Below are 64,109 nucleotides of genomic sequence, written 5' to 3' on the forward strand. Positions count from 1 at the left end.
ACTGATCATTTTATGTTTAATTCAGATTCAGAACTAAATCTAATGTGTACAATGTAATCCAAGAAAAATAAATGCAAGAGCAAAAATCAGCTTGGTTTGTAGGTTATTTAGCTCTAATGCGCATTAAGAAATATATGCAAAAAGCCTATTTAAGTTTCTCCCATGGTCAGGTTTAGAGATAGAGTTTTCAAAACATCTATAAATTATCTTATAGTCATGATAAATAGATTTGGTAATTCATTTAGTAAATGCTCCTGTTGGGTTTTTCTCCAAATCGACCCATAATCGTTAAGATTATGGCCTTTTCAGGCTAAAAATAGGAAAATAATTTTTATCTTTCAAAAATCCACAAAGTTATATGCTGATCAAAATGGTGAATTTGTTTATCATGGCTTTAAGATAATTTACAAACGTTTTAGAAGTTCTAGCCCTAAAGCTGACCGAGGAAAGAGCTAAAATCTTCTTTTTGAACATATTTCTATTTGCGCATAAAGCTAAATAACCTACAAACCAAGCCAATTTTAGCTCATGTATTTCCTTTTTTTGGATGTACACATTAGACCTAATATTTGATAAATTGGTATCTTTTGTGGTCTGAAGAATGAAATTTCTTTTGAATATTCATTCAAAAACCTTTAATTTAGGTATCAAGCTCTTTCTTCAGACCTTTAATGTGAAACCAGATAAAGAGATAAAGCATTTTTATCAGCGCGCGATAAGTCAGCTGTTTTTCAGCCACAAAAAAAAATCAACTTTAGATATCAAGGCTTTGTAGATTATAATTATTGATGACTAGCTGAAGATCCCGTAAAAAAAATTGAAAAAAAACTTTTGAATAACAGTATTTCATTTTTTTTTAAATTTCAAGCCTTTAACACCCCCCGGCCACCCATAAGTGTCCAAAAAAAATTTCAGCCCAAACGGTCCAGTCGTTTGGCCGGCTATTCGCAACATGTATATATATGAATGTCTTGTTTTATTATATAGAAGATTTGCTGTTTGGTTCTCAAGTTCTAATTTTGTTTATTTCAGGAGTCTAACTACCCTAGCTGTAAGGCTGGATGCCTGTACGAGTTTAAATCTGAATTCTATTGTTTTGAACCAGGGGCGTTAAGAATTCTTCCTTCCTGTTAAACAAAATGAGTAAAGAAGAAATATTGATAAGTTAAACATATTGGCGAAATAAATTGGTGCAATTGGTTTTCATTAGTTATTATTTATAATGTAGTTTCCTGAATATTCTTTATGTTTGGTTTGGATTCTACCCCCCTCACCCCTGTGGTTTTACTCCACCTAAATATAAATTTTGCTTGTCTGTCGGTATCCTAGAAACTTGTCTGTCGGTATCCTAGAAACTTGTCTGTCGGTATCCTAGAAACTTGTCTGTCGGTATCCTAGAAACATGTCTGTCTGTATCTTAGAAACTTGTCTGTCTGTATCCTAGAAACTTGTCTGTCTGTAGCCTAGAACCTTGTCTGTCTGTATCTTAGAAACTTGTCTGTCTGTATCCAAGAAAATTGTCTGTCTGTAGCCTAGAACCTTGTCTGTCTGTATCCTAGAAACTTGTCTATCTGTATCCTAGAAACTTGTACATATGTATCCTAGAAACTTGTCTATATGTAGCCTAGAACCTTGTCTGTCTGTATCCTAGAAACTTGTCTGTCTGTATCCTAGAAACTTGTCTATTTGGATCCTAGAAACTTGTCTATCAGTATCCTAGAAATTTGTCTATTTGTAGCTTAGAACCTTGTTTGCCTGTATCTTAGAACCTTGTCTGTCTGTATTCTAGAAACTTGTCTGTCTGTATCCTAGAAGCTTGTCTGTCTGTAGCCTAGAAACTTGTTTGTCTGTATCCTAGAAACTTGTCTATCTGTATCCTAGAAACTTGTCTGTCTGTATCCTAGAAACTTGTAGGTCTGTATCATAGAACCTTGTCTGTCTGTATCCTAGAAACTTGTCTGTCTGTATCCTAGAACCTTGACTGCCTGTATCCTGAACCTTGTCTGTCTGTATCCTAGAAACTTGTCTGTTTGTATATTAGAAAATTGTCTGTCTGTATCCAAGCAACTTGTCGGTCTTAATCCTAGATACTTGTCTGTCTGTATCCTAGAACCTTGTCTGTCTGTATCCTAGAACATTGTCTGTCTGTATTCTAGAACCTTGTCTGTCTGTAGCCTAGAAACTTGTCTGTTTGTATCCTAGAAACTTGTTCTAGAAACTTGTTTGTCTGTATCCTAGAAACATTTCTGTCTGTATCCTAGAACCTTGTCTGTCTGTATCCTAGAAACTTGTCTGTCGGTATCCTAGAAACTTGTTTGTCTATATCCTAGAACCTTGTCTGTCTGTAGCCTAGAACCTTGTCTGTCTGTAGCCTAGAAACTTGTTTGTCTGTATCCTAGAAACTTGTCTATCTGTATCCTAGAAACTTGTCTGTCTGTATTCTAGAAACTTGTAGGTCTGTATCATAGAACCTTGTCTGTCTGTATCCTAGAAACTTGTCTGTCTGTATCCTAGAACCTTGACTGCCTGTATCCTAGAACCTTGTCTGTCTGTATCCTAGAAACTTGTCTATCTGTATCCTAGAAACTTGTCTGTCTGTATCCTAGAAACTTGTCTGTCTGTGTCCTAGAAACTTGTCTTTCTATATCCTAGAAACTTGTCTGTCTGTATCCTAGAAACTTGTCTGTCTGTATCCTAGAAATTTGTCTATCTGTAGCCTAGAACCTTGTTTGCCTGTATCCTAGAAACTTGTCTGTCTGTATCCTAGAAACTTGTCTGTCTGTTTCCAAAAACTTCCAAAAGGCTAAATCGATTGGACCCACATTTGTATGGCAACCCACCTGACAAGAGCCTGCACGCTCAAAAATGAAACATTTTCACTGGAAAATATGGAAAAAATCAATCGATGTTAAAAGAAAAATTCGCAAAATGTTGAGTTCTGCAATTACGAAGAAAATAAAACACTGTTTTGTTGTTGATTCCAACTTTTAATTTTTTTAAACCTTTCAACATCTATAACAATTAAAATTAGAAGTCTATTTTTATATGTATTAAACTCCACATATGCCAACGCTAAGAGCAACTTATTTTACAATATATTGTTGTGTATTTTTAAATTATTTATTTGTCTTGGTTTATAAAATAAATAAAACAGATGTTATTTTCATATTTAAAAAAATATATTTTGGACTGGGATTGACCTTATTCAGTTCTAACTTCTAAGATATAATTACCATCAAAATCAATCTATATATAAAGGAATTGAGTTTTTGCCACAAATGCCAATTTTATATTACCTAAATCTCAACAACCAGATGATGCATACCTTTCATATTTCAAACTTACATTGTTTGATCCACCTGAATTCATAGTTTGAAGTATCTACGGTCTACGACATTTGGTTTTGAAGAAATTGGGATTTAAAAATCCGAGTTTGTGGCAAAGACTCAATTCCTTTGGCTTGTCTGTCTGTTTGTTTGTATCCAATAAACGTCAAAACGGCTGAACCGATCTGGTCCAATTTTTTTGCGGGATCTCGCGTGACCCAAGGGAAGGTATATGAAAGATAAAAATTTTAAAAATTGTGTTTAAATTTTTTTCATTTTCGTAAAAAATTTAAAATCTTGAAATCCGCAAAATTTTTATAAAATCTGCGAAATTTTTTAATGTTACAATTGAGAACATGTTCACAATTAAAATAGAAGATAGGCGCGAAACGCCCTAAAAGCTTTGTACTAAAAAATTGGTAAAAAAATGAAAAAAAGTTTTAAAAATATTGTTAGATGAAAACATAAACAAACCTAAATCAGAAAATGCAAAAAAACATTATTCACTATGCAAAGAATGCTTGAGGCCAATTATTATTTCTTATTCCAATCATTCCTTATTCTGGTGTGTATTGTAGTGTGAGAGACCTAAGTATATTGACAATACTGTTTCAAGGAGTTATTATTACCCATACTTCAGCATTACTAGAGTAGAAGGAACAATCAATAGACAGCGGATATCCATTATATATTCATAGACAGTGGATATCAGTTATATATTCATAGACAGTGGATATCCATTATATATTCATTGACAAGGGATTTCAATTTTATATTCATAGACAGTGGATATCCATCATATATTCATAGACAGGGGATATCCATTATATATTCATAGAAAGTGGAGGGTGGATATCCATTATATATTCATAGACAGTGGATATCCATTATATAAAAAAGTAAAAAAAGTTTATAAATGACGACTAATTGGTTTCGGGACAATACATGTTATTATTATATAAAATAGGTTAGGTATGCTATATTATTGGATTGAAGTTAGCTAAACGAACCCGATTCACATTAACACCAGTATCTGATAAATATATTACGGGAGAAATGTTAAAGGTATACGGCTGACATTTTCCTTTGGTGTTTTTGTACCAGTCATCTGAAGCTTTTAATAGAAATTCAAACTACAATTTTTAAAGCTAAAAAATTGATATCACCATCACCCTTGATTAAAGCTTTTATGTGTAATAACAGAGGATTATTTAATCTAGGTACAGTCCCTTTAAAGAGTAAATTCAGGTTATTTTCGTTCATTTCACTATAGATTCAGTAGAAGTAAATATTCCCATTTACTAATGGCTCCAATTGAAGGATTCATAACTCTCTGATTCGATAATGAGATAGATAGAAAGATAGATGTTACCGCCATACTATTTCTATTGGTTCAGATTAGACAACAAACACATGGCTGAACTCTGATTGGATCAGGCGCTAATGGACTCGGCATACAGGAGTGATTTCATTTTGCTTTAACTTTGACTTTTTATTACTCTTAGTAAAATACTTATTAAAGCACCGTTACAGATAAATTTGCAGTAGACATTCATCTAATGATAGTGCTACGAAATATAAACTTACTAGCAGCGTAGCACTAGGGACAGTAGACATTCATCTAATGATAGTGCTACGAAATATAAACTTACTAGCAGCGTAGCACTAGGGACAGTAGACATTCATCTAATGATAGTGCTACGAAATATAAACTTACTAGCAGCGTAGCACTAGGGACAGGCTAAATTAATAAATTTCTAAATTAACCTAAGGGAAAACACATTCATTTAAATGTTTCATTTTAAAAAAAAAATCAGAAACTATCAACTTTACGATACCTTATCTTCGGTCAATGTATTGCAGGATGTCAGAAAAGCTTATTTGAGGGTACAGCTTTTGGTTCAGGATATAAATTAATATTAATACTAGTAGTATGATTTCCATCATACTTATATTTCTTTAAGTTCTTTAAAGGGAGTGTTCGCTGAAAATGAAAAATAAGCGCTTTTAATCGCTACTAATCTTACTTTTACTAAAGGGGCAGAGGTGCGTGTGAAAGTAAACCAAATGACGTATATGTATATTATTATAGTCAATTCTTTTTCAATTAACAGTTTTTTTCATGAAATAAATCAATCATAAAAATAGTTTTAATTTGTATCTAGGTTTATTATTAGTTTAGCAAAAATAATATTTGCAAACAGAGTGAAGCTATCCACGTATTTTAAAACTTTAGAATTTAGATGGAATTCAGCTTTCAAGTGCATTTATTTTCAACCATCTCCGAAAAAAATCCAATTTTCGAAAATTTATTTTATAAATAGATAAAAATATTTTCCAACTAAAAAAAGCAACCCCGGAAAACATTTTTATGAGTCAAAACACAAAGGTAGAAGCTATCATTGAAGTCGGTAAATGGAAGCGTTTTATTGTGAATTCCCGATGGCAATTTTGAAAAGGCTGTTATGGTATGTATGGTATAGAAGACTGGATAAAATTACCTAATTTTGATAATATGATATGAATTTAGTTTTTAAAATTGATTTTATTTAATAGCAGAATTATTTTTTTTCATTGTTAAATAATTTCTGAGCAAACCCCCAGAATTAAGAAGCGGGCCGCCTAAAACAAGTTCCACAAGATTCACCGGAATGAGATAGAACGGATACGGGGCATTGTACTTTCAGTCTAACACGTGTGATCTTGATACACATTTTCTGAACCCTCTAGTAAAAGTTATAAGAAATATATATACTGGAAGTTACTTTATGCGTTTCATTAGAGATCGACCTCAAGTCCTCTATATTATAACATATAAGCATTAAAAAAATCCTTTTATTTTATACTATAATACTACACTTTCTGTTCTTTGAGACATATAAATAAATCTAAAAATCAAATGAAAAACGTGAAGCTTATATTATTACTTAATTAGATATTCTGAGTAACTTTCATAATTAATCTTAAATATTATAATTAGGTAGTCAACACTATATCTATCAAAAAGCCAAAATCGTAATGCAAAATAGTTATTAAAAAATGTGGCGAATGGTAAAAATAAATAGATCTAGACTACTATGAAAAGTTGTATTAATTTTCATGATTGGATTGACTTTGAAGTGTCACAACATCTTGGCCTTAGATTTCATCTCACCAACCTAATTATACTTTTTCTTGTAGCGCTGAAATGTATATTTCACAACCATATGAAGCTCTTTTTTACGAGAGCTTGGAACCTTTGAATCACAGTGAGGAGCTTAAATCAAATCATATGTGTTTCCTACATTATTGTTAACATTTACATAATTATCATTAAATCGAAGCAGGTCCTCACATGACCAGGTCAATCGAAAATTAAAAAAAATTATCAAAAAAGAAAAATCTTCGAAATATGTTGGTATTATGATTAACTAGCTGAAGCCTTTTGGCCAGTTATAGCTTACATACATACAAATCTATGCATATACATGTATGGGCGAAGAGCTTTATTATTTAGATTATTTGTTTAAACCTTTATGACAGAAACAATATCAAGAACTGACGAGGGTCAACCCTGGAAATATATTTTCAATAAAATGTGGAACTAACATATACCTTAACTACTCCATGAGGTTTGGTCCACCATCATCACTGAATTTTAAAGTTGTATCATATACATAGATAGATAGATATTAAAGGAATTGGTATAAAAGGGGTTGAGAATAGGGATGTTAACGTTTTCATTTTTTTGAAAAACAATCGTTTTTTTCGTTTTCCTATAGTTTTTTGTTTCGATTTCCATTCGTTTTAAAAACTATCGTTTTTTAAAAAAGTTTTTTAAAACGATTGTTTTTAAAAAGATAGGAAAACGAAACAAAAAACAATAGGAAAACGAAAAAAACGATCGTTTAACGATCGTTTTCAAAAACGATTAACAACCCTAGTTGCGAAGCGCACTAAGAGCCTAATATAAGCTTATTATGTGAGAACTGTTTTCCTATTCAAACTTTGTTCTAATCTTCCCAACCTTCCACTTATGCTTCTTTCAAACTTTAAACTTTAGAGTTTGTTTTGCAATTTAGGATAATATGCATTATTATTTATGCAAAAAAAGTTTGCAAAGAAAAGAATGAAGGCCTGCTAAGTATGTCTTTTGTTTTCTCTTGTTTTTGTTTACAGCAAATATTTTTTTTGTTAAAAATGGGGCATGCGAGATTTTTTTTGGAAAAACAAGATCTGTCTTCAATCAAATTTTTTATTGAATACTCCAAATTATAGCCTATAATTAACTTGCAATGAGTAATATTGTCTTTATAATTTAATATTTCTGTAATGCACTTTTTTATCCCAAATTCTCTTGAATCGAATATTTGTTTTAATAATTCATAGATTAATAATATTAATTTGAATATGGTGATAGGCGATTATACCAATATAATGAAGATGTAGCAGCAATAATTTGAGTCTCAATGAAAGTTAAGAATGCTCGAGAATTATGAAAAAAATCCGGGAACAGGAAAACTGGAATCAGGAACCAGTCAGTCTTCTTCCTCAAACACGAGAACACGTACTCGAGGATATTAATATATGTTTATTTACCTATTTAGAATAAACCACATATGTATACTTGTTCTTCCTCTAAAACGACAACTTTTTATCTAAGTTTTGATTGTTAACAAGCTTTTGTCGAATTACAAGTTTACAGTTAATTTAATAAAAGTTTTTTTAATTGACAGATTCTCTTTATTTCTATGTTTATGTGTACCCATGCTGTTCGAAAGCCTTTTATAAATCAAAAGTCGTCTTCATTATATTGATATAATTGTCTGCCACCCTAGCATAACTCAGAATGTGCGCCTCTTGATTTTTAAATTTTTTTAAATTTTTAATTTTTAATTTAAATTTAACATTGGTAAGAGCGGTTATCCCGACAATATGCTATATATGGTTAAAATTAGTTTAAGGAATTAAGTATTTTTCACAAATTCAAATTTTCTAATCTTTACATCTTTGCAGCATGATGGTCTAACTCTAAACCTTTGATATTTCAAACTAAGCTTAATTGATCTTACAGAATTTTTAAAGATCTGAGGTTTTTCACATTGGGGTTTAAAGATATGGGGATTGAAAATTCAGAGTTTGTGACAAAGGCTCAATTCTTTTATTAAAATAAAGACAATTGTACGTCTTTGTTCAATTTGATATCTGAATTTTTGTTTTCAAGTTTTGTTTGTAAGATTGATGTTAAGATTTATCTTCTAAGGAGTAAAAACGTTGTGTAAATGGGATATGTTTGGATGTTTAGGACATTAACTGTTTCTTCTAAATATTTGGATGGATTAAGGAAATATGTTTCGCTGAACAACTTTTCTCCTGAGAAAGGTTAAACCAGAAAAATTAATCCTTAGAATTAATCTGACAAGAGAGGGTTACTTCGTTTTAACAGATTCTTTATTTTTTAAATTAACTAGAGCTGGAAACTTTTTAATGAACTGAAAAAATTCTAATTTAAGCGGAGAAAGGTTAATTTAAGTTTCTCCGAGAAAAAACCTACGTGATAGAGAAAAAGATTCGCCGGAAAATCTATTATTAATTGATTCATAATTCATTCATAATTCAAGTTTTTCTTTGCAAACTATTTGAAGTGTGTGAATTCTTTTATCAATTAAATGAATCATGAATATTCTGTTTCTCTAAATCTGCAGCGCATGCATGTTTAAATCACATTATTATAACTAGATGATTGAATTACATTAATCACATTAATATCTCTAGATGTTTGAATCACATTAATAACCAGATGTTTGAATCACATTAATATCACTAGATGTTTGAATCACATTAATATCGCTAGATGTTTGAATCACATTATACTATCGCTAGATGTTGAATCACATTAATAACCAGATGTTTGCATAACATTAATATCGCTAGATGTTTGAATCACATTAATATCGCTAGATGTTTTTAATCACATTAATATCGCTAGATGTTTGAATCACATTAATAATAAGATTACAATTTTACGTGAATTATACTTTAGTTTGACGTGGATAGATCAGTGTTTGTTGTAGGATGGATTACTAAAAGCATTAATGTGTTTTTGTGTGTTGCAAGAAAGACCGTGGAGGTAATAACTTCTTTCCCTTTCCTCTGAGAACGTTTGCTGGAAAAGAAATATTTTATTTATATTTCCTGTGAACTCTCAGATTATTAGGGTTTTCAATCGGAATTCCGTTGCGCGGAATTGTTCCCTCATTACGCGGAATTACAATACATAAGGGTGTGTGTGTTCCTATTTATATGAAATCGTTTGTTATACGTTCCGTTCCGTTCGTTTCTGTGAAAGAACGATCATTCCCCAGGAACGACGCAATTGCGCGAAAGTAAAATCCACATGGGTTGGAAACCCTACATATTCTCCAATTATAGCTCTGGATCGATAGGTACAGCATCTAAATACACTGTTGTAAATGTCATATTCAAAATTCTTATGTTCATTATATTAAATACCAACATTACCAGTAAGAAAACACCTTCATTGATATATCGTTTGACTTTTAATGTTTTTCTGTCTTTATGATTTTACTTAAATTATTCAAAATACTAAGTGATCCTGTGAAATTATATTCAAGTCGAGCTTTTTTTCTTAAAAATAGATCAAGCAGAAATATTCTTACATCTATAATTAAGAGAATTTTTATAATCAAACAGAATTCTAAATGATATCAAAATACGTCGGACACATCTTAGAATAAGCAGAAATGTGATTAGAGTATTAGTTGACACAGTTATGAATCCCTAGCGGGGGAGACACAGTTCCAAATTTCACCGCAAGAGTTCTCTGCATGTTTGATTTAACATTCAAATTAATACAAAAGTATAATATTTTGTTATACACTATAAAATCATATCAATAGAAAAACCATCTAATTATATTAATGTATCAGTTTTACTTTATTTTTCGTTGTCGTTATTTATTAATTTAAAAAAAAAAACTAGTTCTGAAATCCACCCCAAAAGTAGGAGTTTTGAACGTCGAATTTGTGCTTAAACTCAGGATTTACAGATATTAAAAAAGTTTTATATGTCTCAAATGAATTCTAAAGAAGCTTTAAAGAAGCTACTCAGTTCAACTACCTTACATAGCCGGTCTGTCCATCTCGTTTCAAGAAATCTGTTATTTTTACAAGTGTAAATAATTTTATCGCCTTTTGACCAAAATTACCTACCTAATTTTCACCCCACAAAGGGAGATTAAGCCACTTAACGTCCCTTGGGACAGTTATGTAAAAAAACACCCGTTCTGCGAAGTTTTTGAGAAATTAAAACATTTACTTAACCGTGAGCTCCTCGACCAATTTTGCCTTATACAAAATGTAGGTGAAGTTAAATTCCAGCTTTTCCTTCCCTAATAAAGTAGTTGTAAATAACTATAACCTTACAATAATCGGGAAAAAATAGAAAAGCAAATTTTGATTTTTTATCATTGCTAAACATAAATGTATATGCTAAATTAAATAATTTAAGGAATTAAATTCTATTAAAGCTTTCTTATGTAACGGTGAGGGTATTAGCATGCTAGATTCATTATGATACCCTTTAAACCTTTCTTTGATCTAGCATGACGTAAATACCCTTTATGCTTTAAAATGAAAAACAAATTAGACAGGAAAGGAATTTTATATCAAAGGAAAGAAATCGTTTCATAACAAAAAGAAAAATTAACTTATTTTCAAATTTTAAATGAAAATTAAATAAACTTTTCTGCAATAATAAATGCATTTCAACTTAATGGAACTGAATTAATTCTCGTTTAATTTAAACCTTTATCTGATCAAGTATGAATGAAATATCCACATTTTTCCCTCTGTAAAAATGACTTTTCGATCTAATGTCGCAGATCTTCCCTTCCTCATTGTCTAAAGGATACCATTGTGAATTGTTTATACAATTCATTACATGAAGGGCAGCTAAAAATTACGTCCATATTTCCTCTAAAAATTACGTCTAAAATTCTCTAAAGAATTACGTCTATATTTTCTCTAAAAATTACGTCTATATTTCATCTAAAAATTACGTTTATATTTCCTCTAAAAATTACGATCCATTCTTCTTCTTTTCCTTTCTATTCTTCAATACCTTTCCTCTATCTACTACTTTTCATTTTCCTCGTTTTCCTTTTGTTCTAAATTGTTTTTGTTTTAATTGGTTTTATTTAAATTGAACATGGATGTATCGCTGCAGAAGGGCCTCTCATTCAAAACAACCAACAATGATTAGAGAGGCCCTGGCTAAATTAAAATGTAAAAATTGTGAAACTTAAATTGTTTTAATTAAATATTTAGTCAAATATATATCTATCTATCTATCTATCTATTTCCTCTAAAAATTACATCTTTGTTTCCTCTAAAAAGTACGTCTATATTTCCTCTAAAAATTACGTCTATATTTCCTCTAAAAATTACGTCTATATTTCCTCTAAAAATTACGTCTATATTTCCTCTAAAAATTACGTCTATATTTCCTCTAAAAATTACGTCTATATTTCCTCTAAACAGACCGAATCATCTCTCCTTCTAAGTTGTATCCTTGTATCAATAATTTTCCAATATCATACAATATATGATTTTATAGATCAAATAATATTGATTTCTGTACAGTGAGAACCAGACACCTCTGGAATAGAAAAACGACTTTCAGACTTATGTTTTTACTTCAAACAGTTAAATGAACATGAGACATGGCAATTTTAAACCTATTTAAAGGAATTGACTCTCTACCACAAACTCTGATTTTCTAATCCCAATATCTTTTGAGCCCAATGTCGTAAACCTTTGAAATTTCAAACTTATATTTTTTGATCTAACAAAAGTCATAGTTTGAAATTTCAAAGGTTTACTACGTCGGAATCCAAAGATATAGGGATTAGAAAATCAGAGGTTGTTGCAAAGAGTCTTTCCCTTTCGGATTTTATCAGTCTTTTAAGCAGAATGGATACACAAAGGTTACAGACATTTAACAGTAAACTAGTTAGTATAGTTGAGAACCCAATTACTTAAATGTTTCTTTTCTTAAACTGTGCCCTTAGCACTGTATGTTCGTAAGAGATGGGTGCGTTCGTTTTTTTCCATTCGTTTTTTCATAATTTTTTAACGAACCATTTCGTACGTTTTCAAAATTTTTGTTCTTTTTTTTCCATTTAGTTGTTCGTTTCCTAACTGAAGGATAGTTCAATTCAATCGTTTGGTCTGTGAGATCATTTGTTCAGCAAAATTGTTTGTTCAATAAAATTGCTTGTTTTGTAAAAGCAATATTTTTTTTTTCTTCAAAAATTCGTTAAAAAATCATTTGTTTACTATACAAAGTTTTCTTAAAATTTGTTTGAACGAACGATTTAGATACCGTTTATTTTTGGTATGACTGATCAGTAACATGCAAACGATCTTTAACGATTTTAAATCGATTGTTTTCGTATTTCTCGTTTTTCTTGAAAAAAAAAGAGTTTTTTCTCTGAACTATACAATTCATTTGTTCGTACCATCGCTATTCACTTTTTTTGGACAACACCATCGTTCACGAACAATTTTCTTCGCTTTAACAATTCTGTTAAAGTATGAAAAAGATGCCCATCTCTACAGCCCTCCTGACGAATCACCTGTGGCCAGCTTCTAACAAAATTTTCCAAAATATATCTGAAAATATATTGTTATTGTCAGGGTAAAAACAAGAGTAAGAAAATAAACAGAAAATGGTTTGTCAACAAAACTTTAGGAAATGCATTAGAGTATAGGTATACACACTTACAGGCATTTTAGTCCTCGGACATTCAAAACTTTACCAAACACAAATTTGCGCTCTTCTTTTCTTAAAGTCCTATAGTTACACCTGGATAAATTACGTTGTACATTGTCTGTAAATCTAAATGCGCTTATCAGTAATTATGCAGATCTTGTATTGCGATTAACCTAACCTAGCTACGTCTGTAAATAAATAACTACGTCAAACCTGTCTTAACTGTCTTAGCTTAACTACCTTGGTACAAAACCACGCAAAACTGGTAATTAGGTCTATTAAACTTACTGTGTAACCTAGAACCCAAAATACATTGAGTTGGTAACGAGAAGTGTCCTGAATCACCTCCTTGCAAGATAGATATAGATTGGGAACTGGTATAGATAGATCGTGTCCGGATTGACATTGATAGTAAAGCATTTGTACAGATTGAGATAGATCGTGTCCGGATTGACTTGACATGGATAGTAAAGAGATAGATCATGTTGGAATTGACATTGATTGTAAACAGATAGATCGTGTCCGAATTGACACTGATAGTATAGCATTGGTACAAATAGATCATGTCCGGATTGACACTGATAGTAAAGCATTGGTACAGGTAGATCGTGTCCAGATTGACACTGATAGTAAAGCATTGGTACAGATAGATCATGTCCGGATTGATATCAATAGTAAAGTGTTATTGAACTAGTTAGTTCTTATGCCTCAGACCAACGAGAGGGATTTAGTTGTACCTGGATTGATACGGGTCAAACCGGATTTATGGAGTAGGACATTTACTAGACTTTTCTATCGATATGTAAATGTTAAATTTTATCATTTTTCAAATATTTCAAAAATGCAATGTCTGAAATTTTTACTTTTATAATTGTTATTTTTAAAGTTTATTTCGTCCACAATGAAGGTACAATAAATACAAACAAAGCTAAAGATATTACGAGATGTACAGTAACAAATGAAAAAATGAAGAAACATATAATTAAAAATGTTCTAAATTTTAGGCAAAATTTGACATACTGATGGGGATATTCCACTTGACGGTCCTTTAAAAAGGACCCTTCTTACAGAAATGTGTTTTGGTTTCAATTATTTGAAAAATGTTCTTAATTTTAGGCAAAATTTGAAAAAAATCCCTAGTTTATTTTTTTTTCTAAATTGTATTAACAATACTTCTACAGTGATAATCTAAATAACCCGGAATAATGTAAATTGATTGATGACTTCAAAGTCGTCTTTTATCTTAGAAACAGTTTGCAACATTTAACATTGATAACCTAATTTCAGCAATATTTTTAATGAGTCAATACTCACAGAATATCCCTAGTACTGCCATTTCCAAAATGTGGTCAATCATTTTATATTATTATTATTATTATTATTATTATTATTATTATTATAATTACTATTATTATCATTGTTATTATTATTAAACTGTTATTATCATTATCATTATCATTATCATATATTTTTTTAAGTGAAAATGCAGCAACCCCAGGTGAGCGGTTGGCCTAATTCCAATATTGATCACCCTTAATACAGAACTTCACACAATTTGGTGTTTATATGAACACGACCTAAGTTTTCAAAACCAATTCAAAGTTCTAGAATTTATCTCTAGAAGATCTAAAATCTTTGTTTAAAAACTATTTTATTATTCATAGACTTAAAGTATAAATATAATAATAATATTATGCAAAATGCAAGAACCAAATTTCTATTCTTTCAAAAATATGTTTAAATGTTTGTCGGCTCTCGTTTACATAGAAAGTTTTAGACCCCCCCCCCCCTGAGAAATTTAAAAAGGTTTAGCAAATGATATTTAGTAAAAATCAACGAAAAAGTTTTTAAAAACTAACTAAAAGTGATGATATCTATATATTGGAGGTTTCAACTTTTAAAAGTTTTGTTACTAACTTTCATCCCTTCATGCGTTCATAATTTATTTCCTCTCACATTTCTAAACTTTTAAAACTTTTACTTTTCATTTTTATCAAAATTGATGGCTAATCAAATAGCTAATCAAATTGCTAATCAAATAGCTAATCAAATAGCTAATCAAATTGCTAATCAAATAGCTAATCAAATAGCTGATCAAATAGCTAATCAAATAGATAATCAAATAGCTAATCAAATAGCTAATCAAATAGCTAATCAAAGTTTGAATTCTGTTTTCAAACATGATGGTATACAGTGGGACCCATTAAACTGTGAAATATGAAGACGACTTTTAGTTATAAATAGTCAAATGATTATGAAAGTAAAAAGACTCATTTCTTCTATTAAGTTGATTTTCATGGTGATTATTGTCAAAAGTAAAAATAAGTATTTTTCAACATATTTTTCAGACGTACTTTTTTTTAGCCATTTAAGTGAACAGGTTGGCCTGGATCCCACTTCCCTATCTTACCTCTAAGGGCAAAATCAGATGGATTTTAATCTCCAATCAATTTTTCTCGGAGAGCTTATTTTTTTGGAAAATTCTAATCGACATTGTATTAATTGAACTAAAATAAAAAGTATTTTATTGCTTTCAGGCTTTCGCTGTATTTTTGTCTTTTTTCTCAACACCGAGAATATCCTTGTTTATGAATTTAATTTTATTTATGGTTTGTCCAAGAATATCATAACTCAGTGTGCCGCCCCCTCACACATCAATAGATTACTTTTTTCAAAATGAAAAGTTTAAATAAATTTTCACCAAGAACCAACTTTTCAAAGCTTTTGTTTGATTTTAAAAGATTAAGGGAGAAACAACTTACAAATAAAAAAATGTCATTGTATTTTGTAGTTTAAGGTCGGACCACATAACAATATCTTTTTTAATGTATCCACGTTTTAATTGAACAATTTAAATCACATTTCTTATCAATACATATCAGTTATAACCAGAAAACTGTGGAATAGGAAGAGACATTATGGCGATACTTTTGAATCTTTGATTTTGCTACTTTAAGCTAATAGTGTTACTGCAGTGATAACCAGCGAACTTTGGAATTTGAAGTCGACTTTTTAAAGCTCAGGTTAGGACTTTAAATACCCCAATTGTGCAGAGTAAACAGACCAATTTTACTTAATAAGTGACTTAATAACTTTTTAGTAACTTATTTGTTTTGTAACAACATCAAATATACTTTAGTATTGCAATGATGATAAATTTCCCTCTCGATGCGCTCAAATGTACGGAAAATGTCGTCTTCTTAGCATAGGCAGATAAATCCACATGTGACGTCAGGTACGGAGACGACATTTTGTGTACATTGGAGACCATCGAAAAAGGCATTTGCCAATCTATGTTGCCCGCAATGCACCGTAAAATTCCAAACAGAGAGAGGGGGATTGAATTTTGTAGATCCAGAAAAATAATATCTGTGAGATCTGGTGGGGTCTTAAATGTAAGACATGTGGCCCCAGCGCTCGTCCCCCTAGCATTTCCTAGCAGCAGCGCTCGGCCCAGAAAGTGTCATAACTTAACCTAACCCGTGACCGCAGCGCTCGGCCCAGAAAGTGTCTTAACCTAACCTAACCCTAAATAAATACTAATTTCTGGATCTACAAAATTCAATCCCCCTCTCACTGTTTTGAAATTGGCAGATCCCCGAAAGTAAACAAACTTATGAAAGAACCTAGCTTTCGAGATTAGCGGACAATTTTATTAATCACGGAACCTCGTCATTCTTGTTTTCAATGAAAACACAATAATCTTACTAGAAGGAGATGGTTCATCTGATGTGTGGGTGTATAGTTTTCACTTTTTAAAAAACGATCGTTTCGTTTTCAAAACGACGAAGAAAAAGCTGAAAACGAAAGGATTGTTTTTAAAAACGAAACGGTCGTTTTTAAAAACTATTGTTTTTGAAGATGATTGTTTTTTAACGATCGTTTTAAAAAAAGGTCCCATTCATAAAGACAACATTTTAAAACTTATTTTAAATTAATTGTCATAAAACTCAAATTTATTAGCGAACTTTCTTTAGAAACAATAGTTTTTTAAACCCAAACAAACAAAGATTACTACTTTATATATATTTATAAATCAATATGTCTAGATACATTAAAATTATTAATTAAACCCTATTGAAAGTTTTCTTATCGTTTATCCTCCTGAAGGTTTTATTTAACTTTACCTCATTAAACCATATTAAACATCATTAGTCAAATCTTCTGTTTTCTTTGTAATTAGTGTTTAAAGGGACTGTACACGTTATTCAAAGTAACTCTTCATTCACAAGGGTTCTTAATAAAGCGTTTTCTGAGAAATTGATTCGTGTTTAATTCTGACAATTCCCTTCTGTTGTTTTCACATCCACCCAAGTCACTCCTGTATGCCGAGTCCATTAGCACGTGATCCAATCAGGCTTCAGTCATGTGTTTGTTTTCTATGCTGAACCAATAGAATTAGTAAGGCATTAACATCTATCTTTCTATCTATTATCCAATTAGAGTTATGAATCATTCAATCGGCGCTATCAGTAAATGGAAATATTTACTTATTCTGAAACTATGGTAAAGTTTGTATCGAAAATAATTAATTTTTATTTAGGAAAAAAGGGTTAACAACATCGTTATGTATCGGATTGGCATTTCACTCTTTGGATTGAGGATCACTTAGAATTACGTTCACATTCCCTTTAATTGGTATTAAAGGCGCCTGCATACATTTGTTTATGCATTGAAAGCGTGTCCATAATTAATATTCAGTACTAAGCAGTAATTGGAAAATTACTTCGGTTTGTTACTTTTATGCTTGTATACTTTTTGCATACGCATACATAATCATTATTATTATTAACATGTATGCTTTATCAATAGTTTATAGACTTTGAAGGGGCCTATGTGACCTTTTTGCATTTCAAGATGGTAGTTCTTAATTCAGAACCTTTATCTGATCAAAAATCCACGTGAAATATTTTAACAAAAAATCCTTTAAATTACTATTCATTAAAAGTCACAAAATTTCACGGTGATAGTGTCAAAAATGAGAGTGCTAGGACAAAAAAAAAACTATAGGGCCGGCCAAGCCTGTTTAGGGTTAAAATTAAATGGTGGATATCGGAATTAATGCTTGATCCACTCTTTTTCTTAATCTCCCTATTAAAAAATGCTTGTTCTCCTCTTATTATTAATTAACAGATCTGGATTACGTAAATCCCATTATACAATGTTCAGCTCAGAAAAGATGATTTTGAACGTCGACTTTACACTTAAACTCAGTAAGTATACATCGTGGAATCGTTTAATATGTCTCAAATGAATCCGAAAGAAGTTTTCCACAACACTGCATACTCAGTTCAACAATCTTACATAGCCGGTCACTCCCTTTAAGTATGCATACGACCCTTACATACGACTAAGAATGGTCCCAAAAGAAAATTTAGATATCTTTGGCGACGACATGTTGGTTCAAAACTGCGTTAAAAATATAATAATATTTTGATTTTAATAATAATTTAATGACCTGTAACTAATTGACGGTTATTCAGGCAACTAAATACATATATATCTCTGACAATTTCAAATGCTCAAAAAAAGGCAGACCACAATTTGGAAATTGCAGGATTAGGTCTATATGTGATTATCGTTACATTTATTTTATTTGTAAAATTAAATTTTAAAATCGTCTGATTAATTTTTAATTGATTTCGTTTTTTCCTATTAGGACTGGAGCTTAGCAATTTCAAAAAAATTTCGATAAAAAAAATTATCAATGATAATTAAATTTGTCTCAGTTTATAAAAGCCATATTTTTCAATACTCACAGCGTTTAATCAATTCTAGTAGGTCCAAACAATCAACTTGCCATGTCCTACCCAATGCAATGTATTATATTTATGGGAAACCAAATATTTGATCAGCGAAAATTACCTCTGTACCCAAAATTTGTCAATAAATCAATGCTAAAAACGATAATTTCGTTTTCATTATTATATTGAATTTCTAATTTTCTTTGAATTTCTTCGCAAATTTCTTCAAATTCTTTAAATGTCGTCTTTTCAATAATAATTATAGAAAATCTACGAACATCTTTGTGAATAACGAGAAACTAGAATAATGAGATAATCGAAACTAATAATTGAACAAGATTACTTATTTTCGATGATAAGATTAATTTTTATTTTCTCAAAATGTTCCTAAACATGACGTCTGTAGTTTATTGTAGAATATTTTTACATTTTATGTCGTCGTTAATTAATAATTTAAAAAAAACTAATTCTGAAAGCCTATCCACCCCCAAATCAGGAGTTTTGAAAGTCGAATTTGCGCTCAAACTCAGGATTTACAGAATTTTAAAAAGTTTTATATGACTTAAATGAATCCTAAAGAAGTTTTCCACAACACTGCGTCCTCAGTTCAACTACCTTACATAGCCGGTCACTCCCTTTAATTAATGAAATTTTACATCTGATGTCCAGTCCAAGGTTTGGATTATTTGATTATTTGATCTAACAGAAGTCATGTTTGAAATATCAATGGTTTACGATACGGCGACTAGCGATTAGTCGTTGAACTTCGAAGAGTAAATTAATCTACTTCTTTTGTGCGCAGGTTTATGTGAAAGGGAAGTAGTTTCACTCAATCTACTTTTTTCAACTAATTAATTAAATTAAACCCATAATTGGATCAGAAAATATTTAAGTCATTATAGATACAACAGACTTTAAGTATTTTTCAATCCGAGTGTTGTTTTAATCCTTTGCCTCTGTTTGAGATTAACCCACCAACCCACTTTTACATTTGATTTGAATATATTTTTGTCTAAAATAGACTGGGGGGGTCCCCCACCTATGATTTTGTCCTTAGAGTTGAGATAGGGGAGTGTGATACATGTCCATATTCCAACTTTTCAAGGCCTGATCATTAAAAAAACTTTAATGATTAAGGTGCAAGAGAGGATTAAAAAAAGTTAAAAAAGTACGTCGAAAATTATTCAAAAATAATTAATAACTTTGATGTTAAAAAAGAAAAGAAGTTTAAGCGTTCTATTAAATGCTGTTTTTAAGTTTTTTAAAGCAAACCACAGGGGGGATGGAAAACACACCCCCCCCCCTTCCAAAATGCCTGATTAAGCTATACAAAATTTCCGTGGACATTTCTTCTTTTATAAACTTAGAACCTCAGAAACGTAGAAAACATGATGGGATTTTTTACATTGCGTGAGAGGCAACCCTTCAATATTCTTAAAAATCTATATTATACAAAGTCTACATTATAATATAATTATAAAATGATAATAATAACTACAGCACAATAAACTAAATAGAAAGAGGAGGTCCAACTTTTGCGATATTACTGGTACGACATTGTGGCCATGTAGCTTAATCTATAAGCTATATAATAAAGGTCTTCATTTGCCTGCCTCCTTAAAAAAAAACTGAACTGCCCTTTTAAAAACTTTAATTAAATAAGTTTAAAGGAATATTTATTATTTTATTTTACCCATCGTCAGACTTTGTTTATTCTGGAGTTTGCGGTTTTATTCAAAACACTATAGGGTAGCATGCAATACCTTGATAGATAGATAGATAGATACATAGAAAAGTAGTTAATTAAAAATATAATTAAATACATATAGATAGATAGATAACTATATAGACAGATAGATAAATACATGTTATTGAAATACATCAATAAATAAATACATAGAGATGGATAAATAATTGAATACTTGACAGTGAAATACATTGAAAGATAAATAGCTAGATAGTTAATAACATACATAGATAGTTAGATAGATAGATGCATAGATAGATAACTATATAGATACTAGCCTTAGAGGGCGCTTCGCGCCCATCTTCTAACTTAATTGTGAACATGTTCTCTTTGTGTACATCGTAAAACAAAACAAAAATAATTCACGGATTTTCACAAAAAATTTCGTGGATTTTCAAAATTTTCAAAAATTTAATGAAGATCGAATTTTGATGGAGACAAATATTTGAAATTTTGATCATTCATAAACCTTCCCTGCGGTCCCTAGATGTCCCACAAAAAATTTGGGCCCAATCGGTTCAGCCGTTTTGACGTTTATTGGATACAAACAAACAAACAGACAAACAGACACCCAGACAAGCCAAATAGATATATAGATATAGACGTCTGGGGAAATACATAGACAGATAGATACATGGATAGTGAACTAGATAGATAAACAGATGAATAAAGAAATATTTGAGTAAAAAGGTGAAGAAATGCAAAAACAGATGAACTGTTAAAAAGATCATGAATCATGTACGCTTGTCCTTAATCAAAATTTACTTTAACCCTATAAAGGCTGGGGGGTCTGAATCTATGTATATCCCTGGTGGGGGGGGCGTTTTGTATAAAAATAAACATTTGAAAGTTTGTTTGTGTTAAACTCTTAAAGGAATTTTTTCTTTTTCTTTTAGATTTTGAGGAAAGCTGTTCCTGACTGAGGACAGTAGCAGACAAGAAGAAGAATGTTTTCTCAATTTTGCATCAATGTTTTGAATTAATAAATGTAATTTGAAGATATTTAATTTGTATTCATTCCTTTAATTCATTCACCCTTTTAAGGGGGGGTTAAAGTTTTTATATTTACTGTCATTCACATTGTAAGTGATTTCTCACGATTAATAATATCTTTAGTTTATTTAACTTTATATACTCTTCTATAACTTGATAATATGTATGGTGAATCAGGGAGAGAATTATTTTCTTCAAGGTAAAAGGGGTTGGCTCTCTAAATATTTTAGTGTTAAAAACATGTTTATTTATAAATATATATGTAATATTAGATACATCATGCATTGATATTTATATACTCGGAGATCAAAGCTCAAATAGATTGGGATAAAAGGTCAAGGATAAAAAATCAACGATGATGATAATCGTTTTGGACAATTTTTATGACAAAAATTAAAAATTTCAGAACTGTTGAAATTATGTTAAAGTTTATTTTTATTAGACTTTGCAATATCTATATCCTAAAAAAAGTGATTGTTACTAAACCACAAATTCGTTTTTGCATCATTTTTGGATATTTTTTGTCTTGGTTTTTTGCATACTTAAAATTTGACAAAGTGTAAGAATGAAGGAAATGTTAATGTTAAAACATTTGTTATTTTGCACTTTTCTAAATTTTGACCCTGAGAGAAAATGTAGGCAAACAATTTACCCAAAAACTAACTAATTGAAGGCAAAGCACTAAAAAGGAGAAAATATTTTTTTATTTTTCTGACCCTTTTTTAGGCATTTTTTTCAACCCTCCCTAGCACCCAAACTATTAAAGTTATCGGTCTAATTTTTTTTCTTTGAGCTGGCCTTGAAAAATTAGGCTATGAACATGCATTTCAACCCTAAAATTATTCTCTAAGGCCCCCCCCGGGGTAGCAATAGGTAAAGTGGAAGAGCTTTTTTATATAGATATAATTCAAATAATGTCAAGTCACTGAATAATAATAATAAACATTTTAACTCTTTATTTTTCATCATTGTAAACTATTTTTCTTTAATAATTTTAACTAATTATTCAACGATTTCTGATAATAATTCTGAAAGCAAGGTTGAAGAGGACAGTCAAAAAATTAACGAGTCATCTAAAAAACAGATATTTCTTTATTTTTGAATTTCTCACAACTTCTAACTTTATAATTAGTTGATATAAACGAAAAATTTAATTAAGAATGATATTTTTTTCTGAAGAGATTTTTAAAGATTTATTTAAAAGCTACAGTTTATTAGGCTTAATAGGTTTTATTAGGTTTATTAGGTTTATTAGGTTTATTAGGTTTAATCAAAAGTCCCTTTTTGCTCTGGGACAAATTGGCAATATAATTTTATGCTTAACATTTTTGTGATAAAGAAAAGCCTGATTTATGTGTTGGTCAAGAACAATTCCACAATATCTGTGTATTCTGTTAATAATATGCTCGTCCTATCTGTGTACTTTTTGGTTGATATGCTTGTTCTAACTGTCTAGTCTTTGGATATGATTCTTGTTCTATCCAAATAATTATAACGTAAGAATAGTTATTTCAGAGTGCGCATTTTTTGTACTGCAGTGTACTGTCACTGGGCTGTAAAGTAAACACAAGATGGATTTCACAGACTGACATGGGATACCAGAGGGACATTGATGCATCTAATCTTTGGTTGATATGCTCGTCCTTTCTGTGTAAACTGTGGTTGATATGCTCGTCCTATCTGTGTAAACTGTGGTTGGTATGCTCGTCATATCTGTTTAAACTATGGTTGATATGCTCTTCCTATCTGTGTAAACTGTGGTTGATATGCTCGTCCTATCTGTGTAAACTGCGGTTGATATACTCTTCCCATCTGTGTAAACTTTGGTTGATATGCTCGTCCTATCTGTGTAAACTTTGGTTGATATGCTAGTCCTATCTGTATAAACTTTGGTTGATATTCTCGTCCTATCTGTGTAAACTGTGATTGATATGCTAGTCCTATCTGTTTAAACTGTGGTTGATATGCTCTTCCTATCTATGTAAACTGTGGTTGATATGCTCGTTCTATCTGTGTATACTTTGGTTGATATGCTCGTCCTATCTCTGTAAACTGTGGTTGGTATGCTCGTCCTATCTGTGTAAACTGTGGTTGGTATGCTCGTTCTATCTTTGTAAACTGTGGTTGATATGCTCGTCCTATCTGTGTAAACTGCGGTTGATATGCTCGTCGAATCTATGTAAACTTTGGTTGATATGCTCGTCCTATCTATGTATACTTTGGTTGATATGCTCGTCCTATCTGTCTAAACTGTGGTTGGTATTCTCGTCCTATCTGTGCAAACTGTGGTTGATATGCTCTTCCTATCTATATAAACTGTGGTTGATATGCTCGTCCTATCTGTGTAAACTTTGGTTGATATGCTTGAAGAATTCCACTTTTCCTTCCTTCTTGGTCTTGAAAGTTTTGAAATTGAGAAGATAACTTTCGTTTTTTAACTTTATGATGGCTAACATTTGTCCTAACCCCAAACTTTCAAACTTTTAAAAAGATAAAGATTCATTCAAATTTATTCTAATCCTCCATGCATATATCCAATTGACAAAATGTAAACAAGTGATAGAACAAAATAAGTAAAAGTGATGGCTCACTTATTTGGAAATCTAAAATTCCACCAAATTATTTTTTATAAAATCGAACTGGGTTTTCCGCAAGAATTAAACGATTATTTTCAAAGAACTGATAAAAACATTAATTTATGTTAGATTTAGATGTTAAAATGAAAAAGGGGCTTTGATGTTGTCCTACTCGATAATCAAATTCGATTTAAGAAACAAAGAAAATAAACATATATTTTTTCTACTTTTAGACGCGGTCACACATTCCGATAAATATTAAAGACTTTTTCTGGATTTCTTTGCATTACTTACTTTTTCTTTAGTAAGTCTTGAGTTATAATAGACCTAGTCCTATATTTTTGGGTTAAACTGAATTTAGACAGTTTACTATCGAGGTGAAGGAAAAGCAAATGAGAAATATGTTTAAGGAAAATAAGAGATGTCAAGTAACATTAAACTAAATTTCATATTTAATGAAAATCTTTCATAAATTATAATTCATCTTTTTAAAGAGATATTGATAAGAAACATGATTCTAATTTCTCATGCAAACCAGATCACTTTGCGCTTTTCTTTTACTTTTGTTCACAGGAGGTAGCATAGTCGCACCAACAATTTCTGATAATGTTGACCTTCTCCTTTTTTGTAGATTGGAGTAAGACACACCCCAGTCGGTGATTGAATATAAAAACTGCTTTATATAGATTATACTAATAGATAAGTGATAAAGAAATCAAATTATCCAAACCATCATCATTTCCAGAGTATTTTCCCGCCATTATATTCCCGCCATCTTGCCTCGGGAGCAGACCGGAGAAAAAGATTTTCGGTATTTCTTCATTTATCACGCTCAAGTCAATAGAGGAAATTTAAGCAGAACAGGGAATTGCAGGAAATGTGTGCGTTGGGATGGATGCGGGATCAGGGGGAGGGTATGTCAGATAGGGGGAGGGGGCAATGCGAGGATTGGCAATTTATAGAACTAGGCTTTTAGAGCTGAAAACTTTAGAATGGTGGATATTGAGATTAATGCTTGATCCTCTCTTTTTCTTAATATCGAGACTAACCTAATCTTGTACTTGTATCCTGAAAAGTGTATAAAATTTAACCAATCAGAGTCGCTTATATGAAGCAGATAAATTTAAAATTTTGCGCACCATTTAAGATTATATACAGAAATGGGAGGGACTCTCTAATTTAGAAAAATCAGTTTTTTTATTTTTCTCTTCTATATCCATGAAAGAACGGTTTAAGAAGAAAATCAAAAGTGTGTCCGTTGGATACTCAAATTAAGTATTTGGGATCAAGGATATCTCGATCTAAGTTTTCAGAGCTGAAAACATTAGAATGGTGGATATTGAGATCAATGCTTGATCTCCTCTTATTCTTAATCGCAAGATTAAATAATGCTTGTTCTCCTCTTGTTAATAATCTCCAGATTAATTAACCGATCAGGATTAAGAATATCTCATTCAAAAGTTCCCAGCTCAGCTCAGGGCTCTTCTATTTTTATACATTGTAAAACAAAACCAAAAAAAGCTCGCGGATTTTTAAAAAAATATTCGTGGATTTTCAAAATTAATGAATCAAATTTTGTTCGAGGCAAATTTTCAAAAATTTAATCATCTATAAATAGGGGTCGAGTATCACACAAAATTTGGGCCCGATCGGTTAAGCTGTTTTGACGTTAATTGGATACAAACAAAAAACGCCCAAACAGACAAAGTATAAATATACTAGGCTTTCAGGGCGCTTCGCGCCTATTTTCTATTTCAATGGTGAACATTTTCTCTTTGTAAACGTTTTAAAATTATAACTACAAAAAAGTTCGCGGATTTTATAAAAAGTTTATTGGACTTCAAATATTTTAGAAAAATTGAATTTTTTGGAGGCAAATTTTTTTAATTTTGACCATCCATAAACCTTCCCTGGGGTCATGTGAAATCCCACACAAAATGTGGGCCCTATCGGTTCAGCCGTTACTAGTTTTTGAAGCTTAATTATTGCTTTAATGAAGTCTTTCTTTTCCACAGTTTTCTGGTTCTCACTGTATCTTAGTAATTATCCACACATATTTTCCATTTTCCCGAAATAAGTTCATTTACAAGTCATGTAGAGCGTATATGTTGTTTATTTATACATTTGACACAAAAACATGTGTCGCCAGCTAAATCCTAATATTTCAGATGAAACGGATAAAACAAATGAAATACAAATAAATACTGATAAAAAAGATGTTCAAAAATATATTTTTATTAAAATTCAAACTTTTAAATAAATTATAAATCTCTTAAAAAAGATATTTTTGTGGTCATGGAAACCTGTTCTATTTTTTTTCAAAAAAATTTTGTTTGTACGCACAGAAAAAAAAATCAAATCAGTGAGTTCTAGAGTTACGTGTTTGGGCTGAAAAGTTAAAGAACATTAATAAATAATGAAATCCATGGCACCGGCTAACAAACCTGTCAAATGAAAACAAACAGTTACAATATTTGTATGAATTGAACAGCGATCCAGCTATCGTGGAAAAATCGATGAGAATTTCAAGTGTTCAATAGTTCTAAATTGTTCAGGTCTAGGGCTACCTAAAAGTATAACTAAGTTTGTAAGGTAAAATCAAAGGTCCAGGCGTTACGACACTTCAAAGTCGACCGAGATGTTTTTATAGCAGCATGAATCGATGCGATTGGAGAGAAAGAGGAAATTAAAGTCTAGAAAATTCTTGAAATATATTTTGATGTCATGTGTTGAAAATACGACTATAATCATGTGGTAAACTCTGAGCATAATCATGTGATTGGTGTAGTAGTGGAAAACAAACTAGATCTAACAGATCTTCTATATACCCAGTAGCTAGCCAGATCTTTTACATCATGTAGCACAGCATTTTTACTTAAAGAGACGTAATTCCAAGTGATTCTTTGTCTTTAGAATTGCCTGATTCACCACGATGCCATTTTTACATTTATCTTAGAAACCATGGGAGAGATTGAGATATCGTCAGGTTTTTATCTTAACAAGAGATAAATTAAAATCTACCAAACCATTTAGGATTATTATTAAATTAAAACCTCGTTTTTTATCAAAACATAAAAAAATCGAGCAAAAAGTTCAAGGTTTGTTCCTTGGAAGCAAATATTCAACGTAAAAAAACGGAAAATTAAACTTTTTTATGCAATTTTAGTTACGTTCAAATTTTATATTTTTTCTGTTGAATTTTCTACCAATTTTTCTGATCATCATGGACAACATTCCGGACACACAATTTTTCAAGAAAAATAAACCTATTCCAAAAATTGCTAGAAAGTTATTGAGTTTTTGCCACAAACTATAATTTTCTAATCCCTATATTTTTACAACCACATGTCGTGGACCTTACATATTTAAAACTATGAATTCCGTTAATTTAAATAATCTAAGTTTGAAATATCAAAGGTTTTCACTGCATCAGCAAATATTTAGGAATTAGAAAATTTGGATTTGTGGCAAAGACTATAATTCCTTTTTTCCTGATATACCCTCCTTGTTTGAGACTAGACTTTGCAACACAATTTGAAAATGATTTTGCAAGTTCTATTCTAATTTAAAATTCGTCAATATTGTATTGATATTGGTGTTGACCATTGTAAAGCATTGAACCCTTAAACCTGTGTTTCTATTTTAGAAAAATAGAAAATCTATTTTTTCCTGTCAAGTAAACTTAAATCAACTGTCATCTTACTCCTATCAAAGAACTATTTTGCCAAACAAAATAAAACTTATTTTCCATGATGCTAACATTTAGAGCTATCCAGAAAACAGTGGAATTATTCGCGTTGTTTTTTCTTACTTTTTATTTTTAATGTCGCCAAGATTTTTGTAAATTGTAAAAAATCTGTTTCTTTAAATGTGCCCTAGAATATTCAAGTTAATACAAAGGCTTTCGATAAAGATTTCAAAAATCTTTCAAAAAATGATGGCCTCGATCAGTTCAGCCGTTTTGACGTTTATTGGATAAAAACAGACAGTCAGCTAGCAAATATATTGATTAGAATATTTAGACTGTATGTTAACTGCATGGTCATAAAGAATACAGAGTAGAATATGATTTATAAAGACGACTTTACCAAATTTAATGAATACACAGTCGCATTTGTTAACCATAACTAGAGAAGCTACAAGGTCACAAACTTATACCAGTTATTTCACATAAATTTGACCCACCCCTTCTGTCTAGTTTCTAGTGAAACATCAAATCTAACCTGCTGACTGCTCATTGTAAAATGTCTAGAGCTTGAGGTCGTCATTAAAGCCTCATTCTTTGTGGGTAAACCTGTAGTTTATTCCAATCATGCAGGACACGTAAACGAGGTATAAATGAAATTGTGGAAATGAATGCTAGAATTTCTTTTCAAATCATTACACTTGGGGTTCAATGCCAATCTAAAAATCTTTTATATTACAGATTCTAAAAGAATAAATATAGAATGCTAAACTGAATAAATAAAAGTACAAAACCGTTCTGCAGCTCAATCCCATAGCTAAATTGTATTTTTCACATTAAAGCAACTGATTGACAATGTATGGTAGTTGAACTGAGAAAGTGATATTGTAGAGAAATTGTTTAGGATACATTTGACTCATATAAACGTTTTAATAATGTAAAATTACTGAGTTTGAGCGCAAAGTTGATTTTCAAAATCATCCATTTGGGTGGTTAAGTTTTGAGAATCGATTTTTTTTAAAAGTATAAAATAAAGACGACAAAATATTTCGTGACTAAAGCTACAGATCTAAAACTATAGTTATGAAAACATGTGTCACACTTCAATATTTGTTGTAAACAAAAAAAAATATTTTTTTATTTTTCTGACCCTTTTTTAGGCATTTTTTTCAACCCTCCCTAGCACCCAAACTATTAAAGTTATCGGTCTAATTTTTTTTCTTTGAGCTGGCCTTGAAAAATTAGGCTATGAACATGCATTTCAACCCTAAAATTATTCTCTAAGGCCCCCCCCCCCCAGGCTATACATGACTTAGACCCCCCAGCCTTTATAGGGTTAATTAAATCTTTAACCTAACCTAAGAATTCTACGCTATTTTAAACATTTCCATACAGTTTAGGCATCTAAGGTCAAACAAAAAAAATCAGAGTTAAGCTTTCAAATTTAAAGAATTTGAAATGTTTCATCAAAATATAAAAATGTTTATAAAGTGCAGTAGGCGATGCAGAGCTTGTGACTGAAATGAACAAATATTATCAATTTTAAGAATTTTAAGAAAATTGACGTTCGACAGTTGCTAAAATAGATATTTATCTAGAAGGAAGGAAGGAAGGAAGGAAGAAATAATATTTGAACAAAGGATTGTTAACCTACTTTAAAACAGCATGAAACCAAAAATGTGATATCAAAAACGCCTTTAAAAGATTACCCCCTAAAAATGTTCTACATCCCAAGTAACAATTTTGCGAAAAATCCGCGGAAATTCCCAGGAATCTTTCACAGGAAAATCCGGTGAAAATGTCGACAGCTATTCCGAGGAATTTCTCGTAACCCATTCCGAGGAATTTCTTGTAACCAGGTCCGACAAATTTCTTGTAACCCATTCTGAGGAGATTCTCATAACTATATCCAAGGAATTTCTTGTAACCAATTCCAGGGAATTTCTTGTCACCAATTCTGGGAATTTCCAGAGAAAAGTTCTTCAGAACCTATTCCTATTGCCAAGGGGGGCACAACATTTTTTTGTGCGCTGACGTAGGCAGGGCTAGCTGGTTTAACTAGCTGGACGCGGTCAGACTTTAGACTGCATCTGGTTAAATTTAAAATCACTATAGCGGCAATTTTGCGTGCACCAACCCCATTTCTTGTTATTTCAGCTTTCAAAGCGTGGATGTATTGAATATCGTGACTAAAATAAATAGATAGATAGATAGATAGATAGTTAGATAGATACAACGATAGTTGGATAGAAGGATAGAAGGATAGATAGATAGATAGATAGATAGATAGATAGATAGATAGATAGATAGATAGATAGAATCCTCAACAATATCCGACCGGATATCTTGTATAGGAAATACCATTTTAAACCACTTTTGATATCGGAAAACAAAAGAACTTAAGGAGCCAATGTTTTTTTTCTGCAATCGGCAATCAAAACTAACCTAAAGGGAGTGATTGACAAAAAAGATGTCCAAAATAAATTTGGGTAATGCCGGACAAAAACACATTGTCAAGTCAACATTGCAGTACTTAAAATTGTTCAACGTCCAATCTGTAGAAACTGGTAGAATCAAACAAGTTTCCTTTTTCATTAACAAAACAAAAAATTATTGCTCATATATAAATATATATTTATTATAGATAGTCAGATAGTTAGAAAGATAGATTGGTAACTTTTTATCGCCGTTATGTCCCTTTAAAATATGCATGTTTCCAGGCCCTAGTCCTTTACTTAACAATGTCACCATAATCCTGTCATTAATTTAAATAAACACAAACACACAATATTGCGTCTTCTACAGTTCTACAGTTTTATTGTTCTACTGTTCTACTTTTCTACTGTTCTACAGTTCTACAGTTCTACAGTTCTACAGTTCTACTGTTCTACTGTTCTATTGTTCTACTGTTCTATTGTTCTACTGTTCTACTGTTCTACTTTTCTACTGTTCTACTGTTCTACTTTTCTACTGTTCTACAGTTCTGCAGTTCTACTGTTCTGCTGTTTTACTGTCCTACTGTTCTACTGTTCTACTGTTCTACTGTTCTGCTGTTCTACTGTTCTAAAGATTTACTGTTCTACTGTTCTACTGTTCTACTGTTCTACTGTACTATTGTTCTACTGTTCTACTGTTCTACTGTTCGCCTGTTCTACTGTTCAACTGTATTATTGTTCTACTGTTCTACAGTTCTACTGTTCTACTGTTCTACTGTTCTACTGTTCTACTGTTACTGTTCATAACAAGTTTTTTGTTTCTAAAATTTGAACAAATGTAAATTAATTTCAGATATAAAAATCACACAAGATGGCGCGGATGTCTCGGCAACAGCTGATGACAGTTTTAACATTTGTTATTGTAAACTTCTGTAATGCTATGTGTGTATCCATGATTATCTTGTTATTTGTAGGCCCCCTTCTACCCACGAGAAGCAGTAAAGAAAGGTTTAGAAGTTTGGCATTTTGGTTTAGTGTTCGGGGCATTCGAGATTACAGTCTGTCTCTTCAGTCTAGTGGTTGGAACATATCTTAATAAAATGGGAGTCAAGGTAAACAAAACTCATAGGACTACACGTATGGCGCTTCCCGCCCTTCTTTCTTTCAGCTCTTAATGGGACCGTTGTGTGAATTTTAAGTGACCTTTTTAAAGTGACCTTATTAAAAATGGGCATTTATATGACCATTAAAGGGAGTTTTCGTGAAAAATGAGAGGGGGTATAGGCATACGGCGAAAATAAGTGCTTTTGATCACTACTAATCTTACTTCTATACTGTTGCGTCTATAAGGAGATAATTGTTAAAAACGACTCATACAATAGAACGTAGTGTCCATACAAATTCAGGAAGATGCAACATTCAACTAGAATCGTAAACAAATCAATTTAATTCCAAACAAATCATTCAAATATTACAAACAATAGTCATCGATTATTTTTTGAATCATTCGTATATAGTTTATATTTTATAATATTTTTGATTTTGTTTTTTAGAATAATATTTCGCTGGCGCTGGATTTGGGAACATTCCTGGAAAATATAAAACTGTCGTCTTCATTATCAAAAATCCTCGAAACATGAATAAGTGTTTTCAAAGTTAACCATCAGATCAAAAAAAATAAGTATAAGTCGTTTTTTAACAATTTTCTCCTTTTAGACACAACAGATAGAAGAAAGATTATTAGCGATCAAAAGAGCTTATTTTTCGCGAACACTCCCTTTAATGTGGAAGATGTCATTGCTTTTCTAGCTTGAAAAGTGTTTAATTCTGATAATTTTTCCCCATTAAACCGCTAGCAGATAAACATAAACATTGGACATCTAATTCATTCTTGATCGGATTAAACTTGTAAGGGCACTGTTGTGAGTTAGACCATGCCACTCTATACATGAAGAGTTGCTTGATAGTTCTAAAAAAAAGTTTGAAAGGTTATATTTGGGAAATACAAGATGAAGTCTCGGCCCAGCGTTGCCCGTTGAGTCTTGAAAGCACAATCGATTTTTGAAAGAACATTTTTATTTTGCCTTTGTCACTCCCCAAATATAATCAGCCAATTTGGTCCAGCCGTTTGGCCAGCTTTGACTATCATAGGAGCAAAGAGCTTTATACAGAGATCAGCAGAAGTGCCCGGCGTTGCCCGTGTAATTTAAAAACTAGACATTAGAAAACTAGAGAACTAATATTGAATTATTTTTAGCCTATTATTCAATAGATAAAGGAAATAAACATATCGGGGGAAATGCTAAGCAAAGATAAAGAAAGTAAAGAAAATATGTTGAATGAATTGGACAAAAGAAAAATATAAATTTTTTATTTTAATTCTTACCTCTGTAAACAGAGAATGGATTCACATAAGAAAGAATAGATGGAATTAAACCAAATGGATTAAATGGAAGTAAACAAATGGATTGGATGACTTGAAGTACTAGAATGATAGATGGATAATTGATCTTACTAAATATATGAATTATTAATGAAAGTTCAAGGTAGCAGGGATAACAGGGATAACAGGGATACCAGGGATACCAGGGATACCAGGGATACCAGGGATACCAGGGATACCAGGGATACCAGGGATACCAGGGATACCAGGGATACCAGGGATACTAGGGATACCAGGGATACTAGGGATACCAGCTAGGGATACCAGGGATACCAGGGATACCAGGGATACCAGGGATACCAAAATAGTAAAATGTTAGAGAATACTTAAATCTTCTTTCATAATAATACTTTTCATAATAATTTGAGTGTACATTGTAAAGTTTTTTTGCGCTTTGTCGTTACAATATAAATTGTAATTGAAATTGTGATGGAGATTTTTAAAAAAGAAAATCATTTCATCATAAAAACACATAAAAAAACTTTAAACGGAAAAAAATGTGCATGCATTCTAATATTTATTCATTTATATATTGATAAATCTATAATAACATCAATATGAAACAGGAGTCTCATTATCGATACCAAGAAATATTATTATTACAATTTATGTATGTATTATTTACACAAAAATAATGAATAATTGGTAATATATATTTATACCTTCTCTGTTTTAGTTGAGGCAAAGTTTATAATCCTCTGGCATTAAATTCCAGTTTAAAAAGTTTAATTTTATATTTAGAGAACCTTGAATTTGGGAATAGCACTAGTTGGAGTTATTCTTATTCTTTATGGATGCCTGGGTAATTATACAGTGGTAGGCGGTTATATCAATACAATGAAGACGACGATTCGTCTTCATTGTTTTGATATAATCGCCTACCATTGTAGGTTCTATATTCTTACAGTAATAAGTGGAATTATTTTTCAAAATGTTTACAAATTTATTCCTAAAATGTCAAGGTTATAATGCAAAGAAACTTATTTCAGAGGTGTAAGCATCTTTTGTACTGCAGTGTACTGTCTCTGGGTGGTAACGTAAACACAAGACGGATGTCGAAGCCTGACATGGGATCCATCTTTCACATGAATAATCAATGAAATATTCTGGTCTTATGTGAATTATCAAAATTATCAAAATTAAATCCTTTTTGACCTCCTTGGATACTAAACGAACACTGATGCATCTATTCTTGTTTACAAATTCCGCCCAGAGTGAACTGGTTTCAATATGTACGCAGAGTATACGCAACTGCAACTAACTTTCCTTGCATTATAACCTTGTAAAATGTGATGTTTTTCAAGTGCAATGGAACTGAACACTTGCCTTAAACTCTAATTATCTAATCTTTGCAGTCTGCTGGTGTAAACCTCATGGTTGCAAAGATATAGGGGTTAGAAAATTATAGTCCTTGGCAAGTAATCAGTTTATTTATATTTCATATTTATTGAATATATAGAATTAAATTCATTTTTTTTCGATTGCAAAATCTTAATATGCTTAATTAACCTACGATAATTAAAAGATAATGAGAATAATTCTATTGCTTTCACCTTATAATTACATTCTTTAGAAAATGTATTAATAAGTTATATTTTTGACTAATTAGGTTACAATAACGCTTGACCAGTGAATATATTTTTAATGAAGTAATTTATTGAAGATAATTGTTAATTTTTAATTACATAAAGAAATAATGCATAGAATGTTCGTTTTAAGGTCTGCTGAACTCTGGGGAGTGGTTTCTCGGACTTTCTCTTATTCTAAGGTATTTTATTAAAGGAATGGAGTCTTTGCCACAAACTCTTATTTTCTAATAACTGTATCTTTAAACCCCAATGTCATAGACCTTATTTCAAACTATGAATTCTGTTAGATCAAATAATCTAAGTTTGAAATATCAAATGTTAACACTAACATATTGCAATGATATAGGAATTAGAAAATTTGAATTTGTGGCAAAGACTCGATTCCTTTTGAGGGAAATTACTTCACCGAATATTTCCCGTTGGAGGGTGACACAGTGACTTTATCCCCCGACAACAGTGCGAAAAAGTAACTTTTTCACCCTGCTATAAATATTTAAATTTTCATACCTAAATTTTTCTGTTTTAGAGTGATAAAGTTACTTTATCACTCTACAACAAAGTGTTAAATTAATTTCATCGACCTTCTATTAATAAGTTTAGTAAACTTGAATATGACTATATATGTTATTGTAATGGGTTAACATGCGTGCGAGACGCACTGCGTTCGGTGTGAAAAAACTTTTATTTTCTAGCAAAAATAAAAGTCCCGGCAGCAACTTTTTCGCACTTAATGATACCCATTACAATGATCAAAATAGATATTACACTAATAATTTTTTCTTTCTGTTTTTCAACAAAAATGCATTTTTTAGGATTTTTGAAGGATGCGGAAATGCAGCTTTCTTGACTGCAAGTTTCAGCGCTATAGCACAAAAATTTCCAACTAATGTGGCGTCCATGTTTGCATTGATTGAGCTTTTCTTCGGAATAGGTATTTTTATAATTTAAAAAGAGGAGCTTGCACAAGTCCTTTTAATTCATTTTAGATTTAAGTCAAGTATAGAGTTCAAATCATGGTTATCCTATTAATTCTTGACCATTTAAAGCTTAATTTTGGTTTTTTATTAAAACGATCGTTTCGTTTGAAGAACGAAGAAGAAAAAACGAAAAAGGCAACGACAGTTTTAGTTTTTCAAAAGCGGTAGTTTTTAAAAATCGAATGTTTTTTGAAACAATCCTTCGTTAACAACCGTTAACGAAACCCGTTGTTAACGATCGTTAACAACCTCCTAAAGAGAAAATACATTTTTTGGTCAGAAGATCCGAGGTCAAAAAGCATTCAGGTTCGTCTCGATAAAAAAAAACATTTAGGCAATCAGAACCTTATCTTCCTGAAAATAACTTGAAATCAGGAGACGGAAACGTCATGTGTGTGTGTAAGTACCAAAAGAGTGTGTGTAAGTAATACCGAACCGAAGGCGAGTACTGTAGGTCTATTCAGTAAATAAGAATCTTGGTCCATGATCTTGGTATTTGTACAGTCTAGGAGAGTACATATGTTTATTTTTAATTGTTTACTTAAAAATAACTTTAATAGACATGTAATATATTATTTATATATTTGAGTCAACGCTATAAGCCAAAATGTCATGCAAAGAATATAATTTGATTATAGTTTACAATAAACTACTCGTTATTCAAGCTTAATTATTCTCATGTCAGACCAGCGCCATTTCCTTTCCCTTTATTCCTATCTCCTGCTCCAAATTAATTGTCATTAAACTCAAATTTATTAGCAAAGATTTTTTTATAAAACAATAGTTTTTCGTTTTTTAGAGTTCAATACTTGTTGTTCGTTTTCAAAAACGATACCTTTTTCTAAAAACGAAATGATCGTTTAAAAAAATGAAACGAAAAACGATCGTCTTTAAAAACGATTATCGATCCTAATCATAGCTAACGTTGTTAATCCGACATGTTATTCTTAAAATAGAAAGTCACTCGAAATCATTTTCATTTTCCCTTTATATAGTGCATATTATTAGAATATTGTACCATTTCCCCTTAAAGATGGTAAAGGAATCTTAATCTGGTTGTTTTTCACTTTAAATCTAGCGGAAGCAATGTCAGGTTTGATAAATCGAAGTGTACTGCCCTGAAAATCGGGTTTTTTACTTTTTATCAATATCTCGAGTGTTTAAAGAGGGGCAGGTGGAAGATATGGGGGGGTGCCGGCGGGTGAGGGGGTCCAGGGGGAATAAAGAAGGTCGGGGGGAGTGGGAGTGCATGTGGAAGAAAGAGGGCCAGGGGGACTGCGAAGTCCCTGGGTTAAAGGATAATGGAAAATTAGTTTTTCCCTCCATAATTTTTGTATTTAAAATCAAAGTAAATGGCTTTTTGTTAACAAGCGAGAATGCATAGAACAGCTTAAATATCCTGACCATATAGTTTCTTCTGTCTACAGATAGAAGATGTACAAAGTTCTTTTTTGATGGAAACTATCTTTTCTTAAACTCTTTTATCATATTCCGTCATTTTGTCAAAAAAAGGGATAGTGTTTAATGTTTATCGCACAAAGAGTACAGAGTCCAAATTTAATGAATTTGAGCCGCGTCTCAAATCCGTCAAAAACCGGTTTCAATTGAGCGCCAACTTAAATCTTGAAACATTGAATACAATTTTGAGTGGAACCAACCATATTTGAGCTGCGTCTGATATTTAAGCCACGGCTCAAATTCTTTAAATTCGGCCTCAGAGTTATCAATTTTATGATCCTCTTGCTCTGCCATTAAGCGAATTTTCAAAAGAACATAATCAATTAATCAATTTATATCTAACTTTTGGTTCCTCTAAAGCTTTTTTATTCGCGAATACTTCTTTAACGTATGGGAAAAAAGCTATCTTATTAACGGCAAAGGTTTTCTAGGTCAAAGAAGAAAGAGATGTTAATCCTTGTTCATTAGTTAATTAAAACTACTATTTATGTCTTTTTATTGTACACTGGTTTAATTAATCTAATCAATCTAAAGGGACTGTTTACCTTTATGAAATAAGACAGAATAACCAAACTTTTAGATAAACAATAAATCGAGAATCCGAACTTGAGTCGCGGCTTTAATTTGAGACGCTGCTCAAATATGGTTGGTTCCACTTAAAATCGTATTTAATTTTCAAGATTTAAGCCGGCGCTTAATTGAAACCAGTTTTGGGCGGATTTTTGACGCGGCTCAAATTCATTAAAGGAAATGAGTCTTTGCAACAAAATCTTATTTTCTAATTTTTATACCTTCTCAACCAAATGTCGTAGAACTTAGATATTTCAAACTATGCATTCTGTTAGATCAAATAGTCTAAGTTTGAAATATCAAAGGATTACGCTATTAGGTTGAAAAGATGTAGATGTTTAAAAATTCGAGTTTGTGGGAAAGGCTCAATTCCTTTGAACAGCCTCTGAACCTTTCTGAAATTAGACAGACTACCCAAATTTTTCGAAAAACAATTAATTCAACTTACCACTTAAAGATCACAGTAAACTAGAGTTTAAAAATCCAGTGAGTCTTAACTTTAGAACCCATTTTCCCCCTTTAGATGTAGATTTTTCGTATAAGATAAGGATATTATAAAATTTCGCTATTTTTAAGTTTTATTGATGGATTATCTTTCCAAATAATTGTATTCGATCGATCTAAATGTTACATTTTCGGAAAGTGCTTAAAAATTTGATACATGATATGTCATACCTAACTATATGTCTATAAAAACATTTAATATTTTTTGTACGGCGTACTTTTTGAAATTTGTGTTAACCTTCCCCAACGTCTGAGCCTAAAAAATAGGTGCTAATATTTTCAATCCCCCCCCCCCGGCCTTTATTAGACAATCAAATGGTTAAAATAAGGTGAATTTATTATAGATTTTAAAAAAAATATTTTTATTATTTTATATTTTGAAAACTGAACATTCTATAAACTAAACTGGAAAATGGAGTTTAGTTTGTCAGGAATTTATAGTTCAGTAAATATAATAAATACTTATTCTTTCATGGAATTTTATAAAAGAGTAAAAAGTATGTTTGAAAGCATACGTACACCTAATCTTTCCTTAAAATATGGTTTTATAAAGATTATATCTTTTGCTAGAAATGTACACTCTTAAAGGGAGTGACCGGCAATGGCATGGTGGTTGCAGTATTGCAGAGAATTTTTGTAGGATTCATTTGAGACACATAAAACGTTTAAAAGATCTATAATTACTGAGTTTGAACGCATAGTCTTTGGTCAACATCATCAATTTAGGTAGGTACGTTTTCAGAGTCGATTTATTTTAATCATTAAATCAAGACAACAACAAATATATTAAAAATTCTATAGTAAACTAATTAATTGTTTAGGAACACATTTCTCAAAAGAAATTTGTCAATAAAATATTAGAATCAATTTTTCGTTTTCATCATTTTATTTAATTATTATTTAAAAACCGATTCTCCTAACGTAACCACCCAAATTGATAATTATAGATCTTTTAAACATTTTATATGTCTCAAATGAATCCTAAAAATTCTCTGCAATACTGAATCTTAGTTCAACCACCATACATTGCTGGTCACTCCCTTTAAAATGAGTAAAAAGTAAGTAGAGAAGTACGCACACATAATCTTTTTCTTTAACTATGGTTTTATAAAGATTATTCCTTTTGCAAGAAGTTTTGCACTCTTAAAGATAACATCGACTTAATTTTTTTGAAACGAGCGACTTGACTTGTTCAGAGAAATGAAAAAACAAAAACGAACGAAAAAAAACTAAAAACAAACGATATAAATCGTAACGTAATTGAAAATCCGATCGTTTTTTTTATTGAACGAACGAATTTCCCAAATCTATAGATTTTTTGGAATACATTTTTTAAAATTTGTTTGCAGAATGAACAATTTTTCCCGACAGACTTTAATAAAAAACTATCTTTTTTTCTAAACGAACGATTTTATTAAACGAACGAGTTTACTAAAGATGGAAAATGAACGATATTTTTAAAAACGAACCAAAAATTTTTTTTACAAATGGAAAAAAACTAAATGGATTGTTCACAAACGATGAACGAACGAAATGAAAATATGTGAATGCGCCCATCTCTAAACATTACGCTTTGTATTTCCTTTAACCGTAATATTACAATACAATGAATTGTCTGTATAAACCATACACGAAACCCCAAATATGCAAATACATATATTTGTGAATATTTGTGAATTTCCGATATCTAGGTTAAACCCTGATAGAGTTTAGATCTTGTATATTTCTATATTATGAGATATCTACGAGACTGGAATATATCTTTTACTATTTATCTACAGGGTGTCCCCCCAAAAACGTGGAAATTAAGTTACGATTTTGATTTCATCCTCTTAAATGTTTTTTTTTAGTGTAATAATACCATAGAGAATAGAATGTATATTAGAATGGAATTTACTAGAAAAAAGTGTAAAACGGCCATTTTGTTGTACTGTTTCCATACTACAGGTGTACTTCACATATTTATGCTATATAACCTGTTGGGCCCTGGAATATCATTTTATAGAAAATCTAAAATTATTGTTAAAAGAAAACCAAATTATGAAATAGGCTGGTTTCATAATTGACCAATGATCATTTCACATAGACTCTATGCCTTCCACTTTACAAACGATGATTTTCCGTTATAACTATAAATCAAATGATGCTTTTATTCACCTAATTCATTATAAAGTTTATTTAACAGTTTAAAAAATTCGAAATCGAAATGGATAGTCTAGGGAACATACTGTATTAATATACTTTACGGCATATAATTTGTGAACATTTACATGATTTGTACACTTTGAACTCCCTTTCAGGCTGAAAGGGACTGAAAAATTTCATACCGAGAGATTCTTTTAATTCCTCTCTATATATTCTATTCTCTATGGATAATACCTATGCTAGGAAAGCTATAATCCGTAGAGGTTTGCCATAAAAGTTAAGAATTTGTTAGTTTATGTTAATAAATAATACATACATATATATTTATTGGGACACCCTGTATATAACCTGATAAATGATATATGATAACTAACTCGAGATTATAAAAGTTCGTTATGTCCCGAGAAACAGTTTTTAGTTATTCTTAAAAATTTTATTTTGCCAAGCCACAGACATTAAACCTACTCCATGATTTACACTCTACGGAATATTTTGATTCGTACTTTTAAATGGTCAAATGGTCGGAGAACTAATTGTAAACCTCGCATATTTGTAAAACTCTCAATTCTATCACAGGGTGACAGGGTTCTAGTGATCGAACTATCTTTGATCGGTATATTCTTTAACGCTTTTCTAACAGTGTGCTCCATAATTTGGTGGATTTTTTTATTAAGAATATATCAAATCTTAAATATTTCAGAAACTCATCAAAAACCTTTTTTATTCATGTGTACAATAACATGATGTTTTCTGCGGCATCATTTTGGAACCGTACTTTACATTCAAAACTATCAAATTATTAATTGTTTACTATACATTTTCCAATAAAAAAGGGGTTATATATATATATATATATATATATATCCAGAATAGGAAATAGGTTTTATTTCAAGAGCATTAATAATTCTTTATAGCTTCCAAAATAACTGCAAAGCAGATTGTTGTAGATTAATTCATAAATTCTTATTTTATAGGAGAAATTGTAGGACCTGTATTCGGAGGAGCTCTTTACGAAATCGGAGGTAAACATTTTAATCGGAGGAAATAAAACTGATTGAAAAATGGAAAATTGGAAGTAAAACAATTATCCAAGATAAAATGTTAAGAAAGGGAGTAAAACATAATATCCCAGATAAAATGTTAAGAAAGGGAGTAACACATAATATCCCAGATAAAATGTTGAAGGGAGTAAAACATAATATCCCAGATGAAATGTAAAGAAAGGGAGTAAAACATAATATCCCAGATAAAATGTTAAGAAAGGGAGTAAAACATAATATCCCAGATCAAATGTTAAGAAAGGGAGTAAAACATAATATCCCAGATAAATGTTAAGAAAGGGAGTAAAACATAATATCCCAGATAAAATGTTAAGAAATGAAGTAAAACATAATATCCAAGATAAAATGTTAAAAAAAGGGAGTAAAACATAATATCCCAGATAAAATGTTAAGAAAGGGAGTAAAACATAATGTCCCAGACAAAATGTTAAGAAAGGCGTTGAAACATAATATCCCAGATGAAATGTTAAGAAAGGGATTAACACTAATATCCCAGATAAAATGTTAAGAAAGGGAGTAAAACATATATCCTAGATGAAATGTTAAGAAAGGGAGTAACACATAATATCCCAGATAAAATGTTAAGAAAGGGAGTAAAACATAATATCCCAGATGAAATGTTAAGAATGGGAGTAAAACATAATATCCTGGATAAAATGTTTAGAAAGGAAGTAAAACATAATATCCCAGATAAAATGTTAAGAAAGGAAGTAAAACATAATATCCCAGATAAAATGTTAAGAAAGGGAGTAAAACATAATATCCCAGATAAAATGTTAAGAAAGGGAGTAACACATAATATCCCAGATAAAATGTTAAGAAAGGGAATAAACCATAATATCCCAGATAAAATGTTAAGAAAGGAAGTAAAACATAATATCGCAGATGAAATGTAAAGAAAGGGAGTAAAACATAATATCCCAGATAAAATGTTAAGAAAGGGAGTAAAACATAATATCCCAGATAAAATGTTAAGAAAGGGATTAACACATAATATCCCAGATAAAATGTTGAAGGGAGTGACCGGCTATGTAAGGTAGTTGAACTGAGTATGCAGTGTTGTGGAAAACTTCTTTCTTTAATAATTAAAGAGAAACTAATTCTAAAAACGTATCCACCCCCAAAGTAGGAGTTTGGAACGTCGAATTTGCGCTCAAACTCAGGATTTAGAAATCTTTAAAAAATTTTATATGTCTCAAATGAATCCGAAAGAAGTTTTCCACAACACTGCATACTCAGTTTAACTACTTTACAAAGCCGGTCACTCCCTTTAAGAAAGGGAGGGAAACATATAATTTCAGAGGTAAATAGAATAATATCAGATGGTTTAAAAGATGACATAATGAATGTTTTTATTGCAGATTGATTAACTGATAATTTTTATTTAAATGCTTGAAAACCACGTATATTATGTTTTGTTGGCTAAACACTAAAGTTATATTTACTATTTTGTTAATTAATGTTTTTCTTTCTCCTAAATATTCTGTTTAATTGTCAAGTTATGTTAATTTGTTAACAAGGTAGTTTTCTGTAGATTAGAAGAAGACAGGATGGGTATTTACTAAGTATTTATGTGAGCTCCGGTAAGCACAGATTTCACAGATAGAACAATTCTTATTTTAACTCTTATTGGGCTTATTTGTCCAATATAGATTGGAGGTTCTTTGTGAGTGAATTACGGAGTGTGATACATTTTCTAAGTCCAACTTTTCAAGCCCTTCCCATTAAAAAACTAGACCTTTGACTTTAATGGTTAGGGTGCTAGAGGGGGGTAAAAAAGTTCAAGAAGTACGTCTGAAAAATGTAGAAAAATAGTTTTTTTTTTTTTGACAAATATTAACATGTGAGTGTGACACGTGATATATAATTTATTTTTCAATGGCTTTGAAGGTGAAAAAGTGAAGAAGTTTGAGCGTTCTAGTGTAAGTCGCTTTTAAGTTAAAAAGAAAAAACACCCCCGTCATCCAGGGCTTATTCTGGAAACGCGCGTTTTTAGCTTTTAACATTTATTTATTACAAAACCTGGACCTGAACCTGGACCTATCTGAGTAATCATAATAAGATATAGTAGTTTTTCAATTATAAAAAATCAGACAAAATTTGAAAGGCTATTGTTGTAAATGAAGAGTTTAACCCAATGGAAATGAAGAGAAAAGCTGTGCTCTGAAAGGTTGTTGTAAATAGAATTTATATAAACATTAACCCTATCTCGATGGGGGGGGGGGGGTTTCAACCCCACCCCATGTGGTTTTTTAATAACTTAAAATAACAGGTGACATTAAAACGCTTAAACTTCTTTACTTTAATAACTTCATAGTTGTGAACAATTTATTTCGATGCATAAGGAATGGTGGACGACTGTCAAACGGTGGGTCGATGTTTCAAAAAAATCGGAAATGTTAATATTTTTTGTATTGATCAAGCTACAGTACTAAAATTTATATATTTGAAAAGCCCTTTAAAAATAAATGGAATAACATTTTTCACATGTTTATGTTTGTCAAAAGAAAAATAATTATTTTTAAACATTTTTCCGACATACTTTTTGAACTTTTTTAAAATCCTCTCTTGGACCCTAACCATGAAAGTTGGAGGTCTTGTCTATAAAAATCGGGATAGGGTTAAAGAAAACCACAATATAGATCTGTATAATCTATTTCTAGAAACTTCTTTAAGCTTAGGATAGAACTCACAGGGTTGCTAGGAGTTGTTTAAGAATAAAAGTGTGAGTGGGGGGGGATTTGGCGCCCCCCCTCACCAAAAAAAATTACTATGATTACGGTCACATGTATATATTATATGAATATGAATAAGCTGTGTTCGTAAGTGTCCAATTCAATTTAGATCGTTTGGTCAATTTATAACCCTTATTGGAAAATTTTTAAGTCTCAAAAAATCAGATCTTTCTTATTCCTAATCCAATAAATCGTTTTTAATTGGGTAAGTGGCGTTTTAGATACAAGGTGTCCCATATCATATTAGATCGTCAATGGGTCTAAATTACAATTTCCGGGACTAACTAAGAAGAATAAATCATTATGAAAAATTGAAAAAGGCTAAAATAAAAATTTTCTTGCAGAAAATGCTATGCTTTTCGAATATTATATGTTTATTTTGGCATTAAAGCTTGGAGATAATCTAATATGATATGGGACGCTCTGTAGAGAGCCATGATTGAAATTATGTTGACTGTCTCTTTAAGGAAACGTTTACGAAGGTTTCTTTAAACGCGTTCGCAGCAAAGTATACAAGGGTAATTCGAGCATGCTACGTCACTGGAATTCGAGCGTGTTACGTCACTGAAATTCGAGCAAGTTACGCCAATAGAATTTGAGCATGTTACGCCACTGGAATTCGAGCATGTTACGCCACTGGAATTCGAGCAAGGGTAACTGGAAAGTACGTCGATGTTTAAGAAACGTTTCCAATTGCTTTTTTAAACGTTTTCGCAACAAAGCAAGATAAAGTTAATTCGAGCAAATAACGTTTTGGATTGAGGACCATTGGAAATTACGTCGACTGTCGCTTTAAGAATAGTTTTTGATTGTCCCTTTAAACGTTTTTGCAGAAAAGTATATTATGGTTGATATTGTAGTTTATTAAAAAGTGTCATGTTAAGCATGAAGGGTAGAACACTGGAAAGTTGGAACAAAATATAAAATCTTTTATTTTTCTTTTCTCTCAGAATTCCAGACATGAAGTAATATTTCTTTCTACAAATATAAAACTAGGTTGTACCGTACAGCAGCACACTTACACTATTCTTAAATATATAATATTTCTGTATACAAATATAGAACCTAACTTGGATAGTACTATTCTTAAATAGATTATAGAAATACAGAAACTCACTTGTATAGTACAGTACTAGACTTGCACTATTCTTACATTGATAACATTTCTGTATAAAAACGTAGAAACTTACTTGTACAGTACAGCAGCACACTTGTACTATTTTTGCAGGGATAACATGTCCTTATATACAATTATAGAAACTGACTTTTATAGTACAATAGTACACATGTACTATTCTTACAGGGATAATATTTCTCTATGCAAATATAGAAACTAACTTGTACAGTACAGCAGCACACTTGTACTATTCTTAAATAGATAATATTTCTCTATACAAATATAGAAACTAACTTGGATAGTACAGCAGTACACTTGTACTATTCTTAAATAGATAATATTTATGTATGCAAATATAGAAACTAACTTGTACAGTACAGCAGNATTCTTACATGGATAATATTTCATTTTACAAATATAGAAACTAATCCGTAGAGTACAGCAGTACACTTTCACTATTCTTACATGGATAATATTTCATTTTACAAATATAGAAACTAATCCGTAGAGTACAGCAGTACACTTTCACTATTCTTACATGGATAATATTTCATTTTACAAATATAGAAACTAATCCGTACAGTACAGCAGTACACTTTCACTATTCTTACATGGATAGTATTTCATTTTACAAATATAGAAACTAATCCGCACAGTACAGCAGTACACTTGTTCTTTTCTTACATGGATAATATTTCATTTTACAAATATAGAAACTAATCCGTACAGTACAGCAGTACACTTGCACTATTCTTACATGGATAATATTTCTATATAAAAAATGGAGAAACTTACTTGTACAGTACAGCAGCACGCTTGTACTATTCTTACAAATATAGACATTTACTTGTATAGTACAGTAGTACACTTGTACTATTCTTATAGGGATAATATTTCTTTATAGAAATATAGAAATTAACTTGTATAGTACAGAAGTACACTTGTACTATTCAAAGGGATAATATTTCTCTATGCAAATATAGAAATTAACTTGGATAGTACAGAAGTGCACTTGTACTATTCTCATAGAACCCGAAACTTAAAACAGAGTATCGATTAATGAAACCCAGTATCAGAAACTCGGTTTCATGAATGAGGGCAGCCAGTTTTGTAGATACCAATATTTTTGTTGAGAAATATTATTTCATGTGGGTTCTTTATACAAATAAAACATTTGGACCAAACTTAGATGGGCAATATCTATTTATACAAAAATATACACTTGGGATTCTATTTTTATAATGCCCATTCTTATTTCTTGAATGTCTGATATTTATCTAATTTTTTGTATAAAAAACATTTTGGGATTTGGAACGATGGATGCAAAAAACAATGTTTAAGTGGTCTGAAGAAAAAACTGTTTTTTTTTCGCGGAATTATCGTCGTTGGAGGGTTAACCAATAAGAGTATAATACGTATGTACATACAAGAGCCTAAACTTTAAGAAAGTATCGTTGAACGAAACTCCCGAGTTTTCTTTTTAGTGGTCAAAGCATTTGTGTAGATTTTGGTTTAAAGGGAGTGACCGGCAACGTACTGTGGTCGAACTGAGTATGCAGTATCGTAGAAATTTTTTTTAGTAATCATTTGAGACATTTATAACATTTAAAACTACTGAGATTGAGCGCAAAACTTTGTGAATAATGAGAAATAATTTAAACTAATAATTGAATAAGATTACTTATTTTCGATGATAAAAATTGATTTTTATTTATAGAGTATAAATATAACGATTGATTCATAGTTTTATTCAAATTAATTTTTGTGGACATTTTCATTTCAGAGTTAATATTTGTTCATCTCTAGTTTGTTTAAAATTCCTTAAACTGAATTTATATAAAATATTTTTACCCAATTTAGCTTGGATGCATTTTATGCATACGATTTCAGCTTCTTATCTCATACATTGCATAGGACTAGGGATGGGTACGTTGGAACTTGTATTAATCTGCTCATTAAAAATTTTACTAAATTTTAATTTTTTTCTTTAATTTTATCAACAAAACTAAATCATTTTCTTGAAAACTACTTAATCTAAGCTTTTGAAATGAAATTGAAGCTTTTGAAAAAAGAATTTAACTAAAGAACTGGGAGTAATAAGTAGGTCAAAAACTTTTTATTACTAAAATCATTGAAATTGAGAAAAATAATGAATTGTTTTTTGGACAAAATGTTAGTTCTCGTTCGTTATTAAATTTTGTGTTAAAAAGTGTAAACATTATGCGTGGTAACTTAATTTTATGGCTGAAATAAATTGCCCAAAAAAATTGAGAATTTTTTTTGATTTTTGAAAAATCCGTTATAATTTAAACAAAAAATTCCGCGAGGTTTTTTTAATACAGATTTTATTTTTTATATTAATGTTGTACATCCCTACCCAATCTGAATTACATATATATATTCTAAGCGTCTTCTTATTATTCTAACTTAGTTTTATTATGAAAACTAGGAGTTGGAAAGAGATGGTTTTCATATTTAAAACCTTTAAAGTTTAAAAATAAAATTCAAATGAGGTCAATTAATACACCCACTCCCCCCCGAGTATTTGGGCAAAACAGATTTTAAAAGAAATATTTGATTATGAATATTGTTTAACCCCCCTCTTTAAATTCTGTCATAAAGAAGCAAGAAATCAAACATTGCCATTAGAACTACGCAATTTAAATTGGAACATACCGCTGGGTCTGGCAATTTTAATCAGTATTATTGTTATGAACTTTTGGGTTCACTATCTTTATCTTTTTAAATATAAGTTTATACTTCCTTTTTGGATTCACACTTCCGTTTACTGACATGGATAACTTCTCTTTATTTCCAGGTTTTATACTTCCGTTAGCTGACATGGATAATTTCTCTTTATTTCCAGGTTTTATACTGCCGTCTATAGGTTTCACACTTCCGTTATCTGACATGGATAACTTCTATTTATTTCTAGGTTTCACACTTCCGTTTGCTGACATGGATAACTTCTATTTATTTCTAGGTTTCACACTTCCGTTTGCTGACATGGATAACCTCTATTTATTTCTAGGTTTCACACTTCCGTTTACTAATATGAATAACTTGTCTTTACTTCTAGGTTTTACACTTCCGTTTGCTAACATGGGTAACTTCTCTTTACTTCTAGGTTTCATACTTCCGTTTACTAATATGGATAACTTCCCTTTACTTCTAGGTTTCACACTTCCGTTTGCTGACATGAATAACTTCTATTTATTTCTAGGTTTCACACTTCCGTTTACTAATATGGATAACTTCCCTTTACTTCTAGGTTTCACACTTCCGTTTGCTGTGATGGGATCACTTCTGTTTACTTCCTCCATTTTTATTTTCTTCTTCCTTCCGGACACTCCCTCCGAGACATTGTAAGTTTTAATTAAAGAGGCTTTCAAGAATTTAACAAAGGGTAAAAAAATTTGTTTTGATTTCACAGTTTTTAGCAGACTTTTTGGAAAAACGTCCCGAACATATCTAAAAGAAGGATCGAAAAATGTTTACCTATATGACAAAGCTCTTCACTCATGTAAGTATGTTAGCTATAGAGGACCAAACGACTGGACCAAATTGGCTGACATTTTTTAAAAGAACCCGTGGGTACCCCGGGGGTATTATGGGCTAAAAATGTTTTGAAATGTTCGAAATTCCACGGGCAACATCTGGCATTTCAGCTAAAATAATGATGTTATACTACGCGCGGGTAAACGGCAGGAGTAACTATGAGTAATAATATAAACCTGGCCAACACCGGGTTCTCCAACTAGTCTTCATTTAATGTAGAAATAAAATTTTCAATTTTTATGTTTTCTTTCAAAATCGGCGTACACTCCCTTTACAGTTGAAACTCGAAACCCTCTGTTATGTAACTTTATATAAAGAAAATATCATCTTTCTTCTGCAAGAAAAGTCAATGAAACAAAAAAAATGGTAAAAAAATAAAGTTTAACTATTATAAACAGGAACTTACGTAAGTTATTTTAAAAAATCTTTTTAATCCAGAAAAAAAAGTTAAAAAGTTGAAATAAAATTGTTTCTTTATCATCCAGAATTTAATTTTAAAATATTTCAGTTTGGGAAATTAACAAGTTTAATATTAAATATTCTATTTTCTAAAAAATATGTATTTAGGGGACCTAAACCCAGTATGCTCTCAGCCCTCACTAAACCAGCAATAGTTATTGCTCTATTTAAGGTAATCAATTAATATTAATTATTTTCATTGTTATCATAAATTGATATTTTCAATTCATCATCATCATCATCATTTAATATTTTGTTAATGTTCTCTTCAGTTTCTTTAATTTGGAGTGAAAAAGCCGATTTTCTTAAATTTAAAATCAAATTTATTTGCTGAAAGAGAAATCCTGTGTTTTAAGTGCAATCTATGATTTCTAATTCAATGCTATTATTATCATTATTATTATTATTATTTTTATTATTATTATTATTATTATTATTATTTTCATTATTATTATTATTGTTATTATTATAATTATCATCTATTTCACTATCATTATCAATAGTTTTATAAATAATAATAATAATCCCCAGGTTGGATCTGCGGCTGCAAGTATAGGATTCCTTCAGACAACTCTTGAACCTCATCTTCATGATATTAAACCTTACGGAGTACCTTTAACTCCATTCCAGGTATAGCAGTCTAGTCTAGTCTAGTCTAGTCTAGTCTAGTCTAGTCTAGTCTAGTCTAGTCTAGTCTCTAGGTTTAAGCTTATTAAGAAAACAGTCCTTTTATCTAATTTTTGTTTTACTGTTTTCATCCATTTAGAATTCTCAGAGAGGGTTTTAACTTTGTGTCTAATGTTTGAAGTTTTCATATTGTTCAGTAGGCTTTCAACAATTTTCTGTGTGACATTGTGGAAACCAACTTTCGGCCATTTTTTTTTTTTAAATGAGCGGATTTACTTAAAATGATAATAAAAATGATAATTGAGCATTGAAAGAAAACCAATTGTATAGTTTGCGCACAAAATGTGAAAATTTGAGTTCGTAGTAAGATTTTAACCCCACTGGAGATCACCGGAGGGAATTCAATTCCAGTGGAGGGGTTTGAAATTAAAATTAAAATTTTACGCAGGGGGATTTACATTGGAGGGATTCAGATATTTATCAAAGGGATTCAAAATTCCACTGAAGGGATTCGGATATCTATCTAGGGGGTTTATGATTTCACTGAAGGGATTCAGATATCAATCCATAGAGGTTTATAAATCCACTGGAGGGATTTGGATATCCTTTCAGTGGGTTTTTAATTCCACTGAAGAGATTCAGATATCCTTCCAGGGAGTTTATAATTCTACTGGAGGGATTCGGATATCTATCCAGGGGGTTTATGATTGCACTGGAGGGATTCAGATATCCTTCCTGGGGGTTTATAATTCCACTGGAGGGATTCAGATATCTATCCAGGGGGTTTATAATTCCACTGGAGGGATTCAGATATCTATCCAGGGTGTTTATAATTCTACTGGAGGGATTCAGATATCCTTCCTGGGAATTATAATTCCACTATAGGGATACAGATATCCTTCCTGTGGGTTTATAATTTCTTTGGAGGGAACCAGATATCCTTCCAGGGGGTTTATAATTCCACTGGAGGGATTCAGATATCTTTCCAGGGGGTTTATATTTCCACTGGAGGGATTCAGATTTATTTCAAGGGGTTAATAATTCAGATATCCTTCCTGGGGGGTTTATTATTTCCCTGAACAGATATCTGAATCCCTTCAGTGCAGTGGATTGAAAATCACCCTGCGTAAAGTTTCAAATTGTAAAAGTTATTGTTCAAACCCCCTCCAGTGAAAATAAAATCCCTCCAGTGGTCTCCAGTGGAATCGAAATCTTATTACGAATTTGTTTGAGTCCCTGTTAACCCTATTTGTTAGTGTGGAGCTCTGTTTATGGTGGTCGGAGGAACATATGGGTTAAGTTTACCTCTTTGGGGAATGGTCTGTGATTCAAAACTAACCAGGAACCAACTTTACATCTAAAGAGACTGCTCACAAATTATATATGTTGTCCACAAATCGAAAACAACGTTTAAAGGGACTCTAAGCGTAAATTCAAATGGCATTTTATACAAATAATGCAATTTTCGGTCTACAAAGTTACGCTTAACCCTATCCCTGCTAGGGTACTTGAAAACCAGGATATGCTGGGGGGGGGGGCTCAATTTGACCCCCTCTAAATCCCATGTTTGATGTCCAAATATGACAAATGATACATCATTAGAAAGCTCTTGTGCTCTACTTTTAGAATCTGCAAATTTGCAAAAATTGAATTTTTTATCGCAAAATCCAGTTATATATTTTTTGTTTATTTAAACCGTTTATTTATTTTTGTGGTTTCTTTGCAAAAGTAACTTGAACATTTCCTGATTATGATAACTAATTGGGAAATTCACAGAAATAAGCAATTTTCGAGTTAGAAAAGCTATGTAATCAATTAAACATTTTTGATCAAATTAAGATTTCAAGGTACACCGTTTAAATCTTAAATTGAAATCTTTACATTGGAGAGTAGCTTGAAATTACGCTTACAGGCCCTTTAGTACTTGAAGTATTACATGTTTTTCTTCTAAAATATTCCTCTTTGAACTTTAAAATGATTATGTTTCAAATTTTTTGAATATATAAATTGAATCGATCCTGTATAGTTACACGTGGTGATTCATATCAAACATTAATACAAAGAATCATTACTTGCAATTTGTTTATGGATGGTTGCAAAAGTTGAATAGGGGAAATTAATGATGATACGTAGATCGTGTTCTCGGTTCTCGGAACGTCAGGATTCAAAAATACTTAAAAATGGAACATAAACAGAAATTTTCTCTTTTGGCTTTAATTTGTTGTCTTTCCTACAGGGGGGGGGGGTCAGCGTTTGTTTTCAGGACTGAATGACCCTGAAAACTAGACTGTTCTTGTCCATGGGGACAAGTCCCTAAAAGTTCCAATGGACAGAAAAATGACTAACCAGTAGCAATGATTTCGTGAAATACATATGTATTCTGATTTTAAACAGTTTTAAATATTGTTATTTAATTAAAAATAGATATTCATTCATTATCATTTCTTGATAAAAAGCTATTTTCAATGAATCCTGCTATTCTAAAAGCTCATATATAGCAGGTTCATATAAAACCAGGTCTTTACATTCAAAGAAAGATCATTAACTCTCAGAAAAAAAAGAAATTTAATGGAAATATAAACCCTGAAGGATTCAATTCTAATCCATTGAATTGGTTCTAATGTTTATAAGAGTAAATGATTCTCTCTTATAAATAGATTTTATATAATTTGTATGTTTGTCTCGTTGGAAAAAAAATGTATTACTTTTTTATTATTCTTTTATAAAATTAACATTAGTAAGAATCAAAGTTGGTTGTAGAGATTCTCCTAAATATGTTGAACTTTTCGGATCTGTACTCATTGCTATGGGATTTATGGTGCTAGGTAGGACGGGATGAAGTATAAAGTATTGAGTCTCTGCTACTAACTCTAATTTTCAGATCCCTTTATTTTTTAAATCTGATGGTGTAAACCTTTGATATATCCAACTTAAATCATTTGATCCAACAAAATTCATAATTTTAAATTTATAAAGTGTACAACATTGGGTTGCAAAGATATAGGGATTAAAATCAGAGTTTGTGGCAAAGACTCAATTATTTTAATAATAGAGTAGGTCAGATATTAATGAATTAGGAGGAGGTGTTGAACCACAATAGCTAAGTAGTTCAGCTTCTTGTCCCGAGTTCAACTAATTCTCGATTTTCATTGAGTCCGGTCTATAGTAAAATGTTCTTTCTCAATAAAAACTTTAAAAATTAAAAACTTAATTATAGTATCTGCTGGGGAAAATGCATTTTTATTTTTGAAAATAATTATTTTCAATGAATAAAGAATAACTAATAAAATTTCAAATTTTTTTATTAAAAAAAAACAGGAAAAGTTGTAAACGAATTTTAAAATAAATAAAAATAAAAAAAACACTAGACAATTAACAGAAAATTTATCTCATTTTTGCCAAACACGCTTATTTCCGAGTCCCCCTTTAAAGTGTCTGTGTTTTCTTTAAGTAAAAAAGTAATTCAAATATTTTCTTTTCAATTCTATATTTTTGGGAAATTGTATTTTCTTAGCTCGCAGAATTGAACAATTATTTTATCTTTAGTTTTCTATTTCTTGCAAAAGATTATCCTCTTCTTATATTTTTGATAAAAGGAGCTGGAAAACTAATCTTCTTAAAGGAGATTGTTCACTTTTTTGAAAACATTTTTTTGGTTTTAAAAACTTGTACTCTTCATTATGTGCGTGTTTAAATAATTGAATCATTCCTTTAAAGGGAGTGACCGCAGCAGGTCTGCCACGCTAACCCCTGCAGGCCAGACGTGCCTCGCCACCATGCCTGCAGGGCAGACGTGCCTCGCCACCATGTATGCAGGGCAAACGTGTCTGGCCACCATGCCTTCAGGGCAGACGTGCCAAGCCTCCCCTTGCAGAGTAGACGTGCTAGGCCACCACCTGCAGCGTAGACGTGCTACGCCACCACCTGCAGAGTAGACGTGCCATGCCACCACCTGCAGAGTAGGCGGGCGCCAGAGAGAATTTTAAAGAACGGATTTTCACTCTTGTGAATATTTTACACTGTAAAACGTCTTATAGGTCTGAAATGAATTCAAAAAAAAAATCTTTACGATACTGCACTCTCAGCTCAACTACAATTTATATGCGATCACTCCCTTTAACGCGAGAAATAACATCTCTTCTAGCTTCTCCATAATCCCTAGCTATAGGATAATATCTGTATAATGGATCAAATGCCGAACAAATTTATGATTAATGATTCCGTTTCACGAGAATCCATTTATTACATTTCAACTTCTTTTTAATATTTTTCATTCTAGGTCCCTTCAAGTATCTTCCTTTCGGGAAAACTTTAGGTAAACTCATTTTTTTAATCCCTTCTTAAAGGGATTATAGACGTTATTTCAATTGATCCTCCAACTATTGGGTGCCATGTTGGATTGACACCGTTACATTTTTAACTTTACCTGGGCAAAAGCTAGGTAAATACCATCGTTTTTTCATCTAAAAACGGCTCAATCCTGAAAATTTTCATTCTTTCCCCTGATGCAGAATGTACAAGTCATTTTTGTGAAGAACCCTCTCAGAAGAAAACGATTAATATTTATAAGAAAAGAAAACTGCTTCATGCCAATAAATATAGGGGGTTACAGAAATTGCGTACGCCAGTCACAATAAAAGATTGTAAATTATAATTAGTTAAAAACATACCTACAAACTTTTAGTGAAATGGTAAATTGTTTTGTAAAATAATACATTTTGTTTTTATAGGTTCCATAATTGCTGGTATGAGTATCCACGGTCTGGGTCTGGGAGCATCAGTGGTTGGAGGGTTTACAGACGTACACAAATCAGCGATAAGGAAAAGTTTTTAGGATAACATTTTAAAATTTATTTTTTAGAATAACATCTTACAATTTAGTTTTTAAAATAACATTTTAAAACCTAGTTTTTAGAACAACATTTTAAAATCTAGTTTTTAGAATAACATTTTAAAAAAAGTTTTAGAATAACATCTTACAATTTAGTTTTTACAATAATGTCTTACAATTTAGTTTTTAAAATAATTCATCTTACAATTTAGTTTTTAGAATAACATCTTAAAATTTAGTTTTTAGAATAACATATTACAATTTAGTTTTTAGAATAATATTTTACTATTTAGGTTTTATAATAACATATTACAATTTAGTTTTAGAATAACACCTAACAATTTATGGTTTAGAATAATATCTTACAATTTAGTTTTTAGAATAATATTTTACCATTTAGTTTTTAGAATAACATCTTAAAATTTAGTTTTAGAATAACACCTTACAATTTAGTTTTTAGAATAATATTTTACAATTTAGTTTTTAGAATAACATCTTAAAAATTAGTTTTAGAATAACACCTTACAATTTATGGTTTAGAATAATATCTTACAATTTAGTTTTTAGAATAATATTTTACAATTTAGTTTCTAGAATAACATCTTAAAATTTAGTTTTAGAATAACACCTTACAATTTATGGTTTAGAATAATATCTTACAATTTAGTTTTTAGAATAACATCTTAAAATTTAGTTGTAGAATAACACCTTACAATTTAGTTTTCAGAATAATATCTTACAATTTAGTTTTTAGAATAAAATCTTACAATTTAGTTTTAGAATAACACCTTACAATTTAGTTTTAGAATAACACCTTACAATTTAGTTTTAGAATAACATCTTACAATTTAGTTTTTAGAATAATATCTTACAATTTAGTTTTTAACATAATATCTTACAATTTAGTTTTAGAATAATATCTTACAATTTAGTTTTTAGAATAACATCTTAAACTTCAGTTTTCAAAATACACATTGTTAATCTTTCCAGCTGTCAAGACAAGAATCTGAGTTTAGGTAGAGATAGGCATCATTTTTATCCCATTTTTAAACACGTTTAGGGTGCATTGCGACCCAATTCTAGTGATAATTATTGGGTTTAAATCTTACTTTTCAAGGCACTTAACACACAATATTGATGGATTTTAATGATTAAAAAACGAAATTTTGACCATCCATAAAAATTATTACAAAAACAAATGTCAGCCCATTGGTTGACGATGCCCTACCCTAAATTTGAGCATACTTGCTTAAACTTCAACAATATTTCTTGACTAATGAAATATAAAGAATTCTCATTGTTGCTTAAAGCTGAATTTTCTTCTCAGTCATGCCAGCTCATTTCACAGATGTGTTAATACTTTCAACAAATATAATTTATAAATATTCTAAATTAAACTGGTTAGATGTGGATTCCCAGATACTATCGAGACTTACGGGCTAGTTTCTGGTCTTTTTGCTTCAGTTTTCGCCTTTGGAGCTTTTGTAGGTACGTTAAGTTAGAATTCAAGTAAATTGGCAAATTAATGATCAACAGTGGTGCATTGTAGACCAATTTCTTAGCTAAAATCATGAACATTTTCTAGGTTTCTTTTCTGAAAATTATTATTTATTTTTTGCAGTTTTTCAATAAAATTGACTAGCAACGGAATTGGAAGGAAATTAATATTTTCTTTATTTCGGACCAGAAAGTGATTTAAGAGGGAACCTTTCTGAATCTATCATGCAGTATCTCTTATAGGTCACTAAAAAGTACTTGGCCCCGTCCTTTCAAGAGCTGTAACGTCGTTAATTGTGTTCATGAAAAAATGTATTTTGATTGGAACAGTTCATATTCCTTTTCGGTCGAGACCCAACATAACGTTTATAGAGTCTCTTTAAAAGCCAACCCAATGGGGGTAAAAAAATGGATTCTAATAAAAAATTGTATAGAATCTTTTGCTCATGACGGTCTTCAACGGACGATATTTTATTTGTGACGAAAACAATGATTTCATTGACATTTGGAAGAAGACAATTTTCAATTTATAACTTTGCAAAGAAAATTTTATACTTTGTTGATTTTATGACAGAGTTTATTAGAAAAACTTGTTATTTTCCCAATGTGCAAACCACAAAATAGCAATTAATAAAGGTGTAGTGCGGCATTATTGACACAACCCCCCTCCCCCTTCTCTAACCAACTAGTTTTGTAACCCCCCCACCCCCCTTCCTCCTCTAAACTTCTTCATTCCCATTTATATCCGTCCCTTCCCCTTGATTACAGTTCATATTTTCTTATTTTCTTCTCCTCTTGTTTGTATCAAAATTAGGGATTTCTTTTAACATTTTATGAAAGAAAATACCAGTCTGGCTGTTTTCTCTCAAAATTTTTCTTTTTTGAACACATTAATTGTAAAGCATGTTGCATGCAAGTTGAATCCAAATAATGATTTTTTTGATAAAAAATCATAAATAAAAGGATTTGACTTTCTTTAGAAGCAAGTAAGAGATATGTAATGTATTTTTCCAAATATTTTAAAAGTACTGCCCTTCCCCCCCCCGCCCTCCCCCCTCCCAGAAAATCGCCCCTGAGAATTCTAATACAAAACAGTTAAATAAAAATTTAGCCCAGAAATATTTACTTATTGGAGTTGGAAGAACTGCAGATTAAGTTCACGAAGTTGTGTTTCCTAAAGTGAAATTGATGCGGTCACTAGTGTAGGATTGTAGTTTTGGTACTTGAAAGGTTGAATAAAAAGTCAAAATAAGGTCGGAAAAATGTAAAAATTTCTTTGAAATCTAAGTTCAGGATTTTAACTGTACATGAAATTATCAAATATTCATCTTATAAGTATCACACAAAGGTAAAAGAGTATTTTCGACATATTTTTTGCTGAAAAAAAACAGAATTTATTGCTTTTATCCCTTTTCTTCCAAACGCAAATGTTAGGTTTCTTAAAATGGCAGTAATGGCATGGTAAATTCAGGAACGGAATCTTTACAACAAACTCAAACTTTATAATTACCATGTCTTGTCAACCTGATGGTGTAAACCTTTGACAATTCAAACTTAGATTGTTTGATCTTACCGAATTAAAAGTTTCAAATGTCTGAAGTCTACGGCATTGGGTTGCAAAGATATATGGATCAGAGTTTGTGGCAAAAGACTCAATTCCTTAAAAAATAATAAATATTAAGATGAATACTTCTTAATGACCTTTAGAAACATAGAAAGAACAAATATTTTGAAGAAACTACCATATATTGCATGACTATATTTCAAAATTTAAAAAATTTTATCTTTAAACAAAAAGGAAATGAATATGTTATAAGACATAAACATTCTATAATGACCCGACATAACCCTTAAAACAAGGGGAAGAGGGGGGGAGCAATCCCCCAGAAATTTAATTGTTAAAAACCAATTGGTATGTGTTTTTCTAGTTCTACAGGAGGGACGGTCAAGGGTTGGGGGGGGGGGGTAGGGCAGTGCCAGGGAGATAATTAGGGTTTGCAGCGAAAAGGGAAAATCATTTCGCAAGAATTTCGCATTTTTCGCGAAAAAAATGTTTTCGAAAATTTTCGCTTTTCTTCGCATTTCGTTCGCTCGCGAAAAAAGCAAAAAAAAAGTTTTTTTCGCGAAATTTCCATTTAATCTGTTTCTCGAAAAAATGCTAAATTTTAGCGAAATGGAAAGTGCGAATGCGCGAAAAAATGTGAAGAAAATAATGCGAAAATTTAGCGAGTTTGTTAACCTTGGTTAAAAAAAAAATAACTTACCGTAGGTCCAACTGTTGGAGGAATTCTCTATGATGCTATTACATTCAGATGGGCAATCATGTTCATTGTAGGACTAGAGGTAAACATGTTCATTGTTGGACTAGAGGTAAACATGTACATTGTTGAACTAGAGGTAAACATGTTCATTGTTGGACTAGAGGTAAACATGTACATTGTTGGTCTAGAGGTGATCATGTTCATTGTTGGACTAGAGGTAAACTTGTTCATTGTTGGACTAGAGGTAATCATGTTCATTGTTGGTCTAGAGGTAATCATGTTCATTGTTGGACTAGAGGTAAACATTTTCATTGTTGATCTAGAGGTAATCATGTTCAAAGTTGGACTAGAGGTAATCATGTTCATTGGTGTACCAGAGGTAAACATGTTCATTGTTGAACTAGAGGTAAACATGTACATTGTTGGACTAGAGGCAATCATGTTCATTGTTGGACTAGAGGAAAACATGTACATTGTTGAACTAGAGGTAAACATATACATTGTTGAACTAGAGGCAATCATATTCATTATTGGACTATAGGTAAACATGTACATTGTTGGTCTAGAGGTAATCATGTTCATTGTTGGACTAGAGGTAAACTTGTTCATTGTTGAACTAGAGGTAAACATGTTCATTGTTGGACTAGAGGTAAACATGTTCATTGTTGGACTAGAGGTAATCATGTTCACTGTTGGACTAGAGGTAAACATGTTCAATGTTGGACTAGAGGTAATCATGTTCAAAGTTGGACTAGAGGTAAACTTGTTCATTGTTGAACTAGAGATAAACATGTTCATTGTTGAACTAGAGGTAAACATGTTCATTGATGAACTAGAGGTAAACATGTACATTGTTGAACTGAGGGAATCATGTTCATTGTTGGACTAGAGGTAAACATGTTCATTGTTGGACTAGAATTAAACATGTTCATTGTTGGACTAGAGGTAATCATGTTCATTGTTGAACTAGAGGCAATCATGTTCATTGTAGGACTAGAGGTAATCATGTTCATTGTTGGACTAGAGGTAAACATGTTCATTGTTGGACTAGAATTAAACATGTTCATTGTTGGACTAGAGGTAATCATGTTCATTGTTGGACTAGAGGTAAACATGTTCATTGTTGGACTAGAGGTAAACATGTAAATTGTTAAACTAGAGGTAAACATGTTCATTGTTGGACTAGAGGTAATAATGTTCATTGTAGGTAAACATGTTCAATGTTGGACTAGAGGTAAACATGTACATTGTTGAACTAGAGGTAAACATGTTCATTGTTGGACTAGTGGTAATCATGTTCATTGTTGGACTAGTGGTAATCATGTTCATTGTTGGACTAGAGGTAGAGGTTTTTCTGTTTCTGCTTTAATATATTTAATTGATAAAGGTTGTGGCATTCATCCTGATTTTCACCTTTCTACTCATGGACTGTAGGAATCCTACTCCGGTCTTAGATAGAAGCATATCCACAATATCAGAAACAGATGAGGTAGGATTGTTTCGCTACTTAGCGATTTTCCTAAAGACCTAATGAAATCTTTATAAGTACCGTGTGGTATTTCTCAAGATAGGATTGTGAGCCTTCCTCTTCTGACTGCTCTCCATAATAAAGGATAATAATATGGTTCCGAACGTTTATTTCTCCGAGACTTCAATCTAAATAATTTTTAATAAACCCACAGAAAAAGCATCGAGTGATAAAATCATACAATACAACAAATAAATCAACTCAGGCATTAAAAAACTGTGGAATGGAACCAATACATTTACAAGATATCAAACCATAACCGAACATAAATAAATGATATTCATATATATATAAAGAATAATTACCGCAGTGATCCTAGAATTATTGGCACGAACTTAATAATAAACGAACTTGCAAGACAAACAAATATATACTACGGTAGAAACTGTCCGCTTCCACGTGAGAAACTTGCGCATGCGTAGTCGGTCTGGAAACAGCTTCTAAAACTAGTTTTTTACAATACGTTCTGTACAGATCCGCAGGGAGAACTCAGGAGTTCACAGGGGCACCACATAGACTTTATACACGCAGCATGGCTCGCGTAACACTCGCCCAGCCAAGAGAAAACGAAAAAAGTTCCATCTGCACCCCGCGACTTGATCTTCCTGATAACTCAACTAGACCTGAAACACAATCACTGGAATCTTTTATAGTTTGAATTCACGTAATCCTTCACTTCTTAAAACATCCTGTCCTCCCAGGGAACATCCAACTATAGATCCATATCCTCAGGGAACGAAACCCTAGCCGATCCTTCAATCATCTCATCATAGGTAGGGGTTTGCTCCACGACTCTCCTGGAGAACCTCAAAGCTGCGCTCATCCTCTTAGGAGAGGCAACCTCTTCTGTCCTCCCCTCCTCAGCCTCCAGGAACACATCATCCTCCTCACCCAGCATCACCACCTCCTCACAGCCATCCTCCTGCTGAGGCCCGGAGACACTCTCTCCGAACCCACTCCTATCTCTGGATGGACCAGGAGAAGGCTGGGACGAAGAGAGGCCAACCGGCTCCTCAGCAATAGACTCAGCCACACTCTCCCTTGAGCTCCTCATCCTCAACCTCTTCAACTTCCCCGGCCTAGGATTCTTCTTCCGCTTCACTCCTGACCTCACCTTGGGAGTGGGTAGAGCAGGAACTTCTCCTTTCCATTTAGTTCGCTCCTCATACTCCCAGTCTGCTGAAAGCCTGGTCAACCTATCAACCCTCATCCTTCTCACCTTCAACTCCTCCTCACACTTCCTCAACCCCTCAGACTCCTCCTCCAGTGACTGGAGTACTGCAGCCTTCAACCTCTTCTCCGTAGTTTCCACAGCTGGAGCCTTCTTGTCCATGATACTCCTGTAGCACAGGCACATAGCATCGTACAATCCTCCATAAAACCTCTGGAACCCTACATCCTTCTCCATCCTTGTAAAGAACTTGCACAGGTCCCAGGGGTTCATCCTGGCCCACTCCAACAGAGACCATCTCTGGCATCTTCCTATCAGCGTACAATTCTCACCGATCTCCTTGCTCTTGATCCTCTCCATGTTCAACACCAACAACAGGATTCTCAGATTCTTCGGCCTCTCCAAGCCTCTGAAACTCTCCACTGGTTCCAACCAAGATTGCTTCTCTAACTCTTCAGGCTCCAGTCCAAACCTGGCATATTCCTTCTCCTCTCTCCCAAGGGGCTCCAACCTCCTTCCCTTGGACCACGTGTATCCAACCTGGGCCAGGACAGCCATCTGGGCCAAAAACCACTCCCTCGCCTCCAGTAGATACCGACATCCTCCAGAAGTAGGAGCGGGCCACTTCCCTAGAATCTGAGTCCACAACCGGATCAGAGGAGGAGAAAACTCACACAGCTTCTCCCTCTCATTCCTGTACCTCAGAGAAAGAACCATCTCCTCCCTCGTCTCAGCTTCCTCTTCTGCCTTCTGATGATACTCCACCCCTTCCAGTGACACCATCAGGAACTCCAGGAAACAGTCTGCCGCCTCCTTATGACTGCACTTCATGTACCTACACAAAACATCCGGGTCCGGGAAAACATCTCTCAACAGCAATCCTGCCAGGATATTATAGGTCATGAATCCGAACTGGATATCCCCCAACGCGTAACACTTCAGGGACTCAGGAATCAACTGCCACCTCTCTCCCCACCAGTCATCTCCTGTAGAAACATTCTTATTCAGGAGAGTTCCAATAACCTGCACTCCCATCGCTGTCATGTTTCTTGACTGGAACTTATATCCGGCTAGAACGGCTAGAGACGTAAGATCAATAAATCCTCTCTCTAACCTCACCTCCTCACCAAAGATCAAGGAATAAAACTCCTCCACTCCCCGAATATCTCTCCGGATTGCAAGTCCAGCAGATACAGGGAGATCATGGAGTAAATCAAGCAACTCCGGCTGAACCGTCATCCTCTCCAACACGTACTCCTTCCTCTTGTTTCTCCTCAGATCCAGTGAAATCAGGCAGGTCCATGATACTCCATTCCCGAACATGATCTTGCCAGGAATCTGCTTGAACGTATCCTTAGAGGCATCTGTCATCATCTCTGGATCGCACTTCCTCTTCAGAATCGCATTCTTGGGATCAATAGTAGCTTTCCCGGCCATCCTCAGAGTGTCGAAGTATGTCGCCTTTACATCCTCCACATCAAAGGACACAATCCGGGTTCCAAACATCCTTTGATCCGCGTTCTGCATCCTCTCAATCCATTCCTTCACCTCTAAGATCTCAGAGGCTGAAGATACTCCACAGACCAATTCTTTCACCTCAATCCTATCCAACAACTTCAAATCCAACCCCCTGATCCTCTGATACTTCTCTAGTTCCTCTAGCTTGGGGTACTTCCACGCCTCAATCCTCTTGGTATCCTCCACAGGGAAATCAAGGAGAGGGGCGTGTAGAGGCAAAAATTTGTCCAGGGTCAATTTGCTAGGCCAGTCCAACCCAGAGTGAGATACTCTCCTGAGATACAATGACATATACCTCTCATCACCTCCTGTATTGATCCTGTGAGTCTTTCCCGCCAGCTCTCCTACCATGGCAATCTTGTTGGCGATCCTGGTCTCTCCCCAAACCTTGGGGAACTGGGCAGGGATCAACATCCTCATCCTCTCCTCGAACTCTACGCTCCTCTCCGCTGTCCATCTCTCCTTCACAGCCTTCCGGAAATCCTCCTTCGTCAGCAGTCTAGACAAATACATTTTTATCATTTTGAAAACTCCTAACCAAATATCATCCATCATACCAGTGATTAAAATTATGTGTGCTCTGTTTATTAAGATACTAGCCCCCCCCATCATGCAGCAAACTTTGGACATCAGCTCCGAGGTTTGGTGATCTTTTGCACAATCATTGAAATGATCTAAGGTATTGCTTAAAAATTCCCCTACTGCATAAACTATACTGACATCCCTCATACTCCTTACCACTGTTTGCTCATTTCCCTTGGCCTTTAACGAATACTTGAGAGTAACTTTAGAACCACTAACCCCCGTTACCCTCCCAAGTTTCCAATACACAGACTCCTTGGAGCAGCTAGAATCATTAAACACAAAGCACACAATATCATCAATCACTGGGGTTCGACCAGACTTCAACCATTTATTAGGCCTCAAACTCAAAAAATGAATATTATCAATGAAACCCTGGTACCATTGTTGGTAAATGGTCCGGTTTCTTTCAAGAATTTTTGTGAAATTTGAGCTCATTTCCAAATCAATCCCACTTCCCTCCAAAGATCTGTAATTATTCCGTCCTAATTTCAATCTATTGGGGGTAATAATCTCATAACCCAGAGCAGTTTCATTTGAAGTATTTCCTAAAGCTAAGGGGAGGTGATCTATTGAGTTGGATATCCTAGAGAATAATGTATCCCACTGTAAGCAGTTCATAGGATGAGAACTATTCACTCCCATCTTCTCCATGGTTTCTCGGAGAACCCTGATCCTTCTCTCAACTCTTCCCCTCTCAGAGTGCGCCTTGGCATTGGAAACAATGATCTTCATCCCTAGGTTGTCTTCCATCGCATCCAGGTCCCTCACGGAGAACTTCGCGTACTGCAGGGCCTTGAGCTGGGTTCCGTTGTCCACATACACAAAACCAGGCACTGAATGTCGTTCTAGAGCTGCACAAACATCTTGAGTCTCAATCCCTTCCAAAGCCATTATGTTAGTAGCTCCAGTCAACAGACATACTATTACTAACCCATAGATCTTGATAACCGCTCTGGACCTTTTGTAAGTTTGACCTTTAAATCTGTAGCAAATATCCATCATACAAGAGTGAAACATGGAGCTAGGACTGTTCTTGCTTCAGGATGACTAGCTAGCCTCAGTTCCAAGGTTTTCTTCTCTACCAATCTGCACTTTACACAGTCTGCAATTACTCTCTTGACCAGCCATCTCAAGCCTTTCACCACTCTCATCTTCCTGTGTATCTCCTTGACTGTGGTTTCCAGAGAAGCATGAA

The 64,109-nt window shown here is 32.2% G+C and overlaps 2 protein-coding genes across 3 annotated transcripts in view; both read left to right on the forward strand.

Moving 5' to 3' along the window:
- Positions 1-1,202, forward strand: part of LOC111710353 (mucin-5AC) — a 3,965-nt gene extending 2,763 nt beyond the window's left edge. For both annotated transcript variants that reach the window (XM_023484415.1, XM_023484416.1), the window contains exon 5: positions 1,033-1,202. In XM_023484415.1, the coding sequence (XP_023340183.1) occupies positions 1,033-1,134 (102 nt within the window). In that variant the 3' untranslated portion in view covers positions 1,135-1,202. The remainder of the gene's footprint in view (positions 1-1,032) is intronic.
- A 30,039-nt stretch (positions 1,203-31,241) lies between these two features.
- LOC111710352 (MFS-type transporter SLC18B1) lies at positions 31,242-60,207 on the forward strand. The gene is made up of 15 exons (XM_023484413.1): positions 31,242-31,392; positions 33,465-33,525; positions 34,443-34,491; positions 35,125-35,243; positions 40,941-40,988; positions 48,151-48,244; positions 49,005-49,068; positions 49,428-49,526; positions 50,780-50,865; positions 52,284-52,348; positions 53,803-53,838; positions 54,254-54,344; positions 55,760-55,842; positions 58,121-58,194; positions 59,500-60,207. Exons 1-15 carry the CDS (start codon positions 31,381-31,383, stop codon positions 59,641-59,643), a joined length of 1,125 nt encoding a protein of 374 aa, XP_023340181.1. The 5' UTR covers positions 31,242-31,380; the 3' UTR covers positions 59,644-60,207.
- Positions 60,208-64,109: the final 3,902 nt, after the last annotated feature.

The sequence above is a fragment of the Eurytemora carolleeae genome, unplaced genomic scaffold (assembly GCF_000591075.1).
Source record: "Eurytemora carolleeae unplaced genomic scaffold, Eaff_2.0 scaffold999, whole genome shotgun sequence".
Taxonomy (NCBI): domain Eukaryota; kingdom Metazoa; phylum Arthropoda; class Copepoda; order Calanoida; family Temoridae; genus Eurytemora; species Eurytemora carolleeae.

What these genes read in the sequence shown, in the direction of transcription:
- LOC111710352 (XM_023484413.1), top strand. An exon ending in AGCTCTTTACGAAATCGGAG is followed by an intron (nt 40,989 to 48,150) that starts GTAAACATTTTA and finishes CTTTACTTCTAG; the next exon opens with GTTTCACACTTCCGTTTGCT. An exon ending in TAGTTATTGCTCTATTTAAG is followed by an intron (nt 49,069 to 49,427) that starts GTAATCAATTAA and finishes AATAATCCCCAG; the next exon opens with GTTGGATCTGCGGCTGCAAG.